Source organism: Sycon ciliatum, unplaced genomic scaffold (genome assembly GCF_964019385.1).
Source record: "Sycon ciliatum unplaced genomic scaffold, ocSycCili1.1 SCAFFOLD_803, whole genome shotgun sequence".
NCBI lineage: Eukaryota > Metazoa > Porifera > Calcarea > Leucosolenida > Sycettidae > Sycon > Sycon ciliatum.
The window spans coordinates 1-55,575 of NW_027044676.1; the positions used below are offsets into that span (position 1 = coordinate 1).

The 55,575-nt window shown below is 47.9% G+C and overlaps 4 protein-coding genes across 4 annotated transcripts; 2 read left to right on the forward strand and 2 right to left on the reverse strand.

The window, feature by feature from the left end:
- Window positions 1-828: 828 nt before the first annotated feature.
- Window positions 829-11,532, reverse strand: LOC135830523 (protein zwilch homolog; the record flags this gene model as incomplete). The annotated part of the gene is given in 14 exon segments (XM_065342769.1): window positions 829-940; window positions 1,349-1,380; window positions 1,796-1,904; window positions 2,464-2,535; window positions 2,816-2,941; window positions 3,613-3,678; window positions 4,056-4,180; window positions 5,560-5,652; window positions 6,295-6,404; window positions 6,644-6,732; window positions 6,929-7,075; window positions 7,637-7,744; window positions 7,996-8,032; window positions 11,245-11,532. Coding segments are annotated over 14 exon segments (1,300 nt in total), but the record flags the coding sequence as incomplete, so codon positions are not given.
- A 6,402-nt stretch (window positions 11,533-17,934) lies between these two features.
- Window positions 17,935-22,754, reverse strand: LOC135830524 (large ribosomal subunit protein eL18B-like). The gene is made up of 6 exons (XM_065342770.1): window positions 22,661-22,754; window positions 22,498-22,581; window positions 22,309-22,416; window positions 21,945-22,167; window positions 19,089-19,158; window positions 17,935-18,056 (listed from the first exon to the last, which is right to left on the reverse strand). Exons 1-6 carry the CDS (start codon window positions 22,661-22,663, stop codon window positions 17,981-17,983), a joined length of 564 nt encoding a protein of 187 aa, XP_065198842.1. The 5' UTR covers window positions 22,664-22,754; the 3' UTR covers window positions 17,935-17,980.
- A 12,733-nt stretch (window positions 22,755-35,487) lies between these two features.
- Window positions 35,488-41,688, forward strand: LOC135830521 (protein 60A-like). Its single transcript, XM_065342768.1, has 2 exons — window positions 35,488-36,944; window positions 40,259-41,688. Exons 1-2 carry the CDS (start codon window positions 36,392-36,394, stop codon window positions 41,167-41,169), a joined length of 1,464 nt encoding a protein of 487 aa, XP_065198840.1. The 5' UTR covers window positions 35,488-36,391; the 3' UTR covers window positions 41,170-41,688.
- An 8,842-nt stretch (window positions 41,689-50,530) lies between these two features.
- LOC135830520 (zinc finger MYM-type protein 1-like) lies at window positions 50,531-52,723 on the forward strand. Its single transcript, XM_065342767.1, has one exon. It carries the CDS (start codon window positions 50,531-50,533, stop codon window positions 52,721-52,723), a length of 2,193 nt encoding a protein of 730 aa, XP_065198839.1.
- The last annotated feature ends 2,852 nt before the right edge of the window (window positions 52,724-55,575 follow it).

Below are 55,575 nucleotides of genomic sequence, written 5' to 3' on the forward strand. Positions count from 1 at the left end.
GAATACTTGTACATACATACATACACAACAGCTAGAGAGTTGGGCATGGCATTCCGGCGGACTTTCAAACCGGGTTTTGATTTTGAATGTACACGTTCCACCACTGAAAGATGGGGATGCACTTTGTACAAAACTGGTATCTGAAACCGCCAGCAATTGTGGCTTATCAGCTTGGCTTCACCTCGGTTTTCAGAAAGAATGGGTAACAAGGAAGCAAGCTATAGCATGTGATGGCAGACCTGACTTAAAGCAGGCGGATGAATCTGCTATACTTTCTGTAAAACGCCTTGTACGCTGTTGGCTAGTACGTTCTATTGTACCAATGCAAGTCTTAGAGGCTGGTGCTAAAAACTGACTACGAGCAAAAAACAATCATAATGTGCGCGAGCGCACGTACGCACGTACGCACACACACGCACGAGTGCTAGGGTTGGGCAGGGACTGGGCAACATACCATTGGCTGGATCTCCTGCTTGAACAGACAGCGTGACACTTGCAGCAGACAGCGAGACACATCCTTGATGCTGACAGCATCTGTGTGTGCAGAACATAGGACCAGACCAGCACATAAAGAATTCCTAAAACCATCCAAACTGAAATCAAAACTCGAGAAAGTAGACAATAAACAGGAGCTGGTGGGTAACTCAATCTCGAAGAAGCAGAGAACCTTTGCCACAAGCTCACACATTTCAGTATCCTAAACACTCCTTAGCCTGCTGTCATATGCCCAGTACAAAGTACATGTAACAAAATGCTGGGTTGTTGTTTAGCCGTTGCACGCCGAGACGGTGACACAGAATTTTGTGCATATCTCCCACAGCCACTGACCTTTAGCGAGCAGCCAGAACAGCTGTGTGAAGTCCAGATCCTGTCTCAGCGGTAGCATGTGACTGCTGATTGCGTCCAGGTCCGCTTGCCGGCCTTCGTCCGGACGCCATTGCTGCAGGCACAGTGTGCGGTAGGAGACAGAGAAACGACACAGGCATAGCTGAGAAGAAGCAGACATGTGGCACGAGAGTTCCAGAGTAAGTAGTAGTAATCTGCACCAGGCTATACAAGCGTACGCAGCATTCTAGTTTATCCATACAACGTAACAGGTTTTTAAACAACTACACCGGATGCCTTGATACTCGCGGATGGTGACATTACTACAATGAAGCGCCAGCCTGACTGACACAAATGCTTTACCACATAGCACGACATGCACCCACACCCACACTCTCTCTCTCTCTCTCTCACACACACACACACACATATACATACACACACACACACACACTCTCTCTCACATACACACACACACTCTCTCTCTCTCTCTCACACACACACACACACTGCAGAAACTCACCATCAGGTCCTCGGCTGTGCAGGTTTGCACCTCTGAGAGAGGGCAGAGACAAGAAGCAATATATGTACATGCACATGTGCCTCAAGTCTTCTCACAATGTAGCCAATCTTTCTCTCTTATTCAGTTCAGACAGGCATTACAGATGAATGTTTCAGGGCTGCTAACCATACCCCACCCACAAACACACACTGTACTGTACTGTACTTGCTCATGCCAAAATTGGTCACGTGGGTCTCCCCGGGAGAGGAGAAAGAGACTCAAAAGGAATCTTGGAAAGATGACTCAATTGACTCTCTCTCTCTCTCTCTCTCTCTCTCTCTCTCTCTCTCTCTCTCTCTCTCTCTCTCTCTCTCTCTCTCTCTCTCCCTCTCTCTCCCTCTCTCTCTCACACACACACATACACCCACCCACACCCACATGCACCCATAGACACATGCACAGACTTACTTTGCAGAAACGCTGTCGTGCGGTCCACGGCTGTCTCAGCGGCCGAGTCACCTTGCCGCCACTCGACCCTGGCAGAGCTGTCCTCCAAGCCAAACAACTGCACCCATGCCTGCGAAGGACACACACATGCACAGATAACTTAGAAAGGCGAGTGCATTACTAGAGACAGTATCTAGTGGCTTCACATCTTGGTCATGCGATTGCATTTGCGCAGACAGTGTACATAATGGTATGCGGACAGAGGAACCAACATGGCTGACACCATGTGACCCACTGATGCAGGGATCGACTGGAGTTGGCACAACTATGCACGACCCGTACGGCCATGGCACGTGGTAAAGGCGTGACAGCTCTATACATACTGCAGGGGGGGGGGGGGGGCATGGCCATGGCCATAATACTACAGTTAGAAGGGAGTCCATTCAAATAGCACATCGATTTGTGTACTTCAAGTACATGATTGTAAACTCTTCAATTAATTATTTATTCAATCTCAGCTAGCTGCTTCAACTTAGTTAGGTCTTCTCAGCGGAGCAGAAGAGTTCTTGACACGGACGCAAGGCCGCCTAAACACTTCCCGTGTGGGGTAGCTGACACTGCACACAGGTAGCGGAACAAGCATTTAAAGCAAGACCATCACAGCATGCATGGCTGCTGCCCGCACCAACCTCAAGCTGATTGAGCTCCCGTAGAAGGCGGGCGGCCGGTGATCTCAAATCCTTGCTCACGGCACGAACAAGCTGCAGAAGTACACACAGCACACACACAGTCAGAGGAGGAAAGGAAAGAAAACTCTATAAAATTGGTAACGGTACCATTCGGCTGTTCAACAATGCAACAAACTCTCCTCCATGCGCTCTCAGCTGACACATTGCTACCCTTGGTAGCCATTACACAGACAGAAAATTCCAAACAAAGAAGGGGTTACGGGTAGAAAAGAAAAACACACAATATTGCATCACGAGACCAATGGAAAATCGCCACGCTTCACACAGGGTGTGCCGGACCCTGAAGCCTTACCACACAACATGACGCTGCCGATGTTGGATAGCACAGGACGGTGGAGGAGCGTTCCCAGCTGTAGCGTACCACAAGCAGACTGCCGCCGAGATCCGCCTCGTCCAGCATCGATGTGTCCATGGACATCTAAACAGTGGGCAAGTGGACACACGGGTAGGAAATTGGACAGTTACATAGGGCAGTCCAATGCCATGCACTTCACAGTTCACAGTTCACAGTTCACAGACACACACACACACACACACAAACCAATGAGCATTGATTCTGGGAAAAAGGCAAGAAGCCTATGCCATGCATAGAACCACACCATCATACCACACACATATCTCTCTTACACGAGCGGTGCGGGACCGGGCGCTTCCCATGACTTGGAAATGACTGTAACTCTGAATTTATTTTTCATTGCTATCAGGTTCGGCCTCATTTTCTCTGTGCTGCGCTGATGAGTCCACCAAGGACGAAACAGTTCTGTCCGAAGAGATTGAGTAACTCTGAATCACATACGTTCCAATGGGGAAGGGCAAGAGATGTGGGATGTGACGTCACTATTTCCAGAAAAAGGGCAACCAAATTCACGGTTCGCATCAGACTCGGCTAGAGGCCAAGTTTTCCGCATCCGTAGGAACGCCACCACCCTTCAAGGAAAAAGGGTAAGGAGTAGTAATATTTCCACTAGAACTAACGCACCGGGTGCCGGGTACTAGTAGACAGAGGTGCTCGTAACTTCTTGGAGGTCCGGGTAAGAGAGATATGAGTGTATTGACTAGCTAGCACTGTCAGTAATCTGCAGACCCTACCTCCGATGTGGAGTTAGATAGACTGCCGATGATCTCGTACTCGGCTGTGAACAGGCCACATCGCTCCTGATGAGACAGCAGCAAACCAAACAGACATACACTCAAATAGATAACAGCACAATACAATTGGACCGCTGGTAAATCACCATCAGCTATGCAGCATAGTGCAACAATCACGGCTCGCGTAGAGACTCGATTAGACCGAGTTTTCTGCATCCTTAGGAACGCCACAACTCTTAAGGATCAAGGTGCAGATGCAGCTCCTAAAGCGGTGGGAGACGAGTAGATCAGACCCAGCACCAAAGAGGCCAAAGACCGAAAATCCCATCCGCTGCGTCCATGACTGCATAGTGCAAGATTGCCATGCACAGTGACTGGTAAGGGGAAAACAGGTTTCACTGATTTCCCTCAGCACTACAATCCCCACCACTGCACTACTGTACCTGCATATCAAGGCCACCATCAACGTCTAGCGGGACACAACCGTGCGAAAGCAACTTGTGCAGCGAGGGCAAAGCGTAGAACGACGTCGGACTGTCGAGCAACGATGACGGGCGCAGAATTGTGCCTATAGGCAATAGAGAGAACATACAGGACACGCACTCAGACTCAGACATGCCCATCGCGGAAGCGATGATAGCAAACAGCTATAGACTATGAAATTGTGCTGGGATTACACTATTCAACAACGTTGCTTGCAAGGCTGATGAATAGACCGCCATAAATTTCAGTCTGGTCTACACCACACAGCTGATTGAAGTGGCATTTTCTGGCCAGTGAAAAATGAAAAATAGAATACACGCGCGCACACACACGCACACACACACGCGCGCACACACACACACACCTGTCCTGTTGAGCCACTGCCATGAAGGTTACGTGGGCCCCGGAGGAGCAGCTGAGAGAGAGGAGCACACAGCCCTGTGACGATCCAGGTGATGCGGTAAGCGAAATCGGCGGGAGCAGGCGCAAACACATGTGAAACCCTGACGGTCCTGAACGGTCGGACGATTACAAGTTCGTGAGCAGCGATGACGGGTGCGGCCACGTGTAGACGCAAAGCAGCGGTCACAAGCCTGGCAGTGAGCGACGCAGCACAGCGGAGAAGCAGGCAGCGGCAGGGGCGCACCGACTGCTGACTGGGGGTAAGTACACTTGTGCCTTGCCAGACCTCCACGGGACTTCAGCCAACGGCCACATTCTCCACACTGGCATGCACCTTTCTGCTCCGCAACCGGCTTCGCAAGCTCAACCTTACACTTGTGGCGTGCGCGATCACTGAGGCGTGCAAACTGTCGGTCGCAGGTGTAGCAGGTGACGGGAGGGGGGCGATGCTGGGCATCTACCGGTGCTGAGTACGCCGAGCGCCAGGTGGAACGCGACTCGCATTCAGCTCGCCATTCCCCCTCGAGGCCGCGAGAACGAAGGTCAGACATAATACAATCCTTCCAGCGCCGACGAGGGCCATGAGCTGGGCGACGTGACGGAAGCGAGCCAAAGAGAACTTGCTTCGGCAGCCGGTGGTCCTCCATCCGAGCAACATGCCCGAGCCATTCAAGGCGGCGGTGCTCCACCTTCGTGCGGATGGTGTCGGGATCACCCCACCTCACGCGTAGTTGGTGATTGGTGATGTGGTCATCCCAGCATTCTTGGCGAGACACTCCCATGATCGAGGGGACGCATCGGTGGTGGAAGACAGAGAGCCGCACACACACACACACACACACACACACACACACACACACACACCTGTCCTGTCACACACACACACACACACACACACACGCGCAAGCACGCACACAATCAACTCGTGTCAGACTAGATGAATCAATTCCTGGTTTTAACTTAAGTTCACAAACACCGGTGGCAGCGGAGAAGTTGCGTTTACGATACATGCGTCAATAGCAACCTGTTTGAAAAGTTCTTCTCCTGTGCAAGCTCACCTACCGAGAAAGCGACAAGACAGTAGCTGGGGCACGACAGATGGAGGTGGTGAGGAGTCACTTTGCTCTGTATCGCCAGCCTTCAGCTTACACTGGCCTGCAACAACAACATAAACAACATCAAAGTCAACGACGGCAGCAGCAACAGAATTGACAAGATGCACCCCAAGAGTCTACACTAAACGGGACGGGACAGTGGAACCTTACAACCCCCCTCCGGAACATGCATATACCTGTCCTGTATTGGAAACTGTCCTGATCGTCTAGTGCATGGTGTCATCAACTAGGCCGCACACACAACTACAGTCCTGCTCAATGAAATCCAGCCGCGTCACTCAAGTTTGCGCCTTGCACCATTTCGCAGCCCAGTGTTCGCAAGTCTAGGGCTGCGCAACGCCCGGCGAGTAGTGAGTACTTGAGTGACGCGGTGACTGGATTTCATTGAGCAGTGCCGTACATTGCATGCGGCCAACCCCACGTCCCGTGTGCATGGACAGAACTGGTCACATCGTGAAAGTGTGACACAACTCTGAAAAGGAGTTCATGCCACGACAGCAACGCATCTGGAGTTGCGCCGTCTCGTCCAGGGAGTTACACAGAATAACCTCGGCAGCAGGGCAAAGTACTCGTGGAAGTTTTTGCCCTCTTGGCAGACACGTGAGAAATTGAAGAGAAAGCAACCAGAGCCCGTGCCTAGCACTGCGGGGCACCGCTACCATTCAAACACGCCTGCACTTACCAGCTAGCCACAGAAGCTGTGTGGGCTTGGATGGGCTACACAACACCCACAGCGGCGGGAGAGCTTCATTGCCAGGCCGCAGAGTGCTGGAATATTCTGACATCAAATACCTGAGCATACGAACACGGCCAAGATGCTGGTCAGAAATATCTTAGAGATGCTGGGCAAACGAAAAAAAGTTCAAAAAAACCAGTTCAAAGAAGAGATAGCGATTGGAGTGCCGGTATTCAAACGGGGTTTTCATTCACGACACGCATAACGCCAGTGCCAAAATAAAACACCAGTTCAACATGCAAAGCTGACACTGCCGCTTGTGTCGCACATGCTGCACAAACCATCTGTACCCTACCGTGCGTCGTCAGCTGTCAACGGTGACAGTGCCGCACTGCTCAATGGCGTTGATACATGCACACGCTGATCTGACTGCTTCGCAGCATGCTGGAAAACGACAGCGGATGCGAGAGACAAACAGAAAGATGTAAAGGGTTGCCCCGGGTACAAGTCGCACATTACATTATTTCATAAAGAGGAAAAAGTAGAGTTTCTTGGTGACCAGATACCTGGCTTCGTCATCACCAGAAAGAGGATCAACAGAAATCAGGTAAACGGTTCATCCTAGCTGACAACCACTTACCCACAGCTCTGGCATACACTGCAACCGATCGCCGTCCTTTGCAGCAGCAGCAGCAGCACTACCACCACCACCACACTGGACAATGGTCACAGGAGATTGCAAGCCAGCAACTTGATGACGCTCCGGCCTGTCCGTGTCCTCGCCGTCCTGATCAAACAACAGCAGAAGCAGACGCAGGCATACAATTATGTACAGCGTGAGCAAAACTTACAGCCTACACCACCAGTCATCGCATCAATTTCATAAACTGGAGCCACAGCAGCCGGTTCAACTAAGGATAATTTCCCCAAAAGAGCAGTGAAAACAGTCGACACAGTTGAACCTCTCTTATCCGAGCGCATCCGGGCCGATTCCCCGAAGCTGGGTGCCCGCATATCAGAATCGTACGCAAATAAAAAAAACACGACCCTCGTGGTACTTCTTTCTTTTCAGTTGGGCTCGCTAAATCAAGATGCAGGGCGGCCGGGAGCAATTTTTAATTGGTCCGGTCATACCGTGGTCTTTCTTGAATTCATTATTCCGAGGCACATTCAACAGTAGCTGATGAATATGAGCTTCCATGAGGTGAATAAATCTGCTAACCTCCACAAAAGGGAAGATATCATATACAATGCACCACAAAACACACACACACACATACGCACACGTACACACGTACACACGCACACTCACACACGTACACACGCACACTCACACACACACACATACCGTTGGCACGTAGGAAGAGGCCAGTACGTAGCCACGAGTTGTAGGCGCAGCAATAGCCGACAACGGAGGGGCCACGTTCGGTGGAACAAACTGTAAGAGAAATTCCTCCTGAATGAGAAAAGGGGCACAAAAGACAAGAAATCGTGAATAGAAGGCAGAGATCATGACTGCCATCATCTTTGTAAAAACAAAACAAGGAAAACAACCACCACCACCACCATCACCACCACCACCACCACCACCACCACCACCACACCACCACAACAACAACAACAACCGGACCGGTATCGTGCGCACATGTGTGAAATCAACTCATTAAAAATAGCTCTTTGTGCAAATTATAATCAAGCACGCCATACCTGGTAGGTGCAGTGTTTGGTGATGGTACATGATGACCTGAAAGAGAAACGCCAAACAAAGTAAAATAAAGTCCACCGTTAGCCTCAATGTAGCACACACATACACAATACTAAGGGGCCATGCGGCATTATCGATAATTTTCATGGAATGAAACAGTTTAGCTACAATCCCCCTCCCTCAGACATGCTCGCCGGGAAGAGGAGAAGTCTGAGGAACCGCCGAAAAAGAAATCGTCAAAACTCCCGTACGCCTAAGAAGGACACCTCAACTAAGCCGAGTGCTGAAGCGCCGGCGGTCGTCCCCACCACACTGGACAAATAATCGCTGGACCAAACCGGTTTACGCTCTGAAGGCGGTTATGGTGAGGAGTAGAGGCTGGTACCAAAACCGCAGGGTAGTCTCATATCTTGAGGTTTTTCTTTGGTCGAGAACCTGGCGTCCTGTATAAGCCTACGACACGTAGCACGAGGCAACTGGGCATATATCCAGAACCAACGAGTAGTGTTACTCACAAGAGGGCACGCTGGTTCGGGATATAAACATTCGGCAGTTGAAACTGACATACAGGGGTAGGATCCTAGAGTGACGCTTGTTCAGCGGCATGAACGGTTATAGGCGTAAAACACATTTTACACGGTGTCATCACCGGTAGTATACCAGGAGCTGCAGTATGAACCTCATGGTCATGCAGTTACAGGAGTAAAGTGGTCGCTTGCAACACTTTCTCTCTCGCAGACACAGAGTGTGCAGTATGCTGTCTCTTAGTAATTACAGGGCTATAAGTATATAATATTACCTGAAGCCGAAGTGAATATGGGCGAATATTCACTAGTATACAAACCGAGGCGAAGCTGAGGTTTGTATAACTAGTGAATATTCGCCCATATTCACGAGGCTGAAGGTAATATTAGACTTATACCTCTCCATATTCACCCTATCGTCCCTAAAGCCCAACAAACGAGTCACGTTGGTCATACATGTACGTGTACGCAGAGTCGTTGTTGCTTCAGTATCGTAAACCGACTGGCGTGTTCTTGCATGAATCGGAGAGCGGCGTGTTCAGAATCTTGTTCAATCGATCGTGTACATGTACTGGTGCATGTGGCATGGGAGGTGATGACCTTGGAGAACATGCTCGCGCCAATCACCAAGGAGAACACACTCGTGCTTGACGGGAGCCAATCATCGTCCGTTTCGATGCGAAGACTTGACCAATCCGCGATCATCGCGCCAATTCGGGAGTCGGTTTATAAGCAGCGAGCCAAGCGATTCTACCCTCGCTTCTTTTCTTTTCAAGCAGCGCTTCGGAGCTGTTTTGTGCCCTAGGAAAATTCAACGCTAACATCCGTGAACAGGGCTGTTCTGAGTACAAACGAAATTCCTGGCTTGCAGCTTGATCCGCAAATATCGGGCCATTGACATGTTGAGCGTCCAAAACCTTGTTTGCTCGCTGGAACGCTCCGTCTGTGAAGATGCTCACTGTTGGTTGATGACTTGTCAGCACCTGGTCACATGCGGATCCAGCGGCAATGGCAAGCAAGGAATTACGTTTGTACTCAGAAAAGTCTTGTTTACGGAAGTTAGCGTAGAAATTTTCTAGGGCACTCGACAGCTCCGGTGCGCTGACTGAAGAGGAATCAAGCGCAGCACCGAGTACTGCTCTCTTTACAGTAAGTATCGAAAAGTGGTGAATATAAGCGGTGAATATTCAGCAATATTCACCACTTATGTAGATGGCCAATTGTATGTGGGTGAATATGGAATGAGGTATACAGTCGTCCCTCTCTAATCCTGCACCCTCGATAAACCAGCACGATTTTCAGTAGCCAAAATGTCCTCTTCATGCACATTGCAGCAGTCAGTCAGATTTGTTAATCCAGCACCCTCCCTAATCCAGCAGATTTCCCTTGTCACAAATGGTGCCGGATTATAGAGGGACCACTGTAATACAGTATATTCATGAGAGGATACACGGGCTGCCGGGAACACCAGCATGCAATATGTGTGAGAAATGTGGAACACAGTACCGAACTAGGACAATGTGTCAGGAGGTACGGAAGGGACCAGGTCACAAGTCTCTAGAGATAGGCGCAGGGTTCACTCAGCGGAAATGCCGAGTGTCCCAGATATCCAAAGCTGGAAGGAATTGAAATAATCAGTGTTCCTGGTATGGACCCGGGTTAAGACATCAGTGGCTGGGACCTCCCGATGAATACTCGGAACTGGGAAACACAGGACTAAGGAACGTGTCAGGAGGTACGGAAGGGACCACATGGCAGCCTTAGACTTAAGTTAGAGTCAGGTCACTCTGGTCGGGCCTGGGAGGCGTCGTGTACGAGTGCACCAGACTAGGAGAGAAAACACTCTGGTCGAGGCTGGGAGGCGTCTTGTACGGGTGTCTAAACACGTTGGAGAGAGGCCACTCCGGCCGTGCCTGGGAGGCGTTGTGTACGAGTGCAAGGCCGTCACAGCCGGGGCGGCCGGGGCCGCCCCACTTTTTCGGCCGTTTTTTTTTTTTTTTTTGAGCACATTACAACAAAGCACAATGATCACATGCAGCTTAGCGCAAACGTGACAAATCCTTGTCCCCGATCTTGGTTTGTTGCAGAAAAAAGGCTTTCATTGCAGTTACACTGAAATAGCACCAAATGCCTGGAAATGCTTGCAATTGGCTTCAATTCTTGAATTTTTTCCCGGGGGAGGGTAAAGTTTGTCCCCGATCGTAGCGTCTTCTTCGTTTGTTGCAGAATCAAAAAGACTTTCATTGTAGTTACCGTACACTGAAATGGCACCAAATACCCGGAAATGCTTGCAATTGGCTTCAATTTTTTCCCGGGGGACGACCCCCGGACCCCCCTTCCATGGCCACCCCACCTCCAAAGTCGGTGCGACGGGCCTGGAGTGTACTAGACATCCAAGGGGGGAGGGAATTGCACGGGTTCAGGCGCGCCATGGTGCGTTTGAAAACGAATCGACGTAACTTGTTCTGAATGCCAATGACGTGACGGTACTTGTCTTTCACCATACAACTCTATCAGCATCTTGAACCATGCTTACCAAACTCGGGTAACTAACTACATGTACGTCTCGAGCAATAGCAACTTGGGGCACATCACACTACGTTCACAGGATGCGAAAGGTTGTTTCCTCCTTGTTTGTTATGTACAGCAGCCCCTTCAGAAGCCACATGTTGGTGAGAGACATTGGGAAGCACATTATATAATTGTATTGTACATGTTTGTACTCACGTGTCTATGTCAGCGGCCAAGCATCGCATGCTGTCTATCAACGATGGCTGCGATTGACACCTCAGCGACGACATACTTGGAAGGTCGATTTGAAAACGAGAAACCCGGAGATACTAGCTTCGCTGGCATCAACACAACCCAGATTGCTGGCAAAAGCCAAAACAACGGATTATTGAACTGTAACTAATTACTTGACTTGACCAGTTCAAGAGCCCAGTGCCAGCATGATAGAGATCCAGCTACAGCTGCAGCGTGTAACAAACAGGGTATTTTACGACTCGACTCCAGTGTTGAGTGTATTGTTAATCATGTTGTTGTGTGTTGACAAGTCGAAATGTCGCGCTTTTTTTACAATCATTCTTTTCTAATAATTTTCGATCGTGCAAAATCATGCAAAATAGCCGTCGCCTTGGAAATGTGATGACGCTTACGCAACGCTGCAGCTGGTACGCCGTGTTAAAAAAAAGTGACCTTGTGTGTATTTTCGTTTATTTTAGTACGGTAATTGTTTTGAAAACTTGTCTTCCTTTCAGATCTGCGATCTGACCGACTTGAGAATCCAAGGATTGAGTTCGTCGTGTTTACTACTTGTGTGTGTGTAAGTTGTAGTGACAAGCCATGGCAAGTCCAGCTGGAAGAGGTGGTAAAGGCCGAGGAAGAGGTGTCGTTCAGCTTCGTCAGCCCAATGATGCTCCTTGTGAAGGTGAATTGAGAAAACCGAGCAGAGATCGACCTCCAGAAGAGAAGCCTTTGCCACCCAGCTTGAAAAGTCTAGTGCAGTCCGCCGTTGGAGAGGTTCTTCTGAATGAGAAGAAGGCTGAACAGGTAGCATCAAAGTTTAATGAGACCGTCACTAGTATGGAGGATGTGCAGCATTTGGCTGACCGGATTCTTGAGCTGTGCGACTCCGAGAGAGCACGAGCTCTCGCCATACTCTGTTCTGGATTTGCGCAGAACTGGCAAAGCCAAGCGCTAGTAGCAGCTAATCCCAAAATGGCGCAATTCAGAAGCCAGCTCCTGAAAGCATTCGGAATCCGGTACGAGCAGAGAACGCAAATGAAAACAGAGTCTCTGGCGGGGTTTCTGGGCTTTATCTCTTTCCTCGGGTATCTGTACTGCAAGCTTCGCATCAGTGATGCACCTCCGAGCTTTCTTGCTGAACCCGTGGCTCAGTGCCTCCGGGAATCTCTGTCGACGAAAACTGAAGTGGAGTGTTTCCTAGAGCTCGTCGAGGAGGTTGGCCCAATCATGTCTAAGCATTCAAAGTCCGTGATGGATAAATTGTGCTCGTTTTGCCGCGAGCAACTACTTCGGGATCCTTGTCCGCCGTTCAAGCGGTTTGCTCTGCTTTTAGTTATTGAACAGCATGCATCTCAATGGAAAATGGATGACGAGGTCAGGAGCCAGCTGGATTCATTGATGAGTTCTGTATTCGCATGACAGGATCTAGGAGCAGACAAGTAGCTGCTAGACAGCGATAGAGCAAGAGAGCAGGAGGAGTGAGAGTATGTGTGTGTGTGTGTGTGTGTGTGTTTGTACGTGTGTGCCCGTGCATTAGGTTCTTTTGGACTAATCACCTTCATAGTATCCACTGCTGTGCAGTTGGCTCTTGTATTCATGTTCGCTGAGCTAAAAGTATCAAGCTTGATCCGCTGCTTGAAGCTAAGCTACACAGGTTTCTAATTTCTTGGTGATGACTCCTCGTCCACAACTGCTGGTTGGATGGTTTTCTGCATTTGTTTTGGCTTTTCATGGCTTGCTAATCTGTAGTAATTCCAACTTTACATACCCGCTTGACTTATCTTCTTTTTTCATGGACACAAACGCTGAAAAATATTGAAACTGTCCTAGTATTTAGTACATGCCTACATGGTCATTGACCGTGTCACCCATTTCTGTAGGCAATTCTGCTTGTCTTGATTATAAAAGGTGGAAAATGCTCACGAATTCCCCTTACCACTTCGGTGATACCGTGATTTGGCTCTTGGCTACGGTACAACGGGGTGTCCCATGATGTGTGATGATCAGTATAAAATGTAAACTTTGCCACGTGAGAGAAGTGTAACATCGACTCAGCATCGTGAAGTCGTACAACCCCCTGACGTTGCGTAGATGCAGAGTTGCAAGCAGGCACGCTCTAATAATTATTGGTTTGACTCCGACAATGAGAAAATTAATGACGTTCTGTGTTCGAGCAAGAGTATTAGTAACAACTGCTGTCCACTCTGGAATTCCCTACCATGCATACATGTACACTGTTCGATCATTTCACGGATTTCTTTGTCAGAATAAGCGGAATCCCATTCCCAGGCGAAGGCGGAATGTCTAATTCCCAGGGCAAAATTTACTCAATTGCTGTACGCTTTCTTGACCCCATGCTTGTCTGCGGCGTGTATGCTACAGCATGATTTGCACCAGGGTGTTATAATTATACACATGCAACTCCCTGATCTTCACAAAGAGTTGCAAACAGTTTCTCTGTACTGGATACCACTACAAGTCTATGTCCAGGGAGTCGTCAAATGCGTTATTTGCAGACTCCCCGACTACCAGTATGTCTATGGTGGCTCAGCCATATACATACCGTACTTCCGCACATATAAGCGCATGTGCTTATGTCCGGATATAAGCGCACCCCTCAATTATAAGCGCATGTGCTTAGATGTGAACACTATTGGTGAAAAGGCGGGAGCAAAATACCGTAGAATCCCGCGTATAAGCCCATGCCCGCGCATAAGCCCAGGGAAAGTTCGAACATCACAAGGCTTCGTCGTACAAGCCCATGGGCCTAAATTGTACCGTGAGTCCATAAATTATGGACTCTTGGTCGTAATATGTACATGTACATGTATGATGATTGTACATGTACGTAGTACGAGTGTTTAGGGTTTTTTTTTGTTTTTTTGTACATTTCAACACAATCATCGGTTGTTTTTGTTTGCACAGTGGCTTTCAGCAATGTACTTCTCACTTCATTGGCACTTTTCAATAGCAAAATGTTGGTGTCGGCGTATAAGCCCATGCCCACGTATAAGCCCATGTTCTTATATGCCCACCGAAATGTCCTTGTGAAACAGATAAGCCCATGGGCTTATCCGCGGGATTCTACGGTATACCACTAAGTAGTGTGATGACACCATTGTTTAGGACACAGACAAACCTGTATTGCGCATATAAGTGCATGGGCTTCTGCTCGAACATGTTTACACAGCCAAAGATCTTTTTGCAGCAAATTTTCGCTTATAAGCACATGCGCTTATATGTGGGGAAGTACGGTATACATGTAGATTTCTAAATGAAAAAATATGAATAGCCCGTAGGCTAAAGGCTGATTCGCAATACAACTTTTTGCAACGCGACATGCGATTTGTAACAAGAAAGTGCCTGTCACGAGCTGTTGCATACAGTCGTAAGGTACTCTTATAGGCGATTCAGACTACGGCCAAATGTGACCACGTTTCTACGACTCAGATAGATTTGATCAGGGATTGTGCACAAAATTTTGAAACACGACTGCATCACCACGTTTACGTGATTTTGGCCGTAGTCTGAATCGCCTATTACCTGTCGCAGAAGTTTAAGAAAGTTCAACTTCCGTGACATGCAGACCGCGGCGTACATAAATGGAGCACAGTTTCTACCCTGGGTACACGGCTGCACGTGCATAGTACTACTAGTGCATAGGGATTCCACAAGCACCAGTGGTCACTGTGTGCTGCTTTGCATATTGTTTCACCGACTATTAGTTATAGGTTCTGCTATACATGAAACGTAGAGATGAAGTGTCCGGGTAAAGCTGTGTTCACAACTGGCGTATGTACGCGTGAAACCACGCGTTTGTGCGTCTTTTGCTGGCTTTTGGGGCGTCATGCGTACGGAAGCGCGCCGAATTGGAAATTCCAACCGGTTGTATTTTACAGAGCGTACCGGCATGCGTGCCAGTCACTTTGACTGGCGCGTGGCGGGGTCAAAACATTACCGTAAAAGTCCGTAAATAAGCACATACTTAAACTAAGGGTGCGTTCTTATACTAGTATTGTGTAGCTTTTCATAGAAGAAGAAAACAGAAGTCGAAGAAGCTGGTATAATCTAAGAACGGGTCTCGAAGAATTCGGATGTATTTTGCACATGCCAAGCAATATGAAGTGCCAAAGGGGCCGTGATCTTGAGTGCCACGAATGTTGTATGCACTGTGCGTTTGCGAAAAGGGAAATGCGTACACTCCTGAGCAACACTTGGCTTTTAGCCTAGTTCGCATGCGCTGATCTCAAACCGCGGGAATCTCCAAGTTTCAACCACCTCTGAAGCTTGGAGAGCTTTGGAGAGCCTCCTAAAATTCGGAGAGGCTATAAGAACAGCTCTCGAACTTTTCGGAGAGTCTCCAACTTTTCTGAGAGGATTTAAAAGAATGCACCTTAACTTTCGGACCTGACTTGTGTGTAGTGGAAGGTCATTTTCATGTACATGCTAAGCGCTGCATCTGTGAACCAGACCGCAAATTATTTCGGGCAGTATGTCTATTGGGCTGAACTGGACTTCAATAGACAGAGTCAAAGGTAGGCTTTCCCCAAATCGGCCGGCCGAAAAATTCGCCGAAAACGAGACTTGTAGAAAAATCGCTAAGCTTTTCGCCGATTTTGGAGGGTTCCTTTGAGAATCGCCAAAAATCTACCAAATGTTGCAAAGTGTGTTTACGAGCGAATGATGTTGCTGCAAGCATCACTGCTCGAGCTCTCTACTTCAGACTTGTACTTGTGCGTTGAGGTCGTGTCACTCGTGTCCTTTGACCCCCTCTCAAACAAACATCAGCCATTAGGAAGTCGTTACTAGTAACATACTACACTACAACGTACAGTTGTGGCCAAATCCATCTGGCAGAGCTGTATTTCCAATATCTCACCAGTTTTGAAGCCAATATGCCAACAATTCTTTTAGCCGATTTTCCGATATATTCCAATTTTGCAGCCGATTTCCGAACAATCAGCTGATTTTGCAGCCGAATCTGATGTATTTTTGAGCTTAGCGAAAAGCCGAATACTGTAGAACGGGTAATTTTAGCGAAGTAAAAACCCTAGCGAATCTAGCGATCGACTCATTTTCGCTAAGTTTCAAGTTTCTAATCCATTGAGACATTAGTAGTGCACTGGTGATCTGTGAGTAAAATCGCTGCAAATCGCTAAAATAAAACGTCGCTAACTGGTTGACAATGGGAAAACGCTAAAATTAACAGTCGCTAAAATTACCAGTTCTACAGTAGGCGAAAAACTTTGGGGAAAGCGTAGTCAAAGGGATGAAGGCGGTATTTATTTTGGCAGGTACTTATTTTATGGACTTTTACGGTAGTACTGTACTCGAAGGTAGTGAAAGCCTGAGCGCGCGTTTGGGCACTCATGAACCGCAAGCAACACGCGATTTGCGACAAGAAAGTGCCTGTCGTAGAAGTTGAATAAAGTTCGACTTTGCGACGTACACAAATGGCGTACAGCAGAGTGGCGCGTCCACGTCCAAGAACGTTGTTTCCAAGGGCGTTCTTATTTTTCAGCAATTATTTGGCTGCGTTCTTAGAACCAGTTCGCACTGGATTTTACGTATCCCAAAAGCTGTCCCCACATGCACCTGTCTCTTCTTCTGCCTCCCTACCCTAGTTGCTGCCGAAGCTGGCACTTCCCGTCATTAATATTATTATTTGCCATGGCGACCCCTGTAAGCCCAAATAGCTGGCAGGGCAGGGTTGGGCCTTTTTCTTTTACTTCACAGGTGTAGCATTTTATCAGTCATTACGTATGATTTATGCAGTGGCAGTACCAGGCGTGGGCCAACCCCTGGAATATAAAAATGGTGCCTACATTTCCGAAAAAACAACAACAGGATACCGCGATTTTCCGCGTAGTGCTGGGCTTTCATCCTCGTTTTGAGAGATTTTGCATACAACCCGCGTTATCCATGAGAGTGTGCAAGAAACTAGAATTATAGTACGTGATGTTGAAAATGTACTATAAAGTCGTACCGGTGCATGAGAGTGTACGACAAAGTTGTACACGTGCATGCTAAAGTTGTACAAATGGCAGATAACTCGTGCATAATGCTTTCGCTCGCATTATTTTAGGATTTTGTCGGCGTTATCATGGTTATTCTGTGGGGACATGTCAACAGGCAAAAGCTGCTGCCATGGCAAAGAGTGAATAATTTTCACACATTAAATTTGGTTCATTTTGGAATCTTTTTTTGATTTTTCAAATCTAACCATTTTTTAGGAAAACATCATTCCCGAGTTTTAATGTGGAGTACATGTACATGGCGCATGCAATGGCCCGACGTCATGGGAGCCTTCTTAGAATTTCAAGCTGGACATTCTTCAGAGCGCCTACCATAATCATGTGTGTGCCTCTTGGTGACATAGAATGTCTAGATAAAATTTTGTTCACATACAGTACTCGGTATTATAACTAGTATAAGCCAGGATTCCGACCTCGCTCTGAAGAATGTCCAGCTTGAAATTGGGTAAATGTACATGATCCAGTGCGAATCATTTCTAAGAACATGCTATGAGAATGCAGCCAGATTGCTGAAAATTAAGAACTTTCCAGGCTCAGCCCCTCTACTGAAGGACACACTACCATAATCTGGCCATGCGGATCACATGGGGGTTGAGCAGGTTCGGAGCAGACACGCACAAACACACAGAGAACGTGGTTTTTTGACGGGTTTAATTTGGCGACTGGTAAGAAATAGCGGATTACACTTTGTATCCACGGCTGGAGCGGCGACCACGGGCACGCTCGAACTTGCGTCCCTTTGCGCGGACGTAAGGCCTGAAAACAGCAACAAGGAACACACAGAAGATAAAGATATAAAACATTGAACCAATACATTGCACATGCAAAAATCCTCATCAGGGAAACTTCCTATACATTTCACTTAATCATTTCACATATGGACATTGAAAGGTATGAAAGCTAGACAAATCTGTACTAGTCCAACATTTTCAAAACACTGGACAAAAAAAATTTCCCAGCGAATATTATTATCGTAAAGTACCGTTGACCCGCCCCCTCTCTAATTCCCGCCCCCCTGTCGATTTTCTACTTGTGAAGCGACTTCGGCGTATACAACGAAATACGATGTTGAACCGACGCATGCACTGCCGTACACAATACGTGCCAATCCAGGATGAAAACGTGCAAAATTCAGCACATCCAGTCTGACCCTCCACGTTGTCGTACATCGTACTACACTTGACAGCCTTGATCTAATTCCGCCCCCTCCCGAAAACCTAGCTGGGAAGCGACATGGTGTGGGGAGTGGATCAACGGTATTTTACGGTATGTACAATTCTGTATAAGGAAACTTGTCTACACAACCAAATGAAATGAGTGAAAAGTTGTGACGGACTGAACATATACAAAAATAGATTCTACAGATCCCAGTTTTTGAACACTTGAATTCATATCAGTTAGTCCATAAACTGTGCACTGTAACACCAGACGCAAGTTCACAATCCCATGACGAAACCTAGCGCAAACCTCTTTGAAGGTAAAACAATTCGTACACAAGAAGGGTTTGTATTTGTTCTAAGTTGTTCTCCAGCATGCATACAACGTACAAATGATAATTAGTCAGGGGATACTATTATCTATTTTTTTATGTGGTCAAGAGTTCGGAAAATTGCCCTTACATGCTTTCAAGAAAAATGGACATGTATCCCGATGTGCAAGGATAGACTCGGATCAAGATGCGAGTACTATTTCTGGGGTCTATGCACAGAGTCTCAATTCATCGCTCAACCACAGCCACTCCAGGGTCGGCATTCACAAAAAAAAAGGAAAGAGAGGACAAAAACTTACTTGGAGTTGCTGTGGGGTACACCTGGGGCACGACCGAAATGACGGACAGCCTCACGGGCAGCACGGGGTCCTATAAAACACACAAAACAGCATTTATGCATGGTGAGTAAAAACTGCAATATAGAGGCACAAAGGTGCATAAACAAGAGTGCGCAACTCCACTTGGTGTGGCCCACGGCTAAAGTCACATTTCCTGGAGCATGAGTCACACCGTACAAGGCAAGCACTGCTAGTCTGTGGTCGCGTGAACATGACAGGGTTCTAAACTTCCATTAAGAGTATGGTGAATTTAATTTTCCTTTTGAAAGACACAAACTCATGATGAAGGCAGTCTTCCAGAGCATGCGGTGTGCATACTTTGTACGACATGAGGCACAGTGTCTGAAAATGGTAACACCAACAAAAAATTTGCCACGGACCACACCATTGACCAGCTAACTGCAGAGTTGCACACTCTTGTTCATGTCCTCTTGATGCAACGGATACAGACAGAATGCCAGTTGAACAAAAAAATTCAGCTGCACAAGCGAGCACCAGTGACAACCACCAGCCATACGACACGCGTGCACAGATATACATGCTACGGTGCACCTTTAAGGGGAATTTAAGGCAAAAATCAAAATTTCACCAGTTGTAGTCTTCGGGGTGCTGAGTCGAATGGTCTTGGTCCGAGAAAGCTGAGACGCTCCCTTCCTACTTGAATCCCAATCGAACTCGCGCACTTCCACCGAAACTGGGTGACTGCGCCCTACGAGATGGGGATTTGTATGCAAAATGTCACTAAAAGCGCCATTTCGTTCTTATAAAAGCATGGATGACCGCGATTGGCCCATATGTTGTACTCTTTTGGACGCTGAGTCGATTGGTTTTGGTCCGAAAAGGCTGCGATGCAGCGTTCCTCCTTTATTCCAAATCAAACATGGTTGAACAAGCGGTCACGTGCTCCTGCGTACGCTAGTCACCGTGCCTGCAGGGTACAACTTTACTAGCCTGTTTGACCTTTTTTGGGTGCAGTCCTGTCACTCGAGTTGAACCTTGGTGTGAAAGTTGTCGCCTGCTGGCGTGGTGACCAGGTGATTTGGGCATCCAGGAGCACGTGACCGCTTGTTCAACCATGTTCGATTGGGAATAAAGGAGGAACGCTGCATCGCAGCCTTTTCGGACCAAAACCAGTCGACTCTGCGTCCTAAAGACTACAACATATGGGCCAATCGCGGTCATCCGTGCTTTTATAAGAACGAAATGGCGCTTTTAGTGACATTTTGCATACAAATCCTCATCTCGTAGGGCGCAGTCACCCAGTTTCGGTGGAAGTGCGCGAGTTCGATTGGGATTCAAGTAGGAAGGGAGCGTCTCAGCTTTCTCGGACCAAGACCATTCGACTCAGCACCCCGAAGACTACAACTGGTGAAATTTTAATTTTTGCCGTAACTTCCCCCTTAACCCATTCAGCGCTACTGGGCCTTGCCTATGGTACTCTGCATATAAATGCTAAAAACAGGGCCAATAGCAAGTTCTAAAACTCCAGGGTTCTGGCAACTGGGGTCCTCAAATATTTTGGAAATGATTGCCAAGACTATCAACCACAGGGTGACAGAATCGATACAGTCCCCAAAATGAATAGCGCATCACAACAGGGGACGCAAGTTTGCTCAAATTGCGTGAAATTGCAGCTGAAACATCGCTGAAAAGAGAAGAAAAAAAAGACACGTAGTGTTTCCAAGCGGGATGCGTACCAACAACCTATCGTACAAGAGGCAGGATCATGATCCAACTGACTAACAGTGCTTTTACACACCAGAGATTGCCAGAAATCGCTAAAAATCCCATGACGTCTATAGACGTCATCCGCGCATGGGGGGCATTTTCAATGACGTCTATAGACGTCATCAGCGTTCAATTGGTTAATGAAATCCGAGCAATCGAGTCAAGTATGTGCTGGGTGCTGTGCAGACCTGCGAACACCGGGGGTATGAAATGGGATCATGGCGCAATGTTGAATCACATAATCGGATTTCATTGACCAGCATTGTACAAATAGTGCGATACAATTAGATATGCACGAGCACTCCTGTGGTTAGGACCCTGGGCACAGAAGACTTAGGAAAATTGCCAGTTTGGTGCATCCGGGAAATTGATCAGGGTAAGGGTCGACAGAACAAAAGTACTACTGTCACCAGTGCCAGGCCATAAATAATTGTGTCTGACCGCCTCCCTGAAACTAATAAATTAGCGTTGCAAATGAGCGGTAGCACGTGTTGTGTGTGAGCATTGCACAAAGCGAAATCTTGTAAAGATTGTCCTAGATTCCAATCGACATTAAGGTTCAAATACTGGCATGAACCAATGCCCCATGAGTAGTAAGGCAGAACACGTAATGTTGTGGGGTACGGTGCATCACTGATATGTTGGGTTGGGAATGAGTGCCATGTGAGCGCATGAGCATGCAAACATGTATAGAACTGATGTAATGTTTGTGGAGGATTGTGGCGATATACTGATACAGTCAACTTCGCTTATAACAACATCCGGCGGGGCATCAAAAAAGTGTCCTCGTTCGTGAAGTGTCGTTATACCCGAAGTATCATTATGTGTATTACAGTTGGAAGGAACTTTGCTCTGGGCATGGAAATTCTGTCGTTATTCGCGAATTGTCGTTATATTCGCAGTCGTTATTAGCGAAGTTGACTGTAGTTCCCTCATCAGGTCTCCAAAGGCAAATTCTTTACACATTACATTCCTGTACGAAGTTCCCATAAGCCATGCAGTGGTGTGGACGCCAAACTCAGCTTATAGTAAAACGTCTAGGAACTAAGTGCAAATTAAGATTAAGCGTTCGAAGGAACATGTCCATACCTTGCAGAATGACGGTGTTCTGGCCACGGGGTGCCTTGAGGGCGAGCTGATCGAAGGTCATGATCTCACCACCGTTCTTCAGGATTCTGGCACGAGCGCCCTCAGTGAGGCGCAGGGCACAGACCTTCAAGGCAGGAATATCCAGAATGCGGACATCGTTGGTGATGGTACCGACGATGACGGCAGTCTTGCCCTTGTTGGCTGGGTTCTTCATCTTCTTGACCTGCAGGTGCACATTGCCAAGCAGTACGCCCAGAAACTCGCACTACTTTTCTTAACATCAAAATTCACTTCCCATTATAATATTTTCATCTGGCCATTGACAATAATTATTTTTGAACAATTAACCAATGGATTTACTTACCAGACGAGCGATCGACATTGGTGGCCTGTTGATGCGGCTCATGAATAGGCGCTTCAGCACAACCTTGTTGAAGGAAGAGTCGGTCCTTCTTGCAAGGAAGCGGTACAGCTACAGAACAGGCAGCATGAACGCACATCCATGTTCACTGTGATGTCCATCCGTTAGTGGAAACTACTACACAATACCTACCTTCACGAGGAGCTTGATGTAGACATCCTCGGTGCGAGGCTCCTTGCGGGCCACGGTACGGGTCCTTTTCTTAATGTCGATGCCCTTTCAACCAACAAAAGTACAGAACAGCTACTAGATACGGCTCCATTGCTTCAGTTTTTCGGGAAGAAAGAAAGCTCACCATCTTTCCCAAACGCCGGCAACACGCAAAAGAAAGAAAGATTCGATTCTACACCATTTTGCGCATGCTCGGCACGCCATTCAAAAATGGCGACTCGAAAAACTTTGTGACTCTGCTCATGCAAACTCTGGATATGGAGGAAGAGTAGAAATAAAAGGATGGCATCTTCTATCTGGCCGGGTTCTTTCTTGCTTGTTGACCCTTTGTTCTTTACAAGACTAACGTAATGCTGCAGTGATTGAGTGTTGACGAGGAAGTTGTTGTAGTATTGCGGAATGGAGACTCAACGAGATCGGTTTTGAAAACATGTACCTGTATATTTCCGTTCCTGTCTTTTCCAAGCAAATCTACTTCGAAGTACATTGTGACTCTCATAGAGCGCCGTAAGAGGAGGTCGACGACTCTATCGGTGCCTGGTAGAAACTGGTACTTCTGGACTACATGCACCTGTGCTACCTTCTGTGACTTCTTCACTCTCCATCTCAACATGCAATATCACACATTTTGGTGTTTTTTGCACCATAACTGTTTCTGGGAAAATGAATTAGTTGAAGACACACCATCCTATGGAAAACATTGATTGTTTCTTGGTGTATGCTGCAGAGCAGTTCTGTACAAATCCTCAGGATCCGAACTACAGGCTTGTCGATAGTGGTTGGTTTGTGAACAGAACTTTTGAGAAAGCCCACCAATGTGCTGTAGGTTATAGGTTTGTAGTATTGTACGTTTGCCAGTACAGTGACCTGTCCTCTCCTGTTTCCAGCGAATGGAGACAAGCGCGAAAACTTCTCAAGTTAGTTCTGTGTGCTCCTTTAGACCTACATGTACCCCAGCTGGCTACAGTATTGTCAGTAGTCGCGCGGCGAAGAACGTGGAGCCCAAGAACGCCACAGCTATTGGTTCCGGCAGCTTTTGGGATACATATGATCAAGAGTAGATAAACAAGAGTGTGCAACTCAGGGATGGGTTGGCCCGCGGCGGAATTTTTGTTGACGTAATCTTTTCGACAATGCACGCGCTGCGAGTCTTTTGGAAAGTCTTGCCTCGTGCACTTGGCCGGGCTTTACATAACGAAGTCGGTGCCCAGGACGTGCTCTCACACTGCTCTGGGGCAAAATGCGCGTTCTTCTGAAAAAAGGTGACGTCAACAAAAAATTCCGCCGCAGGCGGGGGTATCTGCAATTGTGCAGAAGAGATCCGGAGTTGCACACTCTTGTTTATCTACTCTTGATATGATCCAGTAGAAATTGTTTCTAAGAACGCAGCCAGATTGCTGAAAATAAGAACGCCCCAGGCTTTCCCCTTGGAAACAACGTTCTTGGACACGGGACTCTACTGTATCTCATCACCAATGTCACAGGTACTCTGGTCGTGGCCACACACTTCCACACTATGCTATCCTTTGTCATCACAAACTGAACAGCAGTGAAAAGTTTTTGAGTGACCTGCACTCCGGCTCGCCTACATTGTACACTGGCAAGAGCAATGATTATGTGCTCAAATAGATCCCGAGTAGCTTTTCTGCTGCTTTCTGTGTAATAATTTTGCAAATTTGCCCACAAGTTCATGTGCACGAATGGAACCGTTTCACCCACCGATGCGTAGAGCTCAATTCTGAGTATTATGCTGTCCCTGTGGGAATTTGCGGAAAAATTCTCGAAAACTTGTGCAAGAAATTGCAGCTGAAAACAACAAAGAATGCGACGAAAGGTGCGGATTTGGGCCAAATCACGAAATTTTTTGCTTCTGCCGATTCACAATACAACTTTCTGCGACGCGATGTGCGACAGTTGCTTGTCGGGAGCTGTCGCGTACAGTTGCACGCGCAAGGCACCTATCACATACATGACATTGTTGAAGAAAGGACAACTTTTGTGACGCGCGACGTACACAAATGGAGTACACTGTCCCCACAGAATAACGCGGATGAAATCCTAAAATGATGCGGGCGAAAACAGGCCATTATGCTGTCCCTTTGGGAAAACGCGGCCAAGAATTCAAAATTCAGCGGCAAATTCCGCGGGGAAGAGAGGGGTTTTCTGCGGCATTTTCTGCAAGTTTTTCACCCTCCTCGCATGAAGGAGCACTTTTCATACTATCCTTTGCAGTCACCGAATGGGAGTGAAGAATCTTGGAGAGACCTACACTGGCAAGAGAAATGTCACATGTTATGTGCTCAAACAGATCGCAAAGTAGTTTTTCTGCTGCTTTCTGAGTAGTAATTTAAGTAATTTACCCAAAAAAATTCAGATCGCTGTGAACACAGTCTAATGCCGATTTTAATGGCTCTCAGTGCAAGCTTAAAAACCGATGCTGCTTTCTGTGATTTTCCGGCCAAGGATAATGGCAGTTTCTGTGAAAATTGCTTCTGCCGCAGAATCGTGTTTTTCCAAGGGGACAGACACTTCGAAGCCAAAATACAATAAAACATGGACCATGCCAGAACAGGCGGGTGTAAAAGCGGAGAGGAAAACACGAACACAAAATCATAATTTGTATGGCCATACACATGTTTTCATGGGCTTGTACATGTACATGACTGTACCTCAAGTACAAGTTTATGTGATGGCAAAAATCCGTTCATTTCAAGTCCCAAACATACTGCACCTGGGATTATATCACAAACCGAGCTTCAGCAACCGACAGTGCTGCAGAAGTGGAGACAAGGTGATGGCAGTGGGCCAATCAGCAGGCACCGCGCAGACCGGCAACACTGGCACACAGGAGGGAGAAACCCAGCCGGGCACGAATCCAGGTTAAGACGGACGCCAGTAGGCGCTAGGCTTCACGGTTCTTCTCGGATAACATGGAGGCTATGCACTGATTGCCCATGCCATCATGTGCTGAGAAGACCACAGGGATGACGCCTACGCGATCAACATGTCAGATCCTTTCTCCGTAGGCCCGGCACTTCTCACGCTCATGTCGCTTGTAGCAGGATGCCGCAGATGATGAATGATTTGATGCAGCGTGCGGGTTGAAGACCCGGATGTCAAAGTAGCTCCGTTCAAACCGGCCGCCGTAGACTCCACTTGCGACATCATCCAGCCGACCCAGGTCTTCCCGCACAGCCGTTAGATAGCGCAATTGCTCCCCAGTCAAGGGCTGGAGGGATGGCTCAACATTGACGTCATGCGCCACACGACCGAGTAGCTGTGCCGTGAGATCTCTCACCTCATTGTGCCGCATTACAATGAAGCCGCCAGTAGCACAGAAGAGAGCATGATCAACAGACTCAGTGAATGTTGCACCACATGAGCAGGCTGACGGCAGTCGGTCTGGGTGCTAACCATAACAAAGGGCCAGCCCATCACAAAACTGGTCTTTGGACAGGGCGAAGCCATGATGTGCCAGTGGGCGGCATGTGAGGCAGCTAGACTCTGGTTCCTTTCTCGCTGCCAATTGCACGTTGGCCTTGAGGAGATGAATCATTAATTTTGCGAACTCCATGGCACGGTGAGCCAACGACCTTCGCTATTCGCTCCTTACCTCACCTTTGCATTCCCTGACCATAGCCAATGACTTTCCCCGGATACCAGCCCGAGTGTTGATTTGGTGGACTAGTGCGGCAGGTATGTGCCTGGAAGCCGAGTATTGAGTGGAGAGAGATGTAGGATCCACCTGGCAAGACCTCCATGGTGACAGGGCCCTTGAAAACCAATGAGGCTAAAGTACTCTTGGTCGATGTGCTGGCTAGTCAGCACAGGGATGAGCTTTGCAGTGATGTGATGTTCCAGTGATTCAAGCTGGTCAGCCACTCCTCCTAGTGTTCGACAGGTGAAAGGCGATTGTGCTGGAGGCCTTTGGTGAAGGTACTATGCTGCCTGAGGTTGTATGTGCGCATACTCTGTGGTGATAGCTACCTCAGAAAGCCATGGCATTCCTCACGCTTCTTCTGGACAAAGTACCGGCAGTACTCCGGTGTGCCGATGGCAGCGCCAAGGTATCTATGGCCTTCCTCTGTGATGTGGATCCCTGAGTCAGTGAAGCAACTTCTTCTCCAACTTGCAAGTTGGCTGGGCCGCGGTGCCAGTTGATGACAACCGAAACTCGGGCTAGACACAGCAGGCGGATGTTGGGAATGCATGCAGCATGGTTGAGGCTGTTGAAGGCGTAAGTGGCGTCAGCCATCAGCACGCCGTTGACGCCAAGGGAGTTGTACACATCCGTCATGGCATGAATGGCAGCCTCAATGCCGCAGACTGGGCCTGTGGAAATTTGATGGCTGCCTGCTGCAGGCAAAAACTGAGATTCCGCAAGCAAAAGTGTGAACTCTGTGATTTCTGCAGATGAAGGCGATTTCTGCGGAAACTGATTTTAAGCCATGAAACTCCATGGATTGACTTGAGATTTCGCCCCCCCCCCCCCCAAAAAAAACGATGTTCGTTTCAGGGACGACAAAATTAGATTTAACACCAGACTTCAAGCAACCCTTGCGGAATCTTCAAGCACCCATCATGCCTACTGTGAGCAAGGCCGCAACTGGGCCGTCTGGGGTTCAGTTCCTCTCCCAACCACCTGGTTTCAGTAGCACGGGTACGTAGTTCTGCTCTCGGTTCTACCAGTATGTGGGTGTGATATCAGAATACATGCACTGCGCTTCTATCTATCTCGGAAGTGATGTATATGTCCTTGGATGTGCTCCATGATGCATCTTGGTACGACTGTAGTGTAGTGTAGGCTTGGGTTATCGAGATCGCAAATACTAGATCAGATCACATGGGTATGCATCACTCGTATATCCATGTCCAAAGTTGAGGAAATGGATCTGGACTACATCGTTCGACCTTTTAAAAAGCAGATCTACTGCACTTACCGTGCAATGCATGCCATGCAGACGTTGCTGCCAGTTGGGCGTGGTTGCTCTGATCAAATCCTGCACACTGCATTCCTGTCTTGTTCGCCATCATTGCAATTCCAGCTTGAATCCAGGTCCTCTAATATTAGACAGATACACATGATGTCATGTGCTCAGGACTGGGTTAGACCCTGAGCCGGAAATAGGACACCCACGTGTCAGTTAGTTCTCAGCTAACAAGGTCTGCTGACCTCCTTAGAGATCTCTGCATCAGTGCAGCAGGGTGCCATGCCGCCGGTCACCGGAGAAGATATTCTTCCATTGTAAGCAGTATAGTGTTACCCTCATTGACTAGAGGAACTTGATGAGAGCTGGGATGCATCGGGTTGGTTTACTTTTATCTGCAATTGCAGGGTGCTCCAAAGCCGGGTATGATTTCGCACCCGGGAAGACTACATAACACATACTGTAATGATAGCATCCTTCACATAGCCAGGTGTGTTTGAAAAGAGGCTGACCAGCACCGGCTTCCTTCCTAGTTTCTACATTGTTTACTGTCAGTCTTTACTTCATTTTACTTAGTACTTCAGCACTTGTTTCTCGTTTCTAGTTGGTAAAACAAATCAGCGCCCAGGAAGGTTGTGTCTTTGTCAGTTGAGTGTGATGATGATGTGAACGGCAATGCATTATCGATAGCACCAACCATTGCAAACACGATTTGCCTTGCGTGGTTTAATCTTGATTGTATAGAATATTCTTTCACACTTTATTGAGAGACCTGATTCTTATAATTTCAGATTATAGTGGTAATGGTCTTACCTCCCTGTTCTTTTCCTGCATCTTGGTTTACAAGCTGTGTGCATGCAGTATCGGGATCTCCACTCCCCAGTGCAAGCTAAGCAGTATACCCCCCCCCCCCCGTCTCAATCCGCTGTCACTCCCCCGCCGCGAAGCCGCGCTCGGCCACCGTCCGCAGAACAATCGCTGCCTGGGGATTGACGATTGTCTCGCTGATGCACACCGCGACGCGACATGTTTTCGTAGCATTTGATCGAGGAGTTATTGTGGCAAAATGTAGATCATGACTGTAGACCACTAGCACTGCACTGGACTCCGTAGCTCGAAATCTGCATCGAATATCTAAGCTGCAAGTCCGACTGTTCGACAAATAATTCAATGCATGCAATGAGTTTGAGGAATGAGGGCCTCAGATCGATTACAAGACAGAGTCAGTAGTTAGTTGTAGGTGCATGCATGCCAACAGTGTGAAATTCGAAAGGTTCACTGGATTGAAATGTGTGAACTTTGAACCTTGAAGGTGGTACATGGTAGATCTACATGTACGTAGGCGTGTGCCAACAATTTTACCTGAGCGCAGGCGCTAGTACAAGGCACTGAACTGAAGCAGTTACGTACATGACTGTCGACTACACAGTGACGGTGTAGACCTGCGGTGGAGTTTTCATCAGTAGATCTACCTAGTATAAAGTACCTGCTAAGTGCTACGATGGGGCTGTAGAACTACGTGTAGATCTACATGATTGTACTGAGAACCAGGCAGTTTGTATGACTCCCTGCTGAAAACATTGCAATGGTGCCAATAACGCAATGTGCATGGCCCGACGAGCTGCGAGGTGACCTTGTCACACATGCACTCTATCAGCCTATGCGACGTTTGTTCCGGACCACATTTCGGAAGGCAATGCATGATGGTACTGAACTATATCACTCGCGCGGTAGCTGGACGAGGAGGAGAATGGCTGTTCTCACACCGCTAGACAGCCATAACAGATGGGATGGACACCTGCGTAGTGCCTAGTCGTAATGGGGTGATAACGAGTTTCAGGGGGACAGCAGCAACACAATCATGCACACATTTGGTCACATGGAGCGCAAACGGATGGCTTTTTGGTGGACACCGGCATCGGTCTGCGAGGTGGTGCGGGTTTACGTTTGATGATGGGAACACCTTGAATTGGCTTGGTATCGTCCTCATTCATCGCTGGGTTTGCTCCCCGCTGTGGCATTAGCGTTCCATGAATATGCGATGACTAGGATGAGTTGAGTGAATAAATGGATGCACCACCAGAATGTACAGTATGTTTTAAGTTTTAACCCACCAACCTCTGGTAGTTATCTCGTAGTCCTGTGAGTGTCAGTCATAATACCACAAATATAATACCAGTCCTGCACATGTAGGTGAGCGTGAAACGTCCTGAAGGCGTCTAATCAGCCCGACGATCCGATTTCTCGTGCGGGGCCACGCGAGATAGCATGCTACAATGTACAGTGGTGCTACCTCTCACCAGGAGTAGTAGGCTTAGGACATGACTGAGAACTCTTGCTATCACTTGTCAAGCCTTCCGAGTAGCAACAAGTGAGGTATTCAGTATTCACTGTCCACATATAATGAATATACTGCAAGCTAGACCTCTCAGACCGGAGAAAAGGACCATCTGCCAGCTGCTGAAGCAGCATCTGGAATTTGTAGTACGGCGTGGTACTGCTTGCACTGCATGGACAGAGATCATGGACACTTGATTACAACCATTCACACTGTTATTATTCTACGACTGCCTGTATTAGCGGCACAATCTTCCTCAAGCCTCCTTTACGGGCAAAATAAGCACAATGGATGGAATACGATACTGTATTAGCTCGCTTATACCGGTGCAAATAGATAGTTTCATAATGCTGTCCATTCACAAGCCACGCATTCTGGTGGGGCGTACAGGGCAGGGGAGACCGCACAACGATCTAGAAAGTCAGTATGCTGTATTGTAGTGTAACTGGCAGATATGCAGATGACAAGGATTCAAATTAAAACTGCACTTGCTACATTCCGGGCTGGTGGTCCTTCTCACAAAACACAATCTCTGGCTAGACCTCCTACGTCCCTGACACCTGAGTCCTGACCCTGAGACTCTGGCCAAAGTCGAGAGTTGTCCTGGTGACATCTACTGCTTTCTACAGCAGATGCTGCGATGCGAGCGGCGACATGTTGAATAGAGCGATGTCCTCGAAACCCATTTCCGGAACAGCGAGATAAGCTAGGAATGATGAACCTTTAGTCTGTGGTGACACGATTAGCCCCTCGGGCTACTAGTATTAGCGTAGGAATGACTTCTGTATGTTCGTCAGTTGTCACACACAGTGACTCATTACCACTTCGACTGTTCCAAAGTTTACTCCACAAAATGGAGCCCACAGCGCAGCGCGTGTGAACCCGGCTGACCTACATGTACATGGCATTGTACTCTGTGGCCTGGGCTTTGCACTGTGTTGTGGGCAGGCAAATGCAATGGTTCCTTGCGTCCACCGTGATTATCCCGTGATATAATAAATTATTGCAATCAGCATCATCGAAAGGAGTTGGGAGAAAAATATGATGTCTTTTGATATTATGAGAAATCAGCAAAAGCTTGATGAACAGGTCCCGTTAGTTGAAAGTATCTTTCTAATATGTGCGTCTGCAACCACAAATGCATGTATGGCAGATAGTTGAGCATCATCAGCGCATGGCCATGGGTGGACGTGCCCTTCTTGATGCCCCGGGGATTCCACGGCGCAGCACCCTGTTGGAATGCACAGCTACAAGAATGATTACTATAATCAATATGCAATACTGTGTATTTAGAGAAAGAAAATGTTGAGCGGTCTTTGCTGGGATGACAGCTACACCATAGCTCAGTGGTTAGAGCATCGCTTGCCTCGAGCGAAGGTTCGAGGTTCGAGTTCTGGTGGTGACAGCCAGTTTTCCCGTTTGCATCTTTCCCCCAAACCAATGAATACTAGTATGCAATACTGTGTAACTCAACGCAAAGTTGTTACAATCGAGATTTCTGGCCTTTCCTTTCCACCCACCATGTCAGCGACCACGGTGGTGCCGGTGCGGTGAGCCTTCAAAATGTGGGTACAACAATGGACAAAGAACTCAACGGATTGATTCAAATCAGGGCTTGTTGTACTACTGAACTGACTATAATAATTATTATTATAACTATAATTGCACATTGTAATACTGTGTAACTACTGATTACCACCATATCAACACAGTGTGTCAAGACATATCCTGCTCTACATCATGGTCTTTTTTTTTTCCGGCTGTGAGGAAAATGTTATCAACTCCAAAGCACGAAAAAGGCCAAAAACTAAACCAAGAACATATTATGCAATAACATGTTATTTATAAAGACAGGACAAGTGAATAATTAGTCAGTCCATTGTTCATGATGATCTCCGACGGTTCTACATCATGGTACATGCAGGAGCCGCCCTACTATCTTCACTGCTGCAATGCCAATGAGCTGCGTTCCAAAGGTGGGCCTGTCCCATCCAATCGGTCAGCGAACCCACCGGATTGTCTACGGGAACTGACTCATGCAGCAAATATCCGATTGGGGTACAGTATTCCATTCTGCTCTTTGGTACATGGTGCGGCCAACAGTCCATGGACTTGATGAAGGCATCACCCTAGCCTAGGGTTTTGACCAGGGAGTAGTACAATACCCCGCCCGGTATTGTACTACTCCCTGGTTATGACTGTACGTTTGGTACATGGAGCATCCCGGTATGCATTGATTTGGCTAGGGAGGCTGTGAATAATGTTGGAGCGGCGTTAATATTAAGCCACTGGCTATGCAACTCTGTTGTTATTTGCTGTGTTGTACGGGCGCCGGGCGGAGCACAAAGACTGTACTTTTGGTATTATGGAACACATGCATTGCTTTGGCTAGGGAGGCTGTGAATAACGTCAGAGCGACGTTGTCGATATCGACAAATGGTGGACAGGCAGTACACATCCGCGGCTCTTATCCGGTTATCTACGTTGTGACATCCTCGCGGTGGCTTTTGAACTGTTACCTCTACTTCTCCTGCTGAGCCGCCCGGCCGCACCGTGAGCGTTGGTACGAAAAAAGAACTACTATTGTATATGCAGCAGGCCAAGCTTCACACTCACATCTACACTCACATCTACACTCACATCTACACTCACATCTACACTCACATCTACACGAAAGCTGGCAGTGGAGCAGCATTGTACTATGCTACGCAAGTGCTGCTCTAATAAGGGTGTATGCAAATACTTTGGTTTTCCGGAACAACCTTTTGCCGATATTCCCGACAGAGGAAGTGGAGGTTTTAAACCCCACAGTGACATACAAATACGCGCCCCCGAAACACAGCTTATAACACCGGCGCTCAGCAACAGCTAGTACCTTATCAAATCACCATACTGTACCTGTATGGACACTGAGTCCGAGGCAGTCCCCTTCTGACACAAGTAATAATAATTATTATTAGTTTTCCCACTCTGGAGTGTGTTGGACACCCCTGGATAGTAGACTGGGGAACAATGAGTGGCCAAAGTGTGGAGTCTTTGCATTTTGAGAAACACCGAGTCAATGTTTACGTAACGTCGTTTTAATACATGACTATGTTTCAATCTCATCTATCCCGTTGTTTCTGTGCTCTCAAGGAAAAGTAAATAAAATAGAACAAACTACAGTGTTGCGCCTGTTGTCCGGAGATTGCATCATTGTTTGTTCGTTCGTTCGTTCGTGTGTTTGTGTGCTAATGATTCAGCTTCGCATATTCAACAGGAACTGAGCCCAGTAACAGAAAGTCGAATAGGAGAGGAAAAGAAGCAAAGGAGGACAGGAGAGGCAGGAGTTTTAGAAAGTATTCTGTCATTGCCTGATCATGTTTCTGTCCTGAGTAAGGTGCACACTGACCGTGTACAGTTAGCACACCGCTATCACGGAGAAGGAGGCCCTGCAGTAGTGCAGTCGTGCAATAGAACTTTACTGAAAAATCCATGATTATGCGGAAAGACGAGTAGAAGAATCCAAAGTCAACGCATGCTTACAGGGAATTATTAGTAGTCCCTGCTAGACTAAACAGATCCTCTAATAACCGAAGAGGCACAATATCTGATTATTCACCAGTATAATATCATAATGTGCTAATGCTTGATCGTACTACGACATCGACATAGTCATTGCTTGCCACTGGCGATTGTGGTTCTCACAAGGAGATGGTCATGACTCATGGGCTTGTGATCTGGGGACGGAATGTTTCCTGATTCTGTGTGGCCGCCCCCTGGCACGCTCAGGTGCGAAACTGAGCCCATGTGGAGAAGAGTGCTCGCTGCTGCGAGCATATTCACCGCTGAACTACGTCCTGTAGAGTGTAGTGCTATTGTGCTCACTACTTTATATACATGTAGATGTACAGTGATTGATAACAGCTCAATGTTAATTTACAAGTATGAGATACCGTGTGCTACGTAGGTCTATGTAATGGCAAATTGTGTGCAGCCTACAGGGCAGGCCAAGCGACTTCATCGCCTTTGACGACATCCATCAACCAAGCTCCTCATCTGAAATGGTCATGACCCATGACATGAGGCAAAGACGACGCCCTTTAAAGAGCGAATTCCGACGATGAAGAATCTTTGCAGTGTAGTACATACAGCACTAATACATGTATCCAAAAGTTTGTCCTCCAGTCTACACCCTGCCATTTGCTTTTAGGATGGTTACAACCAACTTGTAAGTGGAAGAAGGCCTTGAGTTGTTTTGACACGCACGCTAGCCACAGGCCTTGCATTTCTGCGCCAGGGGCTTAAGTTGATGCTGAGAGCTCCGGTGGTCGTGCCCAACCGCGAGATCTCCAATGTGATTCGAGCTAGCTGCATGCCGCAGAGTCTGGCCAACGAATCTCTTGCATCGAGACACAATGATACTGTTTTCATGTCATAGTGATCGCTGACAAAGGCCTGGAGCTGGGACTATGCAAATAAGAGCCGTGGTTACGTATTAGTTAATGTTATACGCACTCCGATTCCAGTCAATAATAGAAATTGGGTAGTGCAGGGTGTAGTATTGTACTGGTGTCTGGCGATCGCGATGTAGTGTTATGTGAGGAGTGTGGCGTACTGTGGCTAATGAACCACTGCCACTGGGCCATGGGGTAGGGGGTTGACCTCGACGTCCATGTCCAAGGAAGCCAGGTGTTCAGGCCATCACAAGAACACTCTTCGCTCAACAATGGGAAGTGCTAGCCGCACTAATCCTCATCGGGCCCATTGCTCTAGAAGCGATCAAACACAACTTAGACATCATAACTTGACTCTAAGCAGCGATGCGTTGTGATTACCGTCTCGCACGGGCTCTGGTATGTAACCTGTTTGGCGGGAGAGTGTGCATCGCTGCATGCACTCACTGTGCAGTACAATGTATTGCATGTATCTGGAAGTGCTTCGACCACGGTTACGGACTACGGTATTATCCCTACGTAGCACGATTCCTACTTTAGTACAGTGGGTTCCTTCAAATATCGATTCGTTTAGTATATTAATTGCACCTCTTCGCGTCTGAAGCATGTGAGTGTGAAAGCCATGGCCGGACACTTCGCTTCTTGAAACGATCTAGGATTTTCTCTCACTTAGGACACGCACCAGGGGACAAGTACAAATCAACTTAACGCTCGTTCTTGCCGGAACTGCCAGGACATGGCCTTTTCGGTCACGTTTTGCTTTCCGCTTTCCAGATCACCCAGCGTATGAGATGATGCCAGTGAAGCGAGCAAAACAAAACCTGCCTTCCCCCAAAGTGGGTTAGTTCTCAGCTAGCTAGCTGACGTCTCACACTACTACTACTAGTGACACGAAGACTACATTACGTACTCTTGGTGTCACGCCACCACAGCTAGGCGACAGGGTTTCAGATGCCTGCCTATCACATACTGGAAGGATGATAACATGTGCTTTTATGGCCAAGACGACCTCCTTTCGCATATGGCTAACGACTCCGGGCACCTCCCCAGATGTTTCGTAGCGAGAGCGGACAACAGATGGTGGCTCGTGACTGGCGGAGACCAAGATCAGCAATCGATGGTCACGTGAGACCCTAGGATCAAACATCGCGACCCCGACATAACCATAAGGCATAACGGCATAAGGCATACAACTATGTTGCCAACAGTTACATAGTGACATTGGTCGCATTGATCGGATTTAGCTGCAGAGGTGCGCCACATATTTTACCCGGTATTTCAGTTTCTCTACAGCATCTCATCGGTCTATTTTCCCTGGCGGTGTCGGTCGAATAGCTTACAGCTACGTTCAGTAATAGATACACGAGCGCAGGCTTCTGAACTTTCTCAGTTTCCTCCTTTCCTGGAGCATCATTGTGCTCTGACTGCATATTCAAGTCCTACAATTGACTGTTACTTCAGCCCTGTGTGTAATGGCCGATCTTTCGCGCTACCACAGTTGCGAATTTCACTTGGACGGCGGCCTCGCCCGCACTAACAGTGTTGCGACTTCAATGTATTTATACTAACCACTACCGGCAAATACTCAGAGTCTTACGAGATTAAAGACGCTGTGACGTCACCTCCGGAAAACGCCGTATTGCCCGTGCCGTTGAGATCTGAGAGTGCCTCGCCGAGTGGGAGTGCGTTTACCTAGATCTGGTGCTGCGCGGTTTGCACAAGGTGGACGCACAGCTCCAGGCACGAGGCGTTGGCTGCGGCCCGACTGGTTCTGAGCGGCACGGAAAGCAACAACTTAGTTTGTGCCGGGTGCGGTAGTGCGTGTGGTGACCAGTGTTTTGCTTGCAGTGTTCGCGCACATCTCGACGACTTGATCTTGGTGGTGGCCACAGTGGAGATGATACTGGAATTCCGCGAACGCTCACGATTCGGAATTGCTATAAACCACTCCGGGCAGACGACCTTTGCCTTCGTTTGAGCGTTGGTGATCTACTTCTTGGATTCTTGCCATTGTAGTTCTGTCGTGATGCGTCCGACTCGAGAAAGACTCCTCACCAATTGTGAAGTGCAGCACGTTTTTGTTATCCAACAACACTTGATAAGCGCCCGAGGCACTTGTGAGGGTGAACAGTTACTATCTTTTGTTCGAAGATATGAGTATTCACGATCCTACCTCGACGCTATCACCTCGCTCCCGCAGGACGTGGACAGATGGTGCCTGTCGAGCCTTATCAGCAGAGCGACGGAGAGGTGTGAACGATGACAGTGTGACATCGAAAGTGTCACCCAGGGTGGTGGGTGTTACACGCGCCGGTACTGTCGGCTGGACGCTGCACTGCCTGGTCGCCATCTTGATGTGCGGTATGATGAAGGTGTTACCCTTGGGTACGCCTGCTGAGGCATCTGCCGCCTGGCACCAGTCCAACCGAGCCTCCGGGACATCAACAACAAGCTCCCGCTCGAATTATGAATATGAGGAGGGCCTGTCGAAAGCCTATGACGAACTGCCCAGGACCGGACAGCACGCCATGTTCCCAGAAGTGGAGGAAGATCGCCGATCCGCCATTGTTCCCCCCGAGGAGCTGAGCTACATGAAGGACATTTACAGTCAAAGAAATGAGCAACTGCATGCGGCCAGGATGGTGAGCGGCGAGGGGAAATGCCAAAGTCCCTCTTCGACAGTTGTACATTCCTACCCGTACAGAGGTAAGGCAGAGAAAGATCAGTAAACACTGTACATACTAATAGTACAATGTAGTTGAAGAAAGACAGCTGGACATTGACTTCACACCACTCCAAATCAATGTCTCTGTCAGGCGCTTTGAAACTGCTCAACCGGACTTGGTAACACGGTTTGGAGTGGTGTTACAAAGTGTCGCACGCTGAAACCATGTCTGCAACGAAGTCTTCATTGGGCTAATGCGAGCGGTGTTGCCAGAGGATAGTCAAAACTATTAATTCTAATCTGAACACGGCCATTGCGCACGCGAATACAAATTACAATGTCAGGGGGACCTTACTCACGAGGAATTGCGAAGTAAAACCTCATATCCTTTGCGCGAGCATGGTGAAACGAAAGCTTATAATGAATGCAAACCGTACAGTAGTACAAACGTTCCTCGGATCGGAGTCACCTATCCGTAGCACACATGTTTCCTGTTCAGAGGAGCCCTACTGCATGCCAGTCCACTTAGAGCCGATGGGACTGAGTTTGTAACCCGATCTCATGGGGGAGTAGCAAGCATGGCAGTCTATTTAGACTACTGGTGTAGATCCACTGACAAGGAGTCCTCAGTGAGACCAGGATGGATGGGAAAGACCTATCTGTCACGCCATGATTCGAAGTTTCCAAGTGTTGTCCGCCAAACCTAACAGCCTAATGATGTATCTCCAAAGAAAATCCAAACCTACAAGTATGACGTTGACAAAAGTGATAGGAATCTACCGTATTGACTATTGTCTCTGGAGACTCCAAAAGATGTTAATACAAACAGGGCCCTGAGGAGCCCAAGGATATACTTCGAAGGAGTCGAGAAACCTCACAAGTTCAACATTCACTCGAACAAAAATAGAAAACGCCGTGTACTAAAGCAATCAGCCCTGTCGAAAGCCCCTCGAATTCCAAAGCCAAGGCCCAAAACTAAAGTCAACACAGTTGCTTCTACATGTACCGGTACATGTACTTCCATAGTACTGTAGCACACCTTCATGCGACCTAGTGTTCCGATGATGTGAATCATGCGCTGCAAGATCTTATGCCACTGGTCGGGGGTGCTGATAGAAAACAGAATATCACCAGAGAGTCGTACAGGACTTGCACGATCCACTCACTGCATGGTATCCACATCCAATATTGGTCTACCTTACCAATCCGGGAACAGTATACTTCGAAGAAGGAGCATTGGAGATGCGACCTTGTCCATGAGCCACGAGCGACTCGAGTGCACGCAGGCCTGGGCTGCGTATTCTAAAGGCAAAGGAAAGGTAGGAATTTCTGAGGGTTAGAGTGGTACGAGTACATGTATATGTACTGGCTATATAGAACTCACTGTAGCCTTGAATAACCAGTACCCTGGAAAGAATGTCTCGCCGAGTGGTGGGCACGATAAAGCCAGTGATAAAGCGAACGCTGAAAAACAGCAGAAGGAAGAGTCGATCTTTGACAACTCTGCTTTCTCTTCTTCATCACAGTGAGAAGGAGAGAGGCCAAAAGATACTTGGTAGGCTCTGACGTCATGCATGGGAAAGCTGGGTACAGTACCATGTACTAGTATGTTCGTGTAGTATGGCAGTAGTCAGGGAATAGTGAAGTACCAGTAGTATAGTGTACCGAATACTCCCTAGTACTAGTACTTCCCTAGCACTAGTGTTTTTGCCCCTAACCTAGGTGCCGGAGGGGAGGGGGGCAGCTAGGGGTCATGTTCTTCTCGTGAACTCGCCCCTAAAACCAAATCGTGAGAGCTAGGCGTGCTGCAAGAGGATTTCCTCAAGAGCCTGCCATAAAGACCACGTGGACGAGCATTGTACGATACAGTAAAAACTGTACCATCCATCTAGAACACAAGTTTCATTCAGAAAGCTTGAAAAGCAGTGACGTTTGGTAGACCTACGCAGTGATACATGCAGCATGGGGGACAGAAGACGGGAGACAACTTAGACAAGCCGAAGGGCTGGGATAAAATGAAGCAGTAGGGCCCAGTGACCTGATCAAAGAGTAAGGTACTGTAGATAAGATACCGGTACGCGGAAAGGGTGAGGACCCGGTATGGCAGAAAGAACCTCTCGCATGGAAGCCAAGTCAGGACAGTAGATAACTAGAGAGTGGTTTCACATCCCTGTCATGAGGCTAAAACATTTATTTTTGTAGAAAGTGATTACGGCATGTGGGCAGTTGAACAAGCATGCCGACATCATTTGACCCATGCTATCATAGAGTGCAGGGGCGGAGTTGGAGCCGATATGTCTACCCTGTATGGTAATGAGATAAATGTGCAACAGCTATAATATGCCATGTCACGTGGACTCCCATGATTAGAACCATTAGATCATGTTCTGTGGCGCTAATCGACTCCTCGATCCTCGCCAAACCTATCATTCCATGTCTTCCACCTGCAGCATGCAAGTAGCAGTGTTTATTGTGATTCCTTGTCGGCCCTAACTATTAAAGTGGGTTTAATTAACGGCTTACAGTCCTAGCCTCCATTGGATCATTCTTCACACAGGAGCGTATACTAATAGGTTCGTATAGGTTGCTGGACGCTCAGCCCCTACACCATCGTTCATTGCCAGCGAAGTGAATACTGTAGTAGTCATACTGGCCGAAGTTAAAAAAATCCCCTCAGCATAAACTAGTATCAAGAGTATTTATACATGTTTAGTTTACTCTTGCTACTATTTTGACCGTCTACGACTAAAAAAAAACACATCTATCGCTACATGTATTGAGACTCATCTGGCGTTCAAGTTCGAACTTGAATCCTGGAGCCATGGTTAGTAAACATATTAGGTTTTCAAGAGTTCCAACAGAGCAGACACAAGTGGCTGTTTACGTTGCGCTGAGAATCCATGAAGAGAACGCCTACACAATACATGTACAGACACCGGGCTGAGTTCCTTTTGACAACCTCTGCAACATTTAAAAATTAATAGTGTATTGCGTTTCAGAGGGACTTGAGAGTGAAGAACATGTTGCTCCTCTGAGACTTACCATCCCGGATCCCAGAGAGAGTCGCCGGACTCCCTGAATCATTTCCAAACTGTGGAATTAGATTAGGGCACATGTAATGATACTTCCAAGGCAAAATTAGGAGCTCTGTGCCCAAGAGTGAAGTTATAGTAACCCAGGGCATTTTCTATCCCCGTGTTCCTATGCACGTAGCTGAAGATTTACGAGAAGGTGCGGGGTTCTCAGGGATATTCTTTGACTCCTGTAGGTTCGTCAATTCTGGTTGGTTCATAACGCATTAGTGCGATCATTTTCTTCTCTTTCCTGGTCGCTTCTCTTCCCATCTCCATTGTAGGACTTCAGGACCGCCACCTGCATTTCAGAGTTCACAGGACCGCCGACAGTGAGGACCTCTGTCACGCAGCGCTGCGCATCCACCTGGTCTCCTCGGGAAACCTCCAGTCCACAGCTGGATACCTGCGGAGACTGAGAGGCAGTTTGCTAATCAGGTTGGACATATTCGCTCTCCGACCCTACAGCAATGCCACCATGCTAATCAACTCGCAAACAAGAACCCTTCCGTCCATCGACTCCAGTGGCTGGTTCAGTCTGGACGTCACGGACGCACTGAGCATGCACAGTCGGCACTCCAAGGGCGACTTCAACCTGTTCCTCATGCCCTACGTGCAGATGTACAGTAGTGGTGCAAGGGTGAGGATAACGACGGGTCGTCGCCATGACAATCACCCCCAGCTAGTGGCGTACAACTACGTGGATCCGGATGCGGAAGATGAGGAGTTTCTGGCGGCTTTGCAGAGGGTTCGGGAGTTACAAGACAGTGCAGAGCAGGGTACGGAGCAGCAACATCAAGAACAGGAAGCGAGCAAGGAGAACAGTCTGTACGCCCGTCGGAGAAAACGAGCCTTCTTCTTTCACACTCAGCACTGCAAAGTGCATCGGAGGATCGTCCCCATGAGTGCAATTGGATTTCCGCATGCCATTATTCCCAGTCAGTTCCCAATGACCTATTGCCAGGGCTCCTGTCACCATCCTGTCGTCCACCCTATCGAGTCCAGTGTACACGGACGAGTCATGGCATTGCTCAACGTGATGGGCAGCAAACGCCAGCGACCTCGGGCTCCACAGCCTTGCTGCGCACCCAGAGGCTTGCTAGCCGGACTGGACATTATCTACTTCTGGCCGTATGGTGGCTTCACCATACGTTACCATGCCAACATGATAGCGACGGCATGCGGCTGCGATTGAGGCAATTTGAGCAAGCAACGGATTCCCCTATCAGTTTGTTCAAGAGCACATAACCTATGGGAGTTTTTTTAAGCAACGGATTCAATTGCCAGTTTGTTCAAAAGTACAATGTACCTAACGCCTGAGAGTTGTGTACTCCTGGTTGAAACATGCAGTGCGAGTGTTGAATTCATTGAGTACTTGTTATTACGGTAAGGTATAACCTTGGTAACACTGATTTGAGAAACAATATAGCCTTGAAAAGATACAAACCTGCTACTTGACATAACTAAGCTACTATCAAGAGTAAATGTCAGGAATTTTGCGTACTTTTATTTCTATCTGTTGTCATATCGTGGATAAAATAGTTTTTGAGTACATGTAGGTGGGGAAAACTTCCATGTTATCCTCCGTCCATTGTCATCAGTCCCACATTATTAATGGTGATGCACCCGGTGTCTGTTTTACCCAGTACAGTACCACGAATCATAACGATATTCTAATTGAGGAATGCAATAGCTATTGTAAGTGAAAAACGTGCTTGACTTGAGCACATGGACGATTTATCCTTACCACCCTTTTCTATAACCTTTATATGGCCGGTGGTGCTCCCGTCGTTCTTTATCGCCATCTAAAGCATCAAAGTAACAAACTTCTAACATTATCAGCATCTTCGAGTATTGCCTTCGAGCTGTGATTGACCAATACAAAGCACTCGTGCTAAAACAAGGTTTCTGTCGGAATACAAGTAAGTTACGAGAGTAGTTTAGTTATGGAGCGACACCTGTGCTGACAACTACAAGTCGCATAATGACCCGTGGAGAGGCGTGATTGAAAAAAGAACATCTGTCGCATGCTAATAGCCTAATATGGCAATTACTTCAACTCACTCTCTAGCCATATGCTAAGCTTTACAGTGCACATGCACCACTAAGATCGGGAGCGTCCTTGGAGACTGACAGGGTCACGGATAGCAACGCCAAGAGTCCATAACGCTATGTACTCTTGGTGATAGCCAGCCATGGTATACATGGTAGGGTGAAAGTGAAATCTTGATTGACCGAGCTAGAGGTCAACGACACAGTCATGTTGGCGTGATTATGATTCCTGTGCACATGTGATCAGTAGTTTCTGATAAGAAATCAGCCAATGGCAATGGCCTTAATGTTATGGGATGTGGATCTACGCCTCGTGCACACGTTCGCCTCAACTTGCTCAAGTCCATGTATTCCCCCAGATAGGCGTTAGCCTTTGGGTAATCCTGAAACGAGAGAGCTTGGGAAGCTCAGGGCCCTACGCTATGCTTTGTTTCCTAGCTCATCGTGCATGTTGTTAGAACTGGTGGAAATGTTCTTTTCCTTTGATTAGCTACAACATTGTATTGCAAAAACCGTTTTCAATGAGTTACTGAAGTAACGTCTTCTGCATAGCTACGAGACTGGCGCTGACTCTGACGATCACGGACGTTCTGGAGTCGACGCGATGTCTGTCCTGACGTTTCCTGGAACCGGCGCTGACTCTGCCGATCACGGGCGTTCTGGAGTTGTTGTTGTTGTTGTTTATTTTACTTCGCAGATTCTAACGGAGTCGACGGGATGTCTGTCCTGACGTGTCCGCCGGCGTCCTGGGACCGGCGCTGACTCTGCCGATCACGGGCGTTCAGGAGTCGACGGGATCTCTCTTCCGACGTTTCCTCTGACCGGCGCTCACTCGACCGTTCACGCTTATTTTGGAGACGACGGGATCTCTCTTCCAAAGTATGTTTTTGCTGACGCATCCTATCACCTATTCGGCAACTAACGTCCATTCTAATTGCATTTCCTCCTCGTCTCCCTATTTCTTTCCAGAAAATCAGGGAGTTGTATACATAATACTGAAGTACGACGAATACGGTTCGGGACAGATACGGGAGCCAGCAAATATTGTGGCCAGCTGTGTTTGATGGTGCGGTAAGGTACGGGACAGATACGGGATAGCGCCAGACGCTAGACGGAGGTCCGTCCGCTACAAACAAACAAAATAAATACCGTATATTCTCTATTATAATCAGGGAGTAGTACAATACCGGTATTGTACTACTCCCTGATTATAAGCGCCGTGCTTATATTTTTTCAACACCCCTCTACCCCGTGCTTATAATGGAGACCGTGCTACCAATACATCCATACAGAGCAAGAATAAATACATGCTAGATATTATCAGTGCTGCCAAATAATTTTCGCCCAAAATCGGACACCCTTCACCGCCAAGGCTGGCCACATGGTGCGAATTTTTCTCCTCGGCAATTTTTTTACAGAGAATTCAAAATATCGCCTAAAATACCATGAAAATTCGCTTTGTTGCCATGGTAACCCCGGAGTTGTCATGAATTTTGTAATGATGAGTGTGGTCGCACACTGACTCTGTACAGACTGTCAGCGTACATCTGGTACATGCCAGCCTGATCCAGGCATGTTACTTTGCACTTCCACAGCCAAGCGCTAGCCTTTTTAGAAGCACATGTACGGATTTGTGCCTTCAGTTGCGCTGAAAAGTGAAAGTACAGGACTTCTGCATAGGGAAGTAATGATCTCCGACATTTTGGCTGCTTTTCGGACGTTTCCCTTTTCGGACCGATTTTCGGAAGAGCCTTCAAAAATCGGACACTGTCCGAAAAATTGGACGGTTTGGCAGCACTGTATTATGCATGCAGCATTGATTTCCACCAAGACCGTGCTACTACTGTGCTAGTAATAGAGACTGTGCTTATAAATGTTTCGAAAGGTGCTCACAGTGTGCTAGTACAGTCGTCCCTCTCTAATCCGGCACCTTTTGCAACGGCATTTTCTGCTGGATAAACAAGGGTGCTGGATTATCAAATCCTGTCCTCCAACCCGGCCGACCTACTAACATACATGTTTGTGTCGTACGTCAAAAACGCAGGGATTTTCCGTGTCAATCCAAGTACTTTGTGGAATACATGTCTATACAGTGAATAGGATATTCCCAAGTGTATGTTACATGTAGAATGCTCCCTGATAAGTAGTTCATGCACTGACCAAACTGACATAGATATGCTCCGTTAGGGTATGCGATGTACAACTGCTGGATTAGAAAACCAAATAATGTACAGTTTGAGCGATTTGTTGCAGAAAATCGCTGCTGAAGGCGGAATTCAAGTGCCGGATTAAAGCGTAGAAAATGAACTGAAAAAATCCGTTTTGCCAGAAAGTGTGCTGGTTTGCAAGGGTGCTGGATAAACAAATGCCGGATTAGAGAGGGACGACTGTATTAGAGACTGTGCTAGTAATGGAGACCTGTGCTTGTAATAGAGAATATACGGTAAACACCAAATTAAAGCTGTGTGGACCCTGGCTAGCGCCAGATGTTACTAAAGTAACGTCTTGTGCATAGCTACGGGAATTAAAGCTGTGTGGACCCTGGCTAGCGCCAGACATTACTGAAGTAACCTCTTCTGCATAGCTACGAGAATAAAGATAATAATTATTATTATGATTGTACATGTATCTCAGTGACCTCGAAGCATCCGTTGAACTATCGCTACAACGAACCCGAGTCCTCTTTCGGACAGACATCAATGCCACTGTAGGAATTAGGTGAGCAAATGTAAGACATGTACATGTATAAGCAAGAGTATAATACTCTTGGTGCTGTATAAGGAATACCGGCACTACTTTGTAGTCATTTCGAGATGGATGAGGTCACGGGGTGGTCTGAGTATCGATGAGGGTTAGCCCCCAGAATTGGCGGATTTTGCCGGCATAATATTTGGCATAATCTTGGAATTTACGAAGTAGTGGTTGCGACTTCGGCGATGATTTGTAAGAAAGGTTTGCTCCCCACACCGGAGCTCGCGCTATTCCGCCGACTTTTCTTGACACTTGACTGACTCACGACTGCCATCCAGAGCACACGAGAAGTCCATCGAACCTTCGACTCGGCAAACCTGCAAGAAAGCACCACTCCCTGCTCAATACACAGTGTTTCGGGGAATTCACCCCTCATCAGTTGAGCTTGAGTAGGCTGAGGAAGATTGTGCCTGAAGAGCACCACTTATATAGTGCTCTCCAGGCACAAACATCACCAGGGATACAAACTTACAGAGACGCTCCGCTTCCAGCGTGACAAACAGCGGCGGAATAGCGCGAGCTCCGGTGTGGGGAGCAAACCTTTCTTACAAATCTTGGAATTTCGTCAAAAAATTACGCTCCGGCATAATATACGGATTCCAACGTGTAAGGTCAGCATAATCTTTCGGTTTAGACAAAAAAAATTATGCTTAGGGCATGGCCGTGTGTGTATGCGTGGTTTCTCAATCCTTTATGTACAGCGTGAATACATAGTGGAACCGAGCATAATTCAGCATATTTGTTGGCATAATTGTGGCATAATCAAAAGCATAATTTGACGATTGGCCGAGCATAATCCGCCAATGGCTAATGAGGGTACTATTAATTCAAGGGGGGCGTTCGAATTTTCTTCGTCAACTTTTGGAACAAATTTTTAAAAGAGATCAGTTCGAGTGTCCCAATACGGCAATAGAACGGTTTCTATCGTTTTAGAGTTTTTCAGTGGAATTGTCATGGCGATAATGACGTCCGATCAGATCGACCATCTCGACGTACATGATATGTAGCTACATGTATTCCAAACTCTTCGGAACTAATCCACCTCTCCCATCGGATGAGGTTGTGGAGTTCCGTTTTTCTGAAGAGGCCAATAAGCCACCTCTTCAGAAAAACGAAACTCCTCGAAAGGTCAAAGAGTGACAATTCGAACGCGCCCTGAAGGTGAAGGTAACCAATACTACATGACGTGTGTAATAGTACATTAGTCAATCTGCGGACAGAACTGTTTCGACCTTTGTGTACTCATCAGCGCAGCACAGAGAAGATGAGGCCGAACAGTAGTACAGTTTGTTAACTGTACTACTGTACAGTAATTATGTTGTAGCGTCTCTGACGTTCTCGCATCATGACATCATCATTTGTTTGCATGTACACGTCATATTTTCCTCATCATCACAAACACTGATTCACCATACTCTCGCACACATTGCTAACAATGTCAGTAGTCAACTCTGACAGTAGCACCAGGAGGTGTTACAAGCCTCCTGGTTTCAATGATCTCCACAAGCATACTAGTACTAGTAGTGAAGACGGTGCGTATCTCTACTCTCTCCTCACGATGAGGGTACAGTTTGTATACTAATTTTATAGGGGCTTAATGTCATGGACATGTACAATACCAAAGTACATAACGGGATTATGTACTCTTGATAATACCCAATGCTGTAGACAGGAACCAGAGCCTAGGAACCATAATATCTTTTGGGTACATGTACAATGTATAAGAGTGAATTGCAACAGAAATGTCGCTTTGCTGATGCCGTGCTTTGGCAAGTGGTAACAACAGTTTAATGTCTATTAAACATACATCGTAACATGTCTTGTATACAGACTAATACATTGCGTAAAACGGTGATACAGAATATTGCTTACTATGACGTGCGTTGCACTGCCCTCCTCCCAATACGCACCTTTTTTCTACCGGAAGGGTGCTGCCCCCTCCTACCCTCCCATCAGTGCACTAGTGGGCCCATGGCTAGGACATTATGTGGCACCCATACACGTACTGGGCCATAGCTACATGTGCATGTAGCACTCAGTCAAGGCCAATCAAGGAGGAGGTACTGCACTCGCCTGCGACCCGAGAGGTCGCGGGTTCGAGCCCCGCAGTCGCACATCTGACTGCAAAATCCCCACGACGCAGCTCACCAGATCAAGGTGTGGGTCCTCTGCACTCAGTAGAGTCAAGTCGAGCGAGCTGCTACTCCCGGTGCCAAAAGGCGGGCTAACGCCCCTACATGGCTACTTCCCCTTGTCTAACCCCCAAGACGAAAATCATGATAGTAGCCGACTGGCCGAAATTTAAAAAAAAGGAGGAGGTGAGGGCGATTATAGCCAGCCATGGCACTTTTAGTAGCTTGCATAAAAGAATGATAACAGAGAATGCAGGTGTGCACATCACAGCTCAACTTCTGAAGCCAAAGGCAGGAGGGGAAGGGAGGGGGGGGGGGGGGGTATCAATCTGGCCCGGGTCCTTGAAAAGTAAAGTGGTGTTATGTACTGTACACGCGTTAGAGTGACTGCGTGAGTGAGTCGTCACGGATCAATTCATTGCTGGACTAAGCAATACTACTAGTATAGGGCTTGAAAGTGATGACGTCAAAATGGCCAGGGAGTAGTAAGTTGACATCAGATTTCTATTTTTGGATCCACTAAGGTGTGACTTTGCTATTGCCTAAGTATGTGGGTGCATAGCAACCCACTCATGTCGCATGCAGGTGTGACTTTGATTTCGCCACCAGTTGTAACCCCGCCCCCAGTAGCCAAATCAGTCAGTTTCACTGGCTACATCACCATGCTGTGGGTAAGACCGCTTGAAATGTGCTTGGATCCATACAAAAACTGGATCCAAGTGGATCCAGTTTTTGAATTTTTGAAATTGTTGCTATGCTGTGACGTAGCACTTTCAAGCCCTATTGCCAGTCCACTTAGCGTGACTGTGTGAGTAAGTCACGGACCATTGCTGGGCAAAGCATACCACTGAGTGTGTACTAATATGCAGGGATAGCATGATGGAGCAACAGCAGTAGCACACAGTGGCACATGACTGCAAGGAGAAACACTGAATTTAGAAAGCGATCCTTCACAGGCTTCAGCTTTTCTATAATTGTGGTAACAAATTCAATGTAAGAGCTAACGACACAGAATAGCTGTTACATGATTGTAGCCCAACAGCTGTCCGCTTGCCTGAACTGGTTGAAGCAGGGCCGCCGGAACCGGTCCGGCTGGTCCGGCCATGGCCGGACCACTTTTCCCAGCTGGGTGGTCCACCTGATTCATGCAAAACCGGTGTAAAAATTTTTAGAGGGTCAGGACTTGGACTTGTGACAAGGATCGTTCAATGCACGACCTCACCTTCCACCAAAGCACTGCAGCATCGGTCTCTCCTCCATCCTATCGAAAAATACATACGCGAGTCGGAAACGAGCGAAAAGCACGAGATCGAGCGTCGATCCGGGTCGAGAGACATCTACGTGAATGCTGTACGAGGAAGCCGAAAAAATGATTGGTCTTTCGACAAAATGTGCGCACACGTAGATGTCTACACTGCATGCATGCATGTTAGAGATATCTACATACCGGTACACCCTAGCCCTGGCCGTATCAGGCCGTCAAGCGTAGCATACACGTCTACGTACACTGAGCTCACGATCTAATCGGGGTCCCGGGAGTCGGTTGAGGAGTCAATGAGGACAGGATGGAAGTCGATGTGAGGTCATACCATGTACATGTAGATCTAGTACTGTACTAGTAGTAGTAGATTCTACGCACCACCAAAACGATGCACGTCTTGACCCCAGATTTGGCTTGCCTTCGTGATCCGTGGTCAACTACTTTGGGATACTTGGGATCGTGTTTGGGCCGGAAGACTGGCCGTTGGCACGTGTAGCGTGTACACAGGCCTGCTGAGGGCAACGGAAACGTTACTTCCCGTATGTCACATGACTGTCGCCTTGGAGTCGACCAATGACAGATCAAATTACGCGGGCTGGAAAGCGCGATCCTGCCTGATGAATGGTGATGGAACTAGTTCCACTGCCCGTCGTCAAGTGACGACGGGCAGTGGACGGAATCCACTGCCCGTCGTCACTTGACGACGGGCAGTGGACAGAATCCACTGCCCGTCGTCACTTGACGACGGGCAGTGGACAGAATCCACTCATGAGTCTACCATTTCAATGACAAGCTTCTGTGGTCTGAAAGTACATGCAAAAGTCGTGTACTGAGTCTGTAGTCCGTGTCCGGTTGTCGAAGTCACTCTAACTCAGCTCACACTGACACAGCCTCATACAGCCATACAGGGCTCGAGTCAAGTCACAGAATGGTTCATGTAAACTCAAACGTCAAAGATTGTGAGTGATCTCCTTGGCTTGGGTGCATACGGGAAACACGTTCCAGTCACTCATACTCGGTCAGCACCGCTGCTCATCCAGCCCTTGCCGCTATCGCGGCGCGGGCAGGATTCCGCGGTACTGCCCTCATACTCGTGCAGGAACCTGTACTTCTTGTATTGTAGGAGTAGTTTACAGCCGCGTGGGCAACTAACTTTAGGGTTCACGGATTGGCATGCTAGCGTCGCCAGCTACATCATGCACGTGACAGGCGCGTGCATATACTGTCCCACACAATCGGTCAGTGCTCAAATCGCATTTTCCCATCAATATCACTCACTTTCAACTCTACGGGATTCATTACGGTTGGCTCAAACTGCCTGAATTTTTGAATCCACACGCACGAAAGACGTTCCAAGACTTCCACCGTTCGTATTTTTTCAAACGAGTTCCGGGTTTTCCAGTAACTTTGGCCAAAGTTCGGCTAAAAAAACAGGGGGAGCCGTTGCGTTTCCGTAAAATACTGAACGGTAGAAGGATAGCCAAGGTCGAGAGCAAAACAACAAGCCATTATTTGTCAAAATCGAACAAGAAACGGCTCAGCGCATCTATTTTCCGTGCACGCGCGCGCGTACTTTGGCCGACAAGGTGTGGAGAATTTCTGAAGAAGAAGAATAACAAGAGCAGCAGCGCTCGGAACAGCCGTGCTGGATACTTCCAATCCCGACGATGGAGCGTGTTGGCTGTCGTGAGCTGCTGAAACGACCATGACATTTCTTTTTCTTTGTATACCCTACATATCTTGACGTGCCCTAGCTCAGTTTCGGCCTCTTTACAGGAAGAATATTTTCTTCCATGGCATCAGCGGCCAAACAGCAAGAGGAGCAACAGATCGAGATTTGCAGGGCAAACAAAGGATGCGTGCAGCTACATCTAGTCAGGTTCGATGCAGCTGCGCTTTGGCAGAACCTCAGCAGATAAGAAAAGACGACAGAGTGTCTCAGATGGAACTGGATCTTTCGCCAAGACCGCCACCGCCGCCATCATCAAGTCCAGGTCAGTCAGAAAAATGCAAAGCCCGAGTGAAGTGAAGCCGCTGAAGCCAAGGAAAAATTCAAAAAGTACGCTCTCCGGCTAGACTTCGAGTCGATATTTTTTTACTTCGATAGGCGCTGTCGCGGCCTGTAGCGCGCGTCCATAATCCAAAATGGAGGCGCACGTGACGGGTGCTTTTAGTGGCAAGCCGTGAACCCTAAACTTACTTCCTGTAGACTTTAGTTGATCTACGCGTATACGGTCTACAGGATCTAGGACTGCAATCATGTCATGACACTTGCACGATACATCTGACTCCAGTCGTTCCAGCACTACGAGTGCGAGTAGTTGCAATTACAGTTCGTGTTCCGTTATCCTGATGGCGTTATGGCGTTGTCAAAACATGCCGGACCGAGCTTGAGTGCTCAGTTGGAGCGGGTTCTAGTTGTGGAGGACAAACCCTTTCAACCGCGTGACCTTACGTTCCCTCTTGTCGCATTTGGTGTGAAGAATGTTGTGTGCCGCTCCTTTCAGCCGAGTTGGTTCTCCTCTTGGGAATGGCTACATTGGGATTCAAAGAGCGAGCGTGCGTTTTGCCATACCTGCTGCTTGGCTGTTTCGAAGAAACTTTTGATCGCTAGCTGTGCTGATGGTGCGTTTCTGACGAAGGGGTTCCAGAACTGGAAGGATGCGACAACAAGCTTCAGGAGGCACGAGTCGTCCGAGTGCCACCGCGAAGCTGTAGAACGATTGCTAACAGTACCTGCCACCACGAAAGACGTGGGTGAACTCTTGTCGTCCAAACTTGCGGAGGACAAAAGGGCTGCCCGGGAGTCCTTCCTGAAGATTCTGTCTGCTCTTCGATTCCTCGCTAGACAAGGACTTCCCATGCGTGGTGATGGTCCGCAGGAAGAAGATGGCAATTTCAGTCAGCTTCTAAAGCTCACCAGCTCCAGTGACCCAGCTTTTGCAGAGTGGTTGCAACGCAAAAGCAGCAAATACACTGGCCATGATATGCAAAATGAGATCCTGCAGGTCATGGCTCACAGGATCCTGCGTGGAATTATCGAGGAAATGCAGGGTCAGTTCTTCACAGTCATGGTGGACGAAACTACCGACTCTAGCACTATTGAGCAGATGACTGCCGTATTTCGTTGGGTGGATGACCAGCTGGAACCACACGAGGAATTTATTGGCATGTATGCGCTGGAGAAAGCCGATGCAGCCACGATTTTTGGCATGATCAAGGACGTGTGCACAAGACTTAACCTACCATTAGAGTTCTGCCGTGGACAATGTTATGACGGGGCATCTGTCATGAGAGGGCATCGAAATGGAGTCGCAGCACAGCTACTACAGATAAACCCCAGAGCGTTATACACTCATTGCTACGGGCATGCCTTAAATTTAGCTTGCCAGGATATGGTTCGAGACATCAAGTGTATCAAGGATTGTCTTAACACCGTGTTTGAGTTGTCAAAACTTCTGAAATATTCCGCGAAGCGCAATGCCACATATCAAAGGCTCAAGGATGACATGGCTCCTGACCAAGCAGGATTTCGAACGCTATGCCCCACAAGATGGACCACTCGCTCAGCCTCCCTCGCTAGCATTGTTAGCAACTACTCCGTCCTGCAAGCCAGCCTTACCGAGTTTGAGTCAATGGCTACGTATGATGCCGAGATGTCAGCTCGTGTCAGTGGAATTGCACACCAGTTCTCGCTGTTCAGTTTCCTATTTGGAGTTATGCTGGGACGCAAAATTCTTGGCCTTGCCGAGAACCTGAGCAAGACGTTGCAGAAGAAGGATATTTCTGCTGCAGAAGGTCAAGCAGCAGCAACCGTCACTCTGCGATCCCTGACAAGCCTTCGGAACGATACATCCTTTGACACGTTTTGGGCGGACGTTGTCAAAGTGCAGTCAGCCAATGACGTGGATGAGCCGGTTCTAGCGAGGAAGCGGAAGACACCAGCTCGCTTTGCTGTCGGCACCGGCCAGGGTCACTATCCTGAAAGCCCTGCTGACCATTACAAGCCCATCTACTTTGCCGCCATTGATACTGTGATGGCATGCATCAAAGAGCGATTTGATCAGCCAGGGTACAAAGTGTACAGCTGCCTGGAGGGAGTTGTCCTGAAGGCTGCCAATGGAGATGATTACAGTGCTGAGCTGGCACGGGTTGAGGACATGTACGCCACGGACATCAATGTTCCACTGTTGCAAACACAACTGCCGCTGCTCAAGTCCTTGTGCACAGGAGGTGGAAACATCTCAATTGGCACGATCAAGACAGCCCTCCTCAACCTTGGTAGAGGTAGGGAACTACTGTCGGAGATATTTGCCATCATGAAGCTTATCCTCGTCATGCCTGCAAGCAATGCCACCAGCGAGAGGTCATTTTCAGCTCTTCGACGACTGAAAACCTATCTCCGCACCACAATGGCCCAGGCTCGCCTTAATGCTTTGCTTCTGCTGCATGTCCACAAGGACAAAGCAGATTTGCTCAGCTTGCGGCAGTGTGGTGATGATTTCGTTGCCGCCAATGAGCATCGGTTAAACATCTTTGGAAAGTTTCAATAGACATAATGCTTTGCTTCTGCTGCATGTCCACAAGGACAAAGCAGATTTGCTCAGCTTGCGGCAGTGTGGTGATGATTTCGTTGCCGCCAATGAGCATCGGTTAAACATCTTTGGAAAGTTTCAATAGACATCTTTCCAGAACAATCCTGATTCCTTATAGTTTCATCCGTCACATCTGTCTGTCTCTCTCACGAGATGCCAAATTGGCTCATATTTACGTAAATTTTCCGAATAATTTCCCAATTCTGATGCCTAATTGTTACTAATTGTATATAGTTCCATCCGTCACATCTGCCCATCTCTCTCACGAGATGCCCAAATTGGCTCATTTTCACTTAAATTCTCAAAAAATTTCCCGGGGGAGATCCCCCGGACCCCCCTTGGACTTCGGCCGGACCACTCGCAAGCTCGTTCCTCCGGCCCTGGTAGGAAGCAAAACCTACAAATCGACGAACCTCGGTTGCAGAGCTAAGTGGTTTGAGACTGGTAACCGAACTGCAATTCTTGGGATCAGGGCTCACACCACCTCCCTTGAACACATGCCCAAGATACGTAACCGACTTGCTCAGAATCTGGCACTTACGAGGCTTGACCTTCAAACCTGCTGCCCGGAATTTTTCAAACACTAGGCGCAGTCTAACCAGATGCTCTTGAAATGTTTTCGAGAAAGTTATGGTGTCATCTATGTACGCTGAACATACGCTTGGCACAAGATCACCCAGAACCATGGTCATCAGGCGCTGGAAAGTTGCTGGGGCATTGCACAACCCAAATGGCATGACTTTCCATTCAAACAATCCAAATGGAGTGACAAATGCTGATTTCGCCCTTGCTGCATTAGTTAGCTCTACCTGCCAGTAACCGGATGCAAGATCTAGGGTTGTGAAATACTGTGCGTCACCCATGTTGTCTATCGCATCATCAATCCGCGGAATGGGGAATGTGTCTCTGACAGTTACAGCATTGAGTTTGCGATAATCGACACATAGTCTAATAGCTCCATCAGGCTTCCGAACAACAACAATAGGGGCTGCCCAAGGACTGTTGGAAGGATCGACTAAACCCTCAGCTAAAAGCTGCTCAACATGTTCACGAACCTCATTGGCATGGTGAAGCGGCAATCGTCTAGGGGCTTGGCGAATAGGCTGGCTGCTAGTGGTCTCGATGTCGTGTTTGGCAACACCGGTAGAGCCAAGATCCATTGCTCCCGTTGAAATTATGTCGCTGAACTCCGAGAGAAGAGACCTGACGGCTGCTGCCTCTTCTGTATCGAGATGACTAAGGTCAAACAACTCAACAGGGTCAGAACACATATCAGCAGCATTACAGCTTTCAGCAGTACAATCACGCTCATCCGCGGCTTCTGCGGCTTTCTCAACAAAGCAAGATTCGAACATGCCAACAACTGTACCCTTGTTTATAGTGACAGGCCGTGGTAGCAGGTTCTGCAACCTGACAGGAACAGTACTGTTCTCACTCACGGTCGTGACCACTCTAGCTGCACTGACACAAAATTTATCTACGAACGACTCTGTTGGCTCTACCATTCCGCACGATGGAGACATAAACTCAGTGTCACGTAATCTACCTTGCGTTATCAACTGAGAATAGCCCTGTAGAACAACAGATTCAGCCAATTGCACTGGAATGGGGTCCGTTTCCACTCTCTGACATGAAAGGTGCTTGGGCCCAACTCCCTGTGTTAATGGAAGGGTCTGATTGCTCAAGCGCAGACAGCCTTGTCCCAGATCCATAATACAACCGTGCCTACGGAGGAAGTCTATGCCTAATAGTACGTCAGGCTCAATGTTTGCAACTACCATAGTGTGCTGAAGTTGGAGGCTGCCAAACTCTAGCTGCACATCCACCGCTCCTTCCACAGTCACGCCACTGCCATCAACACTTCGGACTGATGTAGAAATTTTGTTTAATTTTATATGCTTATGTTGTTGATAGAATGCTGAGCTGACAAACGAAATCGAACTTCCAGAATCAACTAGCATGTGGACATCAGTTATGCATATTGAACTTACTTTGCCGATAACATACTGGCAACTGTCAACAGCAACGGAATGGCATACTACATCGGAAGGCGCGGCGGGCAGCACTTCCGGGCCATGATGGTTTGGAGCTGACTCTGGACCCTCTATGCCAACTCCCGGCCGTTTCCCGAAGGGCGCTGACGTTGTCCCCGGGGTGGAGGTGCAGTCGGGCAGTACGCAATCAGATGTTCGGCACTCCCACAATGGTAACAGCGGCGCTGTTGTTGGGGTTGCTGCTGGGGTTGCTGCTGCGGTCGCTGCAAAGATGACAGAGCGGTTTCCAATCGTTCCATCCTTACTAATAAGGCATCCAAACGATCTTCCCTGGCAGCACAGACAGCCGCGGCCACTGGCTGAGACGCACTAGTAGTAGCGTCCGCTTGGAGTATGGCAAGTGCTCGAAGTCCTTGCTGCAGTGCCTGGTCAAGAGTTCGGGGGTCTTGGCGACGTACCTCCATGCGCAACTCTCTGCTGTCCAGACCTTCAATAAATTGGTCACATGCCAGCTGGTCCTGCACGAGGTTTGGCAAGGTAGGGTACGCTCTGCGAGACAATCGGCGAATCACCTCGCAGTAATCAGACAACGGCTCCTCACCTCGCTGTCGTCTGGCCTTCAATTCCGCTCTGTGGAGGTCAGTCCTGACGGGTGGAGCAAACCGACCCTCCAGAGCTACCAGTAATTGCTGAACATCCTGGCGTGTCGCGACAGGAAGCGACTGGTAGTAGCACTGCGCATTATCTATCAAGTACAACGGGATGTACTGTGCCTGGTCCTGCGGCGTCCACTGATTAACCAGGCAAACTTGAGTG

Excerpts from the sequence above, each read along its gene's own strand:
- LOC135830524 (XM_065342770.1), bottom strand. Across the intron at positions 22,417-22,497 it reads ACATCAAGCTCCTCGTGAAG|CTGTACCGCTTCCTTGCAAG; the intron begins GTAGGTATTGTG and ends CCTGTTCTGTAG. Across the intron at positions 18,057-19,088 it reads GTACCCCACAGCAACTCCAA|GCCTTACGTCCGCGCAAAGG; the intron begins GTAAGTTTTTGT and ends TGCTGTTTTCAG.
- LOC135830521 (XM_065342768.1), top strand. The coding sequence starts at position 36,392 with ATGAGTATTCACGATCCTACCTCGACGCTATCACCTCGCTCCCGCAGG. Across the intron at positions 36,945-40,258 it reads ACATTCCTACCCGTACAGAG|GACTTCAGGACCGCCACCTG; the intron begins GTAAGGCAGAGA and ends TCTCCATTGTAG.
- LOC135830520 (XM_065342767.1), top strand. The coding sequence starts at position 50,531 with ATGGCGTTGTCAAAACATGCCGGACCGAGCTTGAGTGCTCAGTTGGAG.